Genomic DNA, 71,386 nt, shown 5'->3' with positions numbered 1-71,386 from the left:
GTGAAAACCAATCTTCAAAATGTCAACTTTTGATACAGCTTTGTTTGCACCTAAACCTCCTAAAAATACATGCAGACAATGATACCCATTCAGTAGTATACGCAAAATAATACTACATGTCATGTATACATGCAAAATGTAAGTGCAAAATATCAAATAAATAAAAAAGCACATTTCCATGATGTATTTAAGAGGATAATTATGAAATGAAAATACATATGAGTTCAGTCAAACAACCTGTAAACTCAACACAGACACATTATCACCTTATAAAGTGGATTTAGTGAATGTTTCAGCAAACCACTACCTATTCACATCAAGCAGACTCAGAGTAGCAATCGCATTCGTTTTGAGTCATGTTTGTGGTCACCCAATGAATCTAAATTCAATATCCACTCTCCTTTTTGCTTTGATTTGTGTCTCCATCAGCTCCTGAGGGAAATATCTTTCTTCTTAGCTGCTAATTGTTCAGCTATGTTCACCAGCTAGTTGCTAACTTTGTCTGGTTTTGTCAACGTTTCAACTCTACTATGTCTCCATCAGAGTCAAAATGGACAAACATGTAAGGCAAACACATATGGCATCAGAGCTTTTTTGCTTATAACAGCTGCCTGCTGCTGCTAGAAAAGGCCAAGATTGAACCAAACAGGGAAGTTGTAAAACCAAAACAATGACCTGAAAGACGCTAAAACGCTCCACAGAGCTGAGGGGAGCTGCAGAGTCGGGTGATGATTCTCTGTGGGTTCGTCACCACGAGCGACCCCTTTCACAATATCATTTGAACCATTGCTAATATACTGTGTAAATATTGATTAGTGCAGTCCTAACTTTTTTTGGGCTGTCCCATGTGTGATTTTTTAGCCTTTTCCAGTGTCATTGCACACTCTACACTTTTACCATGGTCGGTTGAAAGACTTGCTCTGTTAATGAAGGAGTGACTGCAAGTCAGACTGTGATTCATGCTTCACTTCTGCACAGTATATAACAGATAGTTGCTAGTTGCCAGTGAGATGTCCAGTCTGACTCATGATTAGGTCTGGGTAGCAGGTGATTTGAAGGGCTTGAAGGTTGCACTTCCGAGAGGACAAACAGTTTTTTGTTCGTTTGGCGAAGGCATTGGTGGATCTTTTCACATGAAGTCCGCCATGTGGGTGGAAGCTGTTGTGGGGGCTGTGATCTCACAAAGGCAGCTTTTTTGCCAACCAATCCCACGCTAGCTGTTTGGACAATAGCCCAGCCCCCTCGGATCACCCTCCTCCATTCCTCTCTCTCCCTCTCTCATGTGTGTACAAACACCCTCTCTCTCACTCTCTCTCTCTCTCTCTCTCACACACACACACACACACACACACACATACGCACACACTTCATGCTCCGTCATAGCAGGAATTTTCCACTCAGCAGCAGGAGAACATTGCGGTCAGCTGTGCTGTCAATTGCAGTATATGCTCAAATCTCAAAGACTGTTTGCAGACACCCTTTTTCTTCCAACTTGCTTTTTCTGGTTTTCCTCACATCGCGAGCATAGCTACACGTATGCGCACAGCCGCAGCTACACAAGCACATGGTGTATTGTGCATAGACTAGCAGAATTTTGATCTTTACCTCAAAAAAAAAAAAAAAAAAACATCTAAAAAGAACTTCACGCAAACATGAACATGTGTGTTTAACAGGACAGTGGAGGAGAAGAATGCGAATCCAACTATTGGGACTCATGGGAGAGAGGACGGCCTACTAATACCTCTCCCCCGTCTCCCCCTCCGCCTCTTTCACTCTCTTGTACAAACACTCTCTCCTTCTAAAGAATCTTACATGGATCAGCTCCAACAGTAGCTCTCTTTTTTTTTCTCTTCTCATCTCTATTTCTCAGTCTCTCTAATCCTCACAATCTCTCCCTCTTTTGTACCATAACCACTCACCATAGAAATCATGTATAAACTATTAAAAACATCGAGGACAACTATGTGTATCCAGCATGTGTTCTGTATACATTTTCGAGGCCTATTATTTAAGTGTGAGCCCCACAACCCCCCCCCTCTCCGTCCTGTTGCCTATACATTTCCCTGTTTCCTCTCAAATCAGGTCAGGTGAGGACGGCAGAGTGAAAGAACTGTCCTTAAACACCCCCGTCAGTGAAAATGTATACATGATCTTGGAAGCCTACACCGCACAGTGGAAGGAAAAAGAAAACGGGGGGTGTTTGAGGAACATTTTTCTAAACATTGGCTGGATCTGTAGCAACGTCCGTAAATGGACAGACAGGGAAAACAAATTAAAGATCCAATCTTAAGTCTGTTTTCACATTGTTATTGCTACTGTTGTTGTTACTTCTAAATATACTATATGGCCAAAAGTACATGGACAGCCATGTCCACATATTATTATGTACTTTGGGTGCAGGGTTGTTTCTCGTGGTTTAGGTTAGGGTCACAGAATGGGAGATGCACAATTCACTTTATTCCCAAAAGTCAGATTAGATCAGTATCAATCTCATGTCTGTGCATTTAGTATTGAGCTCGAGCAAGGAGGTTATTCGTTCATCGTTGCATAAAGAAAATTGTCCTACCAGCATCTCTAAAGCTCACTAATTCACATTGTATCTTGTATGTTTAATCTGCATACAAACAGAAATGAAAAGTGGTTTAGAGGGAGTTATATATAGTGTAACTATTTCTTGACAAACATCTTTTTTATCTTATGTGCACTTATGTGCATCACCTTCACTGGCTGTCTGGCAGCCTCAATGTGACAATAACTCTCCAGTAAGTCACTGCTGCTTTGCGTTAATCTGTAAATTTAAGAGAAAATGGAAGCCAGATGTTTTTTTTTTAACTTTGGAGACAGCCAGGTAGCTGTTTTCACCTGCTGGCAAACTTTATGCTTAGCTAAGCTAATTAGTCCCCAGATCTAGCTCCACACTGAACACACAGATGTGAAAGTGGCATAAATCTTCTCATTTAAGTATTGAGGAAAAATTACATAAGCATCTTTCCTAACACATTGAGCAATTTCTTTGATGCTACCGCATACAATGTACATGGAGTTATTTTAGCCAATAGGCCTATTGTGCAGCCAACTCTGTGGTAACTTCCCGTTTCAACATGTCAATGCCCCTGTGCACATGAATCATAATGCCGACAGGGAGCCAGAGTTTTATCACCCAGCTGGCTTGGCAGGTATAGCAACAGATTAATGCCCGTCTTGCAATGAGATGTTCAACAGCCGTATATGAGTGTAATAATCAGGTGTCCACATAGTTTTGGACATGAAGTGTAGAAGGTCTGAACTTTTGGCAGTACTTTAATATGAATTTTGGCTGCAAAAGGATTGCATTAATGTGTGGTGTTTATTCACACTAGAATTACTTCATGAATCATAGTAAAAATGTATTTTCTTTTACTATGACAGTATCCAAAAGTCGAACTGCTAAATAAATTCCAGATTATTTTGAACAGTGCAAGGGGGAAAAATACTTGGAAAAACATGCAATGAGTTGGAAGGGATCATGTGGGAGTACTGAGGGAAAAGACCTCCTGGGGTGTAAGCTTTTCTGAGAGAATCCATTACTGCTTAAGTCAACAAAGGAAGACATAAAAGATGTTTTAAAGAAGTGAGAGTGGAAATGTGAGAAATGCAAAGTGCAGCAAAAATAATCACCAAAGATCACAGAGGATAAGTGCTCATCTAGTGCAACACAGCATGCGGCATGCAAGGATGAACTCCTTAAAATTATAAAAGGTCAGAGGTTGACATACATGCAAGCACTTATAAAAGGTTTGCACTTGTTTGTTTAATAAGATCTGTGTTTATGGATGAGTAATGAGGATTCAATGGGTCTTAGAGGCAACTACACCAACAGAAAGAATCAGGGAGCGTGTATACTGACAGAGGAAAGTGTGTGTGCAGAGCATCCATAATGTCAAGGGGTTAAGGATGTACTGGAGTGGAGAGTTATCCCATCATGTAGCCTACTCCCTACATAAACACTACACACTTCACAATACATTATGATAACCCTGACAGCGCATACACAGCAGCCCTGTCAACTCTCCTGTTTTTTCCTGGGTTTCTCCCATATTTTCACCCCCCTTTCCAACCATGCTCCCGTTTCATGATTTCCCCGTAAATCTCTCGTATTTCACTTTTTTATTATTTACATTTATATAGAATCCTGGCCAAATCAAGTTGTCTCGGTTAGATCCATGGACTTGCATATGCCAGCAATGCCCTGCTATACCCACAACCGTCCAGCAGGTGGCAGCAAGCAGCATCTCCATCCCTGTTTTCTTTAGTCCGTAGTCCCGAATAGCCAGACTTTTCTCCACACTTCATTTCAACTTAAAACGACGTGTGGAGATACATAATGCTGGATAAAGATCTGGCTGCACCCATTGTCATTCTGCTTTAGGGGAAAAGGCGCTCTGGCTTGTTTGTATTTGAACAAATCACAATCGTTTTGGGTGGCGCTAAGCCCAGGATGCGATTTTTGCTTTCCTAGGCTTACCCTGATATTCTTACCCTAACCCTAGCCAATCTCACTTCTCATGCCTAAACCTAACAAACCCAACCAATGAAGGCAACAGGTACTAGGCAATCAGCCAACAGGTACTAGAGTAGGGCGGATCATGATTTCGCCTTCCTAGGACAAAAAAAGTTCAGTTAGCAAACAGCGCGAAAAATGGACAATGGAACAGGTGTGACGCCAGCAAGAAAAAAACAAGACAAAAAGGAATATCTGTGTAAATATTCAAATACTTGGGAGAATATTTTCCCATTCCTGTTTTGTAAGGTGATCATGGTGGGAAAATGATGTTAGCTAGCAAGCTAGGTCGGTTAATTGAAACATAAGCCCAAGAAACCACAAAAAACACATCAACCGTCCATTTTATTTCCATTTTGTTAATGACCTTCATGCAAGTTCTGAATTGATGTCCTCTTTGTCCTTTCATCTTCATAATGCAGAGATCCATCCACCAGGCCATTTTACTTTCAGCCAGGTATTTAAACAACTGATCATCATCACCTTCCTTTGTTGAACTAGTTGACCCAGTCTTTTCTTTGCTCTGAGATTACAGCAGGCAGTCACCTGGTGATTAGATCTCTGGAGCCGAGAGAGGAAATTCTTTTCATAATGTAAAAATTATGGTCTCCTTTATTTTCAAAACCCAATGTTGGCAGGTATGGTTAGTGATTGTACTGAGAGGAGAAAAGATGATGTCTGAGGCAGGGACAGATGGTGAACAGAGCGGACCATCTCCTGACCCTGTAAAAACCCAGATATGTGAAGCTTCCAGGCCTGACCTGCATGGGTAAGACTGTCTTTCACCTTACATTAAGGTGCTGTTCATATGGCAAAATGATATGAGATTATTAAGTAAGTGTTTATATTCCTTTCAGTCTTCTGCCAGGTCGTTGTGCATCCTCAGCAGATGTTAGCTCCTCTCCTGCCGCTGTGGTTTGTTGTCATTACTGTTGGAGATAGTAACACACATTGCCTCACACCCTCCCACTCAGTGTGTCATTACTGTGCTGCCAAAGTTTCTTTTTAAAGAGTTTTTGATCCGTAACTTCCAAAAAAATCTTTTGGCGTCAGAATTTGCTGCCTATTTGTGTTGCCTCAGTGACTAGATTGTAAACTCACTTATTGATCCACAGATAAGTTTGTTGTTTTGGAGTTTACCGTTTGTGTTATCCTTGACTATTTTAATCTATTTTTATCTAGTTATATCTATTTTTAATCTACTTTTTATTTCACTTTATTTTAATCATCATCATTTTTATTATTATTATAGCTTCTAAATCTTTTATTTTCGATTTCATTTTTTTTTATTTCTCGTGTCGCAAATTATTTTACTGTTTATTGTCTACATTTGTTCTGTCTTATTATTGGCCTGTCAGTCATCTGTGAAGCACTGTGAATTGCACAAACCTGTATGAAAGGTGCTATTCAAATAAAGTTTGATTGATTGATTAAAACACAGGAAAGCAGGTATAGATTTCCAGAATCAAACTGGCTTAGACTTTCATAATGATATATTAATATAATCGATTAAGCCATATCTCAATGATGAATGAAACTTTCTTGAATCCCTCCTCCTCCTTTTTTCAGGTATGTCATACATTGAGTAACGTGAGCAAGGACGGCACCGCTTGGCAGCTCTAATAGGGTCCCAAGCTGGCTTTCCAGTGGGGCCAAGGGAGGAGTTTGACTGGTCCACTGCTTGCTTGGATATGGAGCAGCTGATCAGCCGCCGGACGGGTCAAGCACACCTTATGGCCAGACAGACCCAAGAGGATGATGAGGAACAGGAAAGAGTGAGGCAGCAGCAAAGAGCAGGGCGGGATAGAGAACCAGTAGCAGAGGGAGAGGGTGCTGTAGAGGGAATGGCAGTGCAGGAGGCTGCATATGTTGTTGATGAAGGGATGAAGGTGGCATTGCAAGGTGAGGATGTTTAGTCCTTTATACCACATCTCATGGACATTTTTGAAGATTATATCATTACTTAGGTTATATAAAGATTAGTTTATATTTAACAACACGTGTATCTTGAGAGTGAATTAACAATTTGTACAATGAACAGAAAGTTAGAAAGTATCAGGTTTCTGTGGAGATGTAGTTTGTGGTTTTTCAGAGTTTTTAAATATATTTGTCGTTGATTAATTCAGGCTCATCCTCATTTCTGAAATGTTTTTTCTCCCTGTGTCCTCACCTTCTCAACCATAACCCACTTGTCTTCAACTGTCAGCTAAATGTGGAGACTGGAATACTTGCTGTAGCCACAGGGAAAATGTTCCCCCATGTGGAAGTCTGGAGGCCCAGAAAATGAAAGAGCAAGACCAGCAAACTTTATGGCGAGACAACAAAGCGTGATGCCCGTCAACACCACAGACAGATGTAAGAAGTAACTTAACAAATGCACACTAGGAGGTAGGTCTGGAAATGAAGAGAATAAAGTCCCTTGTTGCACACATGGGCAAATTAATTTATTTTGCTGCACCACCAAACACAGATGTTAAAAAGTATCACTTGTGCTTAAGGTCTCTAGAGTTTTTAGAACCACTGCAGTTGTTTAATGCTAATTCACTTTTCAATTCATTTTTCATTAAAAAAACGTTAAATCTAAGAGGTGTTGATATTGTTATTACGGCGGAGGTGAGGTTTGGAAAGTTCAGCTCACATGAACTTCAACCAAAAGCCCTTTAACTTTTTGTAAATTCTTGTCTGGCATTTTGTAAAGATGATTTATCACCTTTATTTGACAGTCGAAAGTGTACGTCTGTGGCCGGGATCTAACCACAGCGGTTATGTAGTTTGCATCTTAATCAGTAGGCCACCAGGCCACCAGGGAGCCCCTTGTCTGACATTTTTCTACAAACAAAAAACATGTGTGAAAACAGGGATTGTGTTTATTGCTGGTGTTTGTCCCATGCACTTATTTACCATTTTGTGCCAGTACTCAAAGCTCTCATAGACACTATGTTTGAAGAAGTGTCTGTCTAGCACATTCAAACGCTGTGGAAACTAAAGACATTTAAAGGCTTCACAGTATTTACATGCTCCAAAAACTGACTGAATCCATTACAGTAACTGACAAAAGCATTACAGTTACTAGTCATGCACAGTGAAATAAAAGCCTCAATGACACACTTGATTGTATTTGTAAAGCTATTTATTGGAACACAGTCAGCAGTGCAAATGAGTAGCATTTTATTTTATGTCTGATCCTGCATTGTTCCACTGCTTCAACAAAGCAGCACTGTTTGTGTGTGTGTGTGTGTGTGTGTGTGTGTGTGTGTAAATCTAACTATAAGTAACTTGTATAGTACTTGACAGATGTAAACAATAAAAGACACAAAATATGTCATTAAATGTCTGAAGGTCTTAGTTCACTGCCCCGTGGGGAGTTACAGTGGAACATAAAGATTGTTTGGATTGGACAAAACAGTTGATAAAATGTCATATTGTCTACTTAATCTGTGCAGATTTTGTATGTTGAATTCTTCTCAGCTATAATCTGATCCTCACCTACGCTTAGCGCTGACTTTAATTTAGGTTTAAAGGATGAGCTGTCCTAATGGTGAAGTAAAGAAGATGCTTTGCGGGAAAAAGTACTGAACCGTCCAATTGTTCAAGTTCACTACTGGCAGGTGAACTGCTATGCTAAAAGGTTTATCTTGTAGTCCTCTGACAGTAGAAAATCTGCGGTTTCACTCTCATACAGAATCTGTCCATGTGGCCGTATGTTATGTTTTAGTCATCAGTAGCACTGGTCGTCTGTACTCAAAGCAGCGCACGGGTCTTCTTATCTTTGAATGGATTAGACGAGTCAGCTGGTAAGCAGAGAGTCACTGCGTCTGTGGTCCTGACAGTACTGGACCAAGTCTGCTGCTTTGAGGGAGATCTTTTGGGACAAAAGTGGACAGGATTACATTTTACAGGACATAAGACAATGTAATAATTAAGAAAAAAAAAGAAAAAACTCATAGTGGACCTCCTGTGTTAAATAATAGACATGGAGCATGCCAGTAACCTACATTCTGAACCTTGGGGATCTTCAAACACCCGATCTTAAGTAGGGCAGTTTAGATATATGGTGACATGCAGCTAGAATACATGTAGATATTTATATTCTTACATACTTTAATTCTCTCTATTCTTACCTCTACATGAAGTTGGTCCACCAGTTTTTTGTGCCTGAACAACCGTGTTACTGCTGCACATCTTTCCTGACATTGGCTGTAGTACAAGACTCTGTTACCATATGTTGATTCAATATCCTTCTTCAAAACCAAAAGGAGCAACAGGAAAAGGATTTAGAGTTTTTTTTTTTTTTTTTGCTTGATCCAGAGAGTCGGCTCAGGTTGTGCAAGAGAGTCCAGTCAGAGAGACTCCAGACTCTCCTTTTTGACCCGTACCCCCTTTTTATTCACTGTTGTGGCCGCATCAAAGGCCCTGTGATATTAAAGGTCATACAACACAAGTTCTGGGAATGACACAGACATCACACATCACTTCACAGCCATCACTCATGAAAAGATTATTGGTTAAGGCATTATTCTGTGCTTCAGATATGCTGTCGCTCGTCCATTTCTGCAATAATAGTTAAGTAGGACATTCGAGGTCTTGATTTATTAATTTGGTTTAATGTGTTTTTAGTGGGCACAAATACAAGGTGTAAAAAATAGCCAAGCATACATTTTTATTGAATGACTCTAGACAGGGCACCGCAAATGGGTGTATGACACACTACAGTGAGCATACAAGAATGTGTTAATTATAGGAAAACAGTTTGAACACTTCAGCGAGGACTGCTATCCCTTCTTTTCAAAGCCCAAAGGTGACAGGTATGATACAATCTTGATTTACTGGGTTACACTCCTCCTTCAGTAAAACACTTCCAATTCTAATGAGTCAAAAACCTGTGAACCATAAATCATGACTGCATGTAGTAACACTTTGTGTACTGCCTGATATAAAATCAAAAGATAAAGTTGTAGTAGAAACCTGAGCTAGGTGTGTTCATTACCTCGAGGCACAGTAGGAGCCAGAATTCATATGTCTTGTGTTATTTTTATCAAGTAAGTCTTTTTTGCTCACCACTTTGTTTCTCATGACTCCTACAGACAACACTATATGGCCAAAAGTATGTGGACAATTGAATGTTGCACCCATATATGATTGTTGAACATCTCACTCTGAAACCACGGTCCCTACAGACTATTATAGGAAGACAGATTTTGGTGCCTGGTTGCAGATATTTTCTCCCTCAAGAGCATTACTGAGGTTGGGAAAAATTGGGGTACAGCTTCCCTCAGAAGGTGTTGGATGATGTAAAAGTTCAGGCTCTGTGCAGACCAGCCAAGTACTTCCACACCAAATTGATGGGAACCAAAATCCAAAGTCCTCATTCTGTGCAAAAATGTATTTAAAAGTAAAGCTGAAGCAAATATGAAACTTTCATTTGTCCATATTAGTCAAATTGAGTAGATATCTTTCAACGTTACAGTCTTTTTAGTGCCAAAGTCCCTCTGTTACTATACTTCCACCGCAGCTTAATAGGGAAACACTGTCCAAGGACACATAAATAGTGAATTTGATGCTAAAAAGACTGTAAATGTGTCAGATATCCACTTGATATGACTAACTCAGACTGCTAAAAACTCATATAAGCTTCACATCAACTTTTAAATGACTGTGTGGACACACTGTGGATTTTGGCCTCCATCACTTACATTGAAAGCACATTTGAAGGAGATCTTTTAACAGCTAGTATGAACAGGAGGAATGATTATAGCGAGGAAAACCTCTCTCACTGTTCATACGGACACCTGACTGTTGTTTTAAGGCAGACTTGAAAAACTGTGAACCTATCCTTTAAGATCTTCCTTCATTGGGACAAGCCCAAGTGCAATTGTCCACATACCTTTGATCATACAGTGAAAATCACAGGAGTCACATCTACACAAAATGGAATGAGCAACATGCTTTTTGTACATCTAAAATATCTGAAACCCATCAGAGTTACTGAAACTAATTATTTCAGCAAGGCTAGCATAGATATAATGCAGCTTTTGCTCTGCATCCCAATGACCATGGCTATATCTGCAGGCCTACAGAACAGAAAACAGAAACCATTAAGTGAATTAAGTTACTGTATTTGGACACAACAGAGCCAGGCGTAAGATGCCGAAAACCTCTTTTGCCTTTCACCTTTTTCAGAAGAATCACAATCAGAATCATCTTTACTGGCCAAGTATGTTGATGCATACAAGGAATTTGACTCCGCTTTAGTGGCTCTCAGTGTACTTACACAAAATAACAAGAGAAGAATCTTCACAAATATTCACAAGAAATGACTAAATAAAGGTGGAACTGTTTCTGTGAACTGTAAACAGGATACAAATAGTGCAAAGAAGTGAAGTGAGTGCGAGGAGTGCTGAGATAAATATTAAATGGCAAAAAAAGACATGTTACTTTATGTATATATATAGTAGGTGATTATGTACAGTATATACAGCCTGTTCAAATATACAGTAATGAATGATATTATATATGTACTGATATAAATATACAATGATTAGATGAAACATTTACACAATGCATAGCCTACACAATGCAAAGAAAGGACAAAGAGCCTAACAAGGATAAAATATATAGGATATCTTTGTTTCACTTTGTGTTAAACCTCAGAGACTCGATAAGTCACTTGTATTACATACAGATTCTTACCAGTCATCTGCCAAAACTCAAAATGACAAATTCATATCTCACAGGAAACACTCCACATGTAGATGCATCCATGGTGGAGATGTTTGGGATGAAATTTGTGTCATAATAATTGACCAAGATCTCCCAAACATCAAACAAAAATGAAAAAAATTTGAAAATTAATAAAAGTAAATCGAAAGCAAAAAATTACCTCAAAAGCAAAACTTACAATTGAAATTTTGCAGTCACTTTTGTGGTCTAATTTTTCAGTTTCAGTTTTGAGACATGGGGCATGTGGGTGGATGTTACAGGGCTGCGTCCAGGTTCATGGTAAGTCATACTACTTGTTGTACTTCCAGACCATTGAAACTGAAAAATTCTGAACGGAAAGTGAAAAGTTCAACAGCAAAACTGAAAAATTAAGCAGCAAAAAATTGTGACAAATGAGAAATCCTGATCAGTGAAAGAAAAATGGCGAATATTGCAGGCTAATCAAATGTTTCACTCGTATAATTTTATAAGAAGTTTTGCATCAGGGCACTTTTTTGCTTTCAGTTTATTTTTCACTTTCAATATTTAATTGTTTTTGGTTGGATTTATGATGTAGATTTTGTTCAATTATTGTGACACACATTTAATCCCATACAGTTGTAGCGCCATCTCACGGCGACACTGAAAACAGCAACGTGTTTCCGGAGTAGGCGGAAACGGAAGTTGTCCGTATCCAATATGTCTGCTGGCGTTTGTGTTGTCTGAACAAAACACTACTCGTGAAGAATGGCAGACGGTGGTGTCGACGAGCTATCGCAGCTTGAGTATTTGTCTTTGGTGTCCAAGGTCTGCACGGAGCTTGACAACCATCTGGGAATAAGTGACAAGGATCTAGGTGTGTATTTTGTTACTAAGAACAGCCTCCGTAACCGAAAACTGTGAGCTAACTAGCTAATGCTAACTTAGCTGTTGTCAGCTAAAAGCAACTGTTGACGCTAAACGCTGTTAACAGTGTAATATTCTGATAAAGTAGGTCGTCGTCCAACAAATCGAGTAATTTTCATATTGTTTCCAGCCAAAGTGTAAATAAACCAGAATAGTGGGCTTGTAGTAACATGACTACAGTTGTTGCCTCGTTTCTTTTCGATCAACGTGTGACTCCTCTGTTGAGTTAATCTATTTCTTTGCTTTGCAGCTGAATTTGTCATCAGCCTTGCTGAAAAACAACCGACCTTTGATGGATTCAAAGCTCTTTTGCTCCAAAATGGAGCCGAATTCACAGTAAGTTCAACGCTTAAATTATTAATCATAAAGTTAATTAGCTTTAACCACTTTATTAATCATAAAGTGGTTAAAGCTAAAAGTTAGCTGTTTATTCTTCTTGGAAACTAACCAAATCCGTCTTGTTTTGTTCATTGTAGGATTCTCTCATCGGCAATTTGCTCAGGCTCATTCAGACTATGCGACCCCCATCCAAGGCGTCTACAAGTAAAGGTAAGTTACTGTTCATCTGCCAGAAAATTAACTGGGCACTTTAATTACAGCTATACTGAAATGCCAGCTAATAAAGCAACAATTTAGTCTACATACTGTGTTTGCTGCCAGAGAAAAGTTCACCAAATGCTCAGTTTCCTCTGCTAATTGTCTATGTATTTAATGTTTATATCATAATGATAAATATTGGGCAAGGGCATTGCTTAGGTGCAACTCTTAATCAGAGCTAAAAGCAGCTTTAACGTTGAGTGACAGTTTCTCTAAAATACTGTGTAATATTTACTTGTATATTGTCTGTATTTATACCATTTAATTGCTTAATATCTGTCCTTTCTTTACATAATGCTTTATGCTTTGTTTCCTCACTGTTTCTCCCTTGGGAATAATCTGAATCTCAACTCTCTAAACTGTCCATTTTTTTCACAACAGCATCTGAAGCTTTGGTCAAGCCGAAGACAGAAAAAGACAGATTGAAGGAGTTGTTTCCTGCACTGTGTAGACCAAATGATCCAGCACCAAAGGTATGAGACTCTGTGTTTTGGCTTTCACACATTAATTGTAGGTATTTCGTCCTCCTGTAGTGCCAGCAGGCTTATCTTGTTCACACCTAAAGAGAGACATCATGTTTCACTTGCAGCATACTTGTGATCCACAACACCTACATTTAGGATGTTGTCACTTTGCACAATGCAACTCTGCACCTCCTACACAATACAATTTTTCTTACGGGAGAAGTTTAGAGGTTGGATTCTACTTCATTACCAAACTGTCAGATACATTATGACAAGAGGGGAACTGCATTCAAAGGGAATGAGAGGAGTTAATGTTAACAATTGATACTAACCCACTGATCATGTATGATAGTGTGCACTAGGGACACGCCTTAGTTCACTGCTATTGTTATTCTTGACTATGCTTTGCTCTCACTTCCTTAATTCTATAAAAACCTGAAAATGACAATGGCAGACAGATGAAGAGTATTTTATATTCAAGGCAGAGAAATTGTGGTTAGGAGTCCTATACAACACAACTTTTCAAACATAATGTAGCACAAAGAAATAAGTCTGTGCTTGTACACCTCAATCAGTCTGTAAGTCACCTACTTAGCAGAGTCTGCCTTTGTGAATCTCTAAAAATATTAGTAAGGAAGAAGATGTAATCCAGCGACAGTTGAATGATACTGTGTTACGAATGGTTTTTGTTTGCCTTGCTTCCTCAGAAACTACTAGACGAAGATGACGTGAAAGTAGCAGCTGATGCCATGAAAGAGCTGGAGATGTTTATGCCCAGTGTCAGTGGGACGGACTCGAAAAGCAGCAAGAGCAGGTAAAGCAACTGAGGAGATTTATTTTTATTTTCCTCCCTGAAAAAGAATGTTATCTTTGTTAGATAAATGTTATGCAGAAATACAACAACCAGCAATTACACACGTCCACTGTTTGTCCTGTTGTGAAGTGTATTGTGTGAATTTAATTATTTTTTTTTTTATTCTGTAGTACTGTGATGTTTAAACTTTATGTACCTTTTCTACTCATCTTCCAGGTCAGAAAAGAGCAGACGCCACAGCAGAAGTCGCAGTAGAAGCAGAGAAAGAGACCGACACAGAGACCGTGACCGAGACAGAGACCGGGACAGAGACCGAGAGAGGGACAGAGACCGAGAGAGGGACAGGAAGAGGCGGCATCGTTCTCGATCTCGCTCCAGGTCCAGGTCTCGCTCCAGAGACCGTGAACGGCACAGAGACAGAGATAGAGACAGAGATAGAGACCGCGGCAAGAGAAGGGACAGATCTTCCCGTTGGACTGACCGCTCACCGAGCCCCAGAAAAGACCAAGACAGAGACTCTGACCGGTGGAAGGACAAACATGTGGACCGCCCTCCACCAGAGGAGCCGTCTGTCGGCGACATCTACAACGGCAAAGTTACCAGCATCATGCAGTTTGGATGCTTCGTTCAACTGGAGGGACTGAGGTCAGTATAAAGTTGAAGCTTAGCCCACTGGTTACTGATGAAACGCTTTTTTTGTCCCAATCAGAAACATAAATTCTGTAAGTTGCATGCAGCTGTTCATGTCTGCATTCCTGTGATGTTATCTGCCAGTAAACTCAACTGTGCTGTTCTCCATTTGTAGGAAACGATGGGAAGGTTTGGTTCATATTTCAGAGCTGCGTAGAGAGGGCCGCGTGGCCAATGTAGCTGATGTTGTCAGCAAGGGCCAAAGAGTCAAAGTCAAGGTGCTATCATTCACTGGCTCGAAGACCAGCCTCAGTATGAAGGTAAGAAAAACTAACTGAACAAAGCGTGAAGTCTGAATTCAAATGTCAGTTAAACATATCTGTGTACGCTACATAAATTTGGGGGAAATATTCCAGTTTTCTTTGTGTGACTCTGTGTGGAAAATGTAGTTCTCAATAGTAATGTTGGTGCTTAATGTAGTTAATTAAAGGAAAATACACAAAGAAAGTGTGTATATTTCAATTTAATCTGAAATTATCTCAATATCAGAGCAGGTGATGTTTCGAGCCAGTAAATTATCAACTAAACCAGCAATTAAAACCGTCTTTACCTCCAACGAGAGAGATTTCAAAATACTACATGTGTTTTATCATCATATGATCTCTTGTGGTAGACTGTTGTCCCCTTAATTGAAAACATACCCCCTTTGTCAGGATGTGGACCAGGAGACAGGTGAAGATCTGAACCCCAACAGGAGGAGAAACGTGGGACCAGATGGAGGAGAGGAGATAACCATGAGGAACCCTGACCGGCCGAGCAACCTGAACCTGGGTCAAGCCCCCGAGCTGGAGCAGGACGACACCCTGGAGCGCAAGAGACTCACCAAAATTTCTGATCCGGAGAAATGGGAGATCAAACAGGTGGGATTTTATGGATTCCTGCACACATTCAAAGTGGTAGAAGCTCAGTTTGAGTCTTTGAGGAAAATACTGAATCCTTTTGTGAAGGCTTGTTTTATCACATGCTGGTATTCATTCTGTTTGTCTGCCCCTCAGATGATCGCTGCCAACGTCTTATCCAAAGAGGAGTTCCCTGATTTTGACGATGAGACAGGAATCCTGCCTAAAGTTGATGATGAAGAGGGTAAGAAATTGTTATGCCCTCTCATCACAGAGCTGGTTAAATAACAGAATACTTTCTTTTGTAAACACACATACTGATGTGTATACAAAATGTTCTTAAGCAGGATGAAATTTGTAAAACATGAAAAACTTGACGCCTTGTTACTTTTGGGTGTGATGACTTCCTGGATATTGGATTCATCTAAAGAGCTATACACAAACAGTCATTTAATAACTCTGCGATTCCTTTCATATGAAATATTGCTGAGAGTTGACTTCTTATTAATTCGTACTGTTTGTTGTCATTTAGATGAAGACTTGGAAATTGAGCTTGTTGAAGAGGAACCCCCATTCCTGAGGGGACACACCAAACAAAGCATGGACATGAGCCCAGTAAAGATTGTCAAGGTAAAGTATATCTGTATATGGACTAGTATAAGACTAAGAAGACTACTTAAGACCGGTAGTTTGATTAAGTCTCTGATATTTATTGAACAATTATGTGTCAAATTCTGTCTAATAAATCAGTGTCTACTTATAATTCGGCTAAATGGCTTTTGGAAATGTTCAGTGGCACAAATATTAGAAGATGTAATATATCTTCCTCCTACTGTCTGTAGAATCCAGATGGCTCCCTCTCCCAGGCAGCCATGATGCAGAGCGCCTTGGCGAAGGAGCGGCGGGAGCTGAAGCAGGCGGCGCGCGAGGCAGAGATGGACTCCATCCCCATGGGGCTGAACAAACACTGGGTCGACCCGCTGCCAGACGGTTAGAAATCCATTAGTTGTGCATATTAAGTAATTTTTAACAAACAGATGTGGACGCTTAAGTAAGATTAGTCAAATTAGTGTGTCGCCATAAAAAAACATCTGCCAACATGAAATTAGCATATTGATTATCTTAACCGCTGTCTTAAGATTTGATTCAAATCTATTTAGATTGTTATCTTTACTTTTGGCACTTTTAAATATCAGAATCCATTTAGGATTGCAGTCTGTGTTTAGCCCAGCTTTATTGAAACCACAGCCCACTCTTAGTCAGACATATTAGACTTCCTCCATGACAGCAGACAGCACCCCTCGGGCTTGCCAGTACTGGAGATGGTTATCTGGCTTCCTGCAGACCCCTATCTGGCCGGATGGAATAGTCATGTCATGGTTCAGTTCGTCTGGGTGCCCTCCATGGCCCCAGGTGGTCTAGACAGTTTCCAAGGGTGGGCATTATCCTGCCATAACCCTGCAGAGCTAACTGTGATGTAGCTATTCACTGGTGGCATTTTCATTGGAGTGCTAATTAGAGACAGTTTTTTTTTTCTTTGTTATCAAGCACACTTCCACTCTTCTTTCACAGCTGATGGTCGTCAGATTGCAGCCAACATGAGAGGCATTGGCATGATGCCCAATGACATTCCAGAGTGGAAGAAACATGCTTTTGGGGGAAACAAGGCCTCTTATGGAAAGAAGACCCAGCTCTCTATTCTGGAGCAGAGGGAGAGCCTGCCAATCTACAAGCTGAAGGAGCAGCTCATTCAGGTTCATCACCGTTTAAAAACAAAACTCAAAGGGAGATTATCCAAAGATTTAGTCTGTAGTTTCACATGGGAGCTCAAAGTAACTAAATGGAAACAGCTGCAAAATATAAATAACCAGATTTCAGCCTTGTTTGTTAAATTTGCATACTCATAACTCATAACTTTATTCCTCTAAGTGCAAAAAGGTGTCAATTTGTAACTTTTACTCCCTCTGTGTAAATCTATCACAGGCTGTTCATGACAACCAGATCCTGATTGTGATTGGAGAAACCGGGTCCGGTAAGACCACGCAGATCACTCAGTACCTGGCGGAGGCAGGTTATACCACCCGAGGGAAGATTGGCTGTACTCAGCCTCGTCGTGTGGCCGCCATGTCAGTGGCCAAGAGAGTCTCTGAGGAGTATGGTTGCTGTCTAGGACAGGAGGTGAGTGACCTAACCCTTTTTTGCTTTCTGTTACTATATTCTTCAATCAAAATATCAAGTTTTTAAAATTTCCAGACATTAGAAACTGAGTTTAATCTTTTTTTGTTTCCCAGGTGGGTTACACCATCCGTTTTGAGGACTGCACCAGCCCTGAGACAGTAATCAAGTACATGACAGACGGTATGCTGTTGAGAGAGTGCCTCATCGACTCTGAATTGGGCCAGTATGCCATTATCATGTTGGACGAAGCTCACGAGAGGACGATCCACACTGATGTTCTCTTTGGTCTGCTGAAGAAGGTAAGCAAGATGACGACAGGTGTGAGGAGGAAAAAAATAAAGAAAAAGTTGTTACTTGTGTCAGTAAAAGAGAAATATGTCTGTTTCTTCTCTCAGACTGTACAGAAACGCACAGACATGAAGCTGATCGTAACATCAGCTACACTGGACGCTGTGAAGTTCTCTCAGTATTTCTACGAAGCGCCCATCTTCACCATCCCAGGAAGAACTTATCCTGTTGAGGTTCTCTACACCAAAGAGCCTGAGACAGACTATCTTGATGCCAGTCTCATCACAGTCATGCAGATCCATCTGACTGAACCTCCAGGTAGAGTTTTAAGATATTGAAAACACATACAGTACCAATCAAAAGCTTGGACACAACCTTCCCTTTTGACTGCTACTATAGGTGGCCCGTTCATCAGTAGACAGTAACGTTAACAACATTATTTGTCCCTTCTCCCTTGTCTAGGTGACATCCTGGTGTTTTTGACCGGACAGGAAGAGATCGACACCGCCTGTGAGATCCTGTATGAGCGAATGAAGTCACTGGGGCCTGATGTTCCTGAACTGATTATTCTGCCAGTCTATTCTGCCCTGCCCAGTGAGATGCAGACCAGAATCTTTGACCCTGCACCACCAGGCAGCAGAAAGGTGCCTACTTTTAACTGTAAACATTTATTCTAAGTGTCTATGGCAAAGGTTTAGTCTAATTACCATCTTTATACATTTATACACCAAGGTCTCTTTTTTTGAAGCATGCTAGTCCAAAAATATGTTGGTTCTAGAAAGGATGTCAATATTATTGACTTTATTATTCCAGTAGAGACATTAAATAATGCTGATGCTGCGTTGTACCATAAGCAGGTCCAGGATATAGTTTGGTATATATTTAGTATCTGATTGTTTCAGGTTTCTCCTCGTTGCACTACTATAGTAAACAGAAATGATTTAGTATGAATTGTCCTAGAAATATTAAGCATGGTAGTAAGTTTGTTTTTTTTAAGTGTTTGTACTGTTTGACTTGACGGCAAATGTGTTGTGGCTTTTATTCTTTTTCTTTTAGGTGGTCATCGCTACAAACATTGCAGAGACGTCTCTGACCATCGATGGAATCTACTATGTAGTAGATCCTGGCTTTGTCAAGCAAAAAGTGTACAACTCTAAGACTGGCATTGACCAACTTGTGGTGACTCCCATCTCACAGGTATCACTGTTATGATATTGTAGACTTTTTATCTACAAAAGCATTGCTGACCTTTGTCCTGTTGGTTTCTTTAAACATATTAGTAATTTAGGGAATTGAATAGCGTACTGAATTTCTGTTTTGAATACAACTTTTCAGGCTCAGGCCAAGCAGAGAGCAGGTCGAGCCGGCAGAACAGGTCCAGGAAAGTGTTACAGGCTCTACACAGAGAGAGCTTACAGAGACGAGATGCTGACGACCAACGTGCCTGAGATCCAGAGAACCAACTTGGCCAGCACCGTGCTGTCTCTGAAGGTAAACCAACACTCTGCAGCCAGCATGCCGTCATTGCTTCTTCATTTGCACAGGACATGATCTGCTAATTAGTCAGAAACGTAGCTTAGATGTCAAAGGAATGGAGCCGGTATGGAATTGGAGATGACGCTCAGACAGAAAGTCTGAAAGACACAGAATACCGAGTCTCATCCTGTCCTAGAATTAACTCTGTGATGTGCACGATTCTGCGTGTGGAGTGGAGTGTATTTTAAATGCAGTCACAAGTCTGTATATAAACATTTGGTGGCGGTGCTGTGACAAAGTGGTAACATAATCTGTGTGTGTCATAGTTTTAAGATTATGTCTTGTCTTGCTGGCTTTATTTAGCTTTGAAAGGTAATTAGTAAACAGCTGAACATGATTTCTTTTGTGCTTTGTTGTCAAAGCACAGGTTTTCATTAAAGCCATTTACATAATACATTTGTGTCAGCTGATTCCTCATATTTTTGTTCTCTCCTCCAGGCTATGGGCATCAATGACCTCCTGTCTTTCGACTTCATGGACGCTCCTCCAATGGAGACTCTGATCACAGCCATGGAGCAGCTCTACACTCTGGGAGCTCTGGACGATGAGGGCTTACTAACACGGCTGGGTAGAAGGGTGAGGAATGTTTTTACTGTGTGGTTTCTCTGTTGCAAAGATAAAGATGATAAATCTACTTGTAGTCCCACTTTGTAGTTTGAATAAACTTATTGTGTCAGTGTAGGTCAGTATGTGGTTTCTTTATCATTTTGATTCTGCCCTTCGCTTCCCTCTCCTTCTTTGTGTCCTCTATTTTGCATCAACTCCCATTGTGTTTATCTTGTATTCATCTTTTCTTCTCTCTCTGCATCTTGTAGATGGCTGAGTTCCCTCTGGAGCCAATGTTGTGTAAGATGTTGATCATGTCCGTCCATCTGGGCTGCAGTGAAGAGATGCTCACCATCGTTTCAATGTTGTCTGTGCAGAACGTCTTCTACAGGCCAAAGGTATACCTAAGAGAGTATATTAAAAATGACTGTGGGCAGCTTTCTTATCATTTTTTTTTTTTAAAATTGGGGATGCAACATTGATTTTCTTGTCACAGTTCATGGAAAGTAATAAACTGATATTTAATGAGTATTGATTTGCTCTGTGTCTATGAATAAACTTAAGAAGCAGCTTGAAGTTTGCTGTAAAATAACATAGACAGTTAAGCCTGTGTTTATTTTTGTTTGTGGACCAAAATGATTTTAAAAAAAATGTTCCCAACCTGACTTTTGCCCACAATCTTAGTTTTTATAATAATAGAGTCCAGACCAGGACAGAGAAGAGCTTGTGTCTTATCAGATGATCCACAAATAAACAGTACCTGAATTCATTTCTTTTTTGTTTTGTGATAAAGGATAAGCAGGCCTTGGCTGACCAGAAGAAGGCAAAGTTCCACCAACCCGAGGGTGATCACCTCACCCTGCTGGCTGTCTACAACTCCTGGAAGAACAACAAGTTCTCCAACCCCTGGTGTTATGAGAATTTCATCCAGGCTCGCTCCCTGCGCAGAGCCCAGGATATCCGCAAACAGATGTTGGGTATCATGGACAGGTATAATGGACTCATGATGTTAAGATTGACAGGGCGAAACCACATTACATGTTAGCAATAAGGCATGAAATTCCATTAAAGTTCTTTCTGGTTTCTTATGATTATCCAACATGCTTTCTTCTCTTCAGACATAAATTGGATGTTGTGTCTTGTGGCAAAGCCACAGTGCGAGTCCAGAAAGCCATCTGCAGTGGTTTCTTCAGGAACGCTGCCAAAAAGGATCCTCAGGAAGGCTACCGAACCCTTATAGACCAGCAAGTGGTTTACATCCATCCCTCCAGCGCTCTGTTTAACCGTCAACCCGAGTGGTACGACAGAAACCCGCTTTTAAAACTGTCCTTTTTTAAAATTTTTGATTTCCAAATGTAAAAACAGCCTTGTAACGTCCTGCCTTTCTCGTCTTTGTGCAGGGTTGTGTACCACGAGTTGGTGCTGACCACCAAGGAGTACATGCGGGAGGTGACCACCATCGACCCTCGCTGGCTGGTGGAGTTTTCACCTGCGTTCTTCAAAGTGTCTGACCCCACACGCCTCAGCAAGCAGAAGAAACAACAACGCCTCGAGCCTCTGTACAACCGCTACGAGGAACCCAACGCTTGGAGAATCTCTCGTGCCTTCAGAAGGCGCTGAAAAGTTTGACTTTATCAACACGAAACACAGATGTTTTGACAGTGACAAAGTCAAATGTAAAAGTCTTGTACCAGCATTTGTCGTCGAGTTGGGTCAGACCCTGCTGGTTGTCATCACAACTCAAGTTTAAACTGTGTATTCACTCCTGTAAAAAATGTTATACATTGCACAACAGTTTCTAAATCAATGTTTGTCTGCGTTTCCTGAACTTGTCATTGGCTCTGCAAAAATATAAGGAAGAATTTTATTGACTTACTTTGCCCCTAACTTTTAAACATAAATCAAAATGTCTGTAGCACACACAGGCAGACGGGATTGAATTTTAGTGTCATTATTTAAGAAAACTCAAGAGTTATTTACTTTTCATAGCACTAAACAAGAAACAAAAAGGAAACTTCCATGTCTGTTCTTTGAGACGGCGGTTTTAAAGTGAACAGCAGACTGTTTTGACTGTAAATTCTAATAGCATGAAGTTATGCCTAAATAAGGACCAGATGGATAACATAAATCAGACTGGGGTCTTTGTTTCACTAGTTGATACTTTGGTGCCAGATGATATGAATGGAACTGCATATATGTTTGATAGATTTTGTACAATAACTGGGACGACTTTCACTCACTTGTCTGTGTATCCGAGACTGTTTCTTTGCTATACTTACCAGTGGAACCATGAAAACGTGTCCTCATTAAATGCTAAATTTTCTTAAATCTGTTGGATTTTGTTGTGAAATCAATACAGATGGATCGAAAGGTAGAGATACTTTGCTGCTCTGAGAGGGAAGAGTGTGGTGTCAATCACCCGAGTCACACAGAAAGTGATAGAAAATACATTAAAAAGCAATAATGCTTGAACAATGAAGCAAGAAAAGCACAGCAATAAATACAGCTAAAATACTGAAGATCCATTACTTGCCACATCAGTCAAAATAGCTACATGTTGTATTTGCTAAAACTATTTCCTAATAAATATTTCTTGCCTGGACCAAGCAAATAAAAGTAGATGAAAAATTGGATTATACATACACAACTCACACTGAAGTCAAGTACAAAATTGTGCAAAACTTCACTCTGTCCAGATATACCTATACTTTATCTTTAGTCAGGTGGAAGAGGAAGCTATCTAGTATCTAGCAGTTAGACATTTGAAATATAAAAGTGTGTTTTAAGGATTTTCTGGAGGTAATTCTACTTATTTGGTGGAAAACCATATCTGACACATGATTATTCCAAGTTGAATATTTATATGTATCTTAAAATATGTCTGGAAGGGGATCTTTAAATCAAAATAGCAATACACCAATGTGAAAATATTGTTACAATTTAAGAGCCTGCATTCAGAAGTTTAGTTATGTAAGTTATGGAAGTGTTATCAGGTAAATGTACTTTAGATATCAAAAGAAAGGGACAAATGACTCTTTGTGTTAGTATATTACTGGATTGATATCACTGATGCATTTCAATGCTGCAGCTGGTCGAGATGGAGCTAAAGTAAACTATTTCATACATTACTTGGTAGTTAAATCTGGTTTTGCATGAAAAAATAATTTACAAGTTAACTATAATGACTACAGCTATCATATAAATGTAGTGGAGTAAAAAGCATTTGCTTCTGAAATGGAGTAGAGGATAGAAGACAATTAACAAATGAACATGAATGAAGTACATCCAAATTTTACTTAAGTACAGTACTTACAGTAAAAGTTTAAATGTGGTCTTACTTCATTTAACACCCATTCAAATGTAAATACCGTGTATTACAGTACTGTTAATTATTCTTCTGGCCGGCGGGGGGCAGCAGCACTGAAGCATTTCGATGACGCTCAAATTAAAGAAGGAGAAGAAGAAGAAGAAGCAAAACAAACAGGAGGAATGGCCCTTAATTGTATATAGATTTATATATAGTCAATGAAAAATGGCATCTTCAGACGAAATAAAACGTCTTGAATATTTATCCTTGGTGTCCAAGGTGTGCACGGAGTTGGAAAATCATCTGGGAATTAGCGAAAAAGATCTGGGTAACGTACGACACATGCTAACACTTAACAGGTAACGTTATAGTAACGTTAATGTGACTAAATTAGCATGTGTAGCTAAACACCAGTTGCTTTTTTTTTTGCAGCTGAATTTATTATCAGCCTGGCTGAAATACACCCGACATTTGAGGAGTTTAAAGCCGCCCTGACAGAAAATGGAGCAGATTTTACAGTATGTGTTTAACAAAAACCAACACCCCAATGTTTGTTTTCTGCTTATATGCCATTGTGTTTTATCTCTAAGCTCATATTTGTTGTTTTCAGGATACTCTCATTGGTAATTTACTCAGACTTATTCATACTATGCGACCATCACCGTCTACAAGTAAAGGTACAGAGAGTTTTTATATGTTTTATATAATAATACTGTATGTTTTGCAGCTGTAGCCCTACTGTTAAATCATTTCTTCTCTGTGGTTTGTGACAGCACCCCAGCCAGAGGTTAAACCAAAGAGTGAGAAGGATAAGCTGAAAGAGAAATATCCTGCTTTATGTAAACCAGATGATGCTGTGTGGAGGGTAAGACACTTTCCTCGAAGAGCTTTCTTCTCTCGTTTTTAATTACATCTTTGCATCTTCTGGTAAACCTCTAAAATAAAATACGACTCTTGGTCTGTAGGAGAATCAGTAATGGCTTGAATAAATAACTGACCTTGTTGATAAAGTTCAGAGGCAACTAGTTTTGCAGTGTTTATAGAGTTATGGAGCTGTTTAAAGTTTCAATGATTAGTCGATTAATCGATTTCTTATCAACTATTAAATTAATCACCAGCTATTTTGATTACCGCTTAATGTTTTTGAGTCATTTTTTATGAAAAAAATGTCCAAACTCTTTGATTCTAGATTCTCAAATGTGAATATTTTCTGGTTTCTTAAGTCTTCTTTGACAGTAAACTGAATATCTTAAGGTTGTGAGCTCTTGGTTGGGACAAAACAAGACATTTGAGGATGTCATCTTTAACCAATTGATTAATTGAGAAACTAGACAGATTAATTCATAATGAAAAAAATCATTAGTTGCAGTCCTGGAGCTGCTGCCATTAATTATTACCTCTCCATCAGATTCCACCTCACCACACGGATAAAGATGATGAGCAGGTTGCTGCAGAAGCCATGAAGGAGTTGGAGATGCTTATGCCTAACGTGTCTGGGACAAGTTCTGATTACAGGTAATTAAAATCATTTCTGTCCCAAAAGTGGATACCTGCCATGTGGATTTTTAACAGCTGCTACACTAAATTGAAAATCATGAACATTAATACATAAATAGACATACCTTTTTCTCATATTTTCCTCAGGCCAGGCAGGAATTTGCACAGCGACAGAAGTCGAGACACAGACAGAGAGAGCGGACGTCAGCGAAGTCGTTCACGCTCCAGATCGAGAGAACGTGATGGAGAAACAAACCACAAGCGCAGGAGGAAACGGGCGTCTCGTTGGAGCGACCGACCTCCGAGCCCACCCAGAGACAACGACAACAACAACAAAGAGGACAGAGACTCAGACTGCTGCCATGATAGACTTGTAGATCGGCCGCTGTCAGACCAGCCTGTTGTTGGCACCGTCTACAATGGCAAAATCAGTAGTATTATGCAGTTTGGCTGTTTTGTGCAGCTAGAGGGCCTCAGGTTGGTAAACTACATTTTTACAGCCAGTGAGCTTTTTTTTTTAAGTTATAATCCTAAAGAAACATGTGCTCACTTTGATAAACAAAACAAATGCATCCCCTTTCTGACATGTTGCATTCAGGTTTGTTTTTTCCAGTGTATGACTATAATTTTTTACTTTAGTGTTTTGGACGTGATCCTTCTGTAAAACCTGTTGTGTATATAACCACGTTCTTCTCTGCAGAAAGCGCTGGGAGGGCCTGGTGCACATCTCAGAGTTGCGCAAAGAAGGACGTATAGCAAATGTGGCCGATGTCGTCACCAAAGGCCAAAAGGTGAAGGTCAAAGTGCTGTCGTTCACTGGAACCAAGGCCAGCCTCAGCATGAAGGTGAGACAAGTGTAGAAATTTGTTTTATCTTTTGTTCCCCAGCCGCTTAAAAACTAACCAGGTGATTTAAAAAAAGAAGGACATGACACTTACCCACGCTGCAAAATATTTTACTTACAAAATTGATGGTTCTCAGTTATTTAATGTATTGTTTCCATTTTTCAGACAATCATGGGATACTGTAGTACTTTTTGTGAAGCAGTAAAAACCCAAACCAGCTGGTAACATTAGTTGTGTTTAAAAATTGCAAAAACACCTTTCATGTTGCCAGGATGTAGACCAGGAGACAGGGGAGGACCTGAACCCCAACAGAAGGAGGAACCTGGACACTGGAGTTGGAGACGAAGCCATGAGGAACCCCGACCGCCCCGTTGAAGCGAGCGTGCTGGAAATGGAGGAAAACTCAACGGAGCGCAAAAGGCTCGCCAAGATAACAGACCTTGAGAAATGGGAGATAAAACAGGTATTCATCAAACACAAAACTGAATCTTTAGGGGTTCCTCAGGGGTGAAATCTTCATAAATCATCCAACAACAAGCAACATTTTCCCCCCAATTCAGATGATCGCTGCCAATGTACTTCCTAAGGAAGAGTTCCCAGAATTTGACGAGGAAACGGGGATCCTTCCCAACATAGATGATGATGAAGGTAAAATCCTATTTTTTGTTCTTAATTTTTTTTTTTTTCAAATTTAAAATAACACTGCATAATAATGTCTCTGTTCTGTCAACAGATGAGGAAATAGAGGTTGATCTGGTTGAAGAGGAACCACCATTCCTGAAAGGACAGACTAAGTGGACCATGAACATGAGCCCAGTTAAAATAGTAAAGGTATGTATCACTGCTCCAGAATGTTTCTCTGGTGCATAAATCAGTGCAGATCGATCTGAACAGGTAAAGAAAGTAAGAGATGCTACGTTTCTGTTTCCTGTGTGTGATTTGACAACGGCAATGACACTCAGAGCAGCGTAGAAAAGAAAAAGAAACTGCATATGTAAGACTCATTACCTGGAGTATCAGAGGCAGCCATTGCTTTTCTTGCCTGCAGAGGGTGCACAATACTGCTGCTTTTCTTGCCAGTTGTTGCCATAGGTCTGACTGAGCCTGGAGGCATGAAACTCCTGGAACTGCAGCTCTGCAGTGTGATGATATTGGCCTGGTTTGGCTGTGGAAAGTGTGCATCATTGTTAATCTTCATTTACTGTAAAAGTAGATTGTATCACCAGAAGTACATACAGGAATCTGTATGTTTACTGATGCTGTCTGACAACATATTTTCTACCTGATTCTCTGTCCTGCCGGTGTTTGATGTTTTCATTTTGTCCGTTAGAATCCAGACGGCTCTCTTTCCCAAGCAGCCATGATGCAGAGCGCTTTGGCAAAGGAGAGGCGAGAGATAAAGCAGGCGGTCCGTGCAGCAGAGATGGACTCCATCCCTACTGGTCTCAACAAGCACTGGATCGACCCTATGCCTGACTGTAAGCACCTGGACTACACGTTTGTAATATCCCATCCAACAATTTATAAATCTGTCAGTGTGATATCTTTCTGTAATATTCAAGCATCAGTAGAACAAACTTGAATCTTTTTTTTTGGCACAAATACAACTTTCAAACGGAAGCTAATTAAAAAGACAAAAACGATCTCTGTTGTGTGGAAGAGATTTCAAATTTAGAAAATAACATTTTGACATCTGTCTTGTGCCAGGCCTATTACACTATTACACTGTAACCCGGCCACGGCTGGAGATGGTTATCTGGCTTCAGTATGAGTTTACACTGGCACACAGAGACATACACACTGTGTCTTCCGTGGCTTGAGGGGGTATCGGAGGCTTTACAAGTTTCCTTCCAGCTGGTCACTACCTCTGACTCATAGTTTAATACAAAAAGATCTTGTTGGGAAGTTCATTATCGTGGCCTTTCATCTTAATTAATCAAAATAGAAGACTGCAGGAGGTCGGGATGGATCTTGCCCGGAACTTTACGTTGACCCATATCACTGCTCCTCTCCCGCACAGATGATGGAAGACAGATCGCTGCCAACATGAGAGGCATCGGCGCTATGCCTATTGATCTTCCAGAGTGGAAAAGATACGCCTTCGGAGGGAACCAGGTGTCGTATGGCAAGAAGACAGAACTTTCAATCCTGCAGCAGAGAGAGAGCCTGCCTATTTTTAAACTCAAGGAACAGCTCATTCAGGTACGAGCAGTGGTGAGATGACTTTCAGGGTGTAAGTGATACCGAGTTATTAGACATAAAGTAGGAAGTTATAGGAGGACTGAATGAGAAAGGGGAGCTGACTTTTGAAAGATGTCTCAAAGGCCCTTAAGGAATGCACTTTCATAGCTCAACAGTTCATTCTTTCTCTTTACAGGCTGTCCACGATAATCAGATCTTGATTGTAGTTGGAGAAACTGGTTCCGGTAAGACCACGCAGATCACCCAGTACCTGGCAGAGGCGGGTTACACCGCCCGGGGGAAGATTGGTTGTACCCAGCCCCGTCGTGTGGCTGCCATGTCAGTGGCTAAGAGAGTCTCTGAGGAGTACGGTTGCCGTCTAGGCCAAGAGGTAATTGATGTACATTCATGCTAATAATACAGCTTTTCTCATTATTGTAGCATTTGATTGTTCAATGTAAGCATTTAAGTTTTAAAACCTCCAAAAAAAACTGTAGACGAGAGTTAAAAATTCATGAAATCTTGTTCACTGTGAACACAAAACAGGGGAAATGGTTGGAATATTTCATCAATCTACTAGTTAAAGACTGCTCAAAATCAACTATACTGTCAGACTGTGTTCTTAATATTAATCAACGCCATAATAATAATTCCACTTTCACACCAATAATGATTCATAACTAAGCTGGGGTTGGTTTAGGGCCTTTTTCATTGTTAAATACATAACCTCCAATTTGTCAGTAACTATAATTATGTTCTTCCTTGTTACTTTCAGGTGGGTTACACCATTCGTTTTGAGGACTGCACCAGTACAGAGACGGTAATCAAGTACATGACCCATGGTATGCTGCAGAGGGAGTGTCTGATAGACCCAGACATGAGTCTATATTCCCTCATCATGCTAGACGAGGCCCATGAGAGAACAATCCACACCGATGTGCTGTTCGGCCTGCTCAAGAAGGTATTTCTCCTTCTAAAAACCATCCATGATTTAAAAAAATATAGTAAATGACTTAGATACATGCCAAAATACTGTATATAATTATCTCATGTACGTGTGCCTGCTCTGTCTTTCTTAGACGATACAGAAACGCAAAGACATGAAGCTGATAGTGTCCTCAGCGACACTGGATGCTGTCAAGTTCTCCCAGTATTTCTTTGAAGCTCCCATCTTCACCATCCCAGGAAGAACTTTCCCAGTGGAGATCCTCTACACCAAAGAGCCTGAGACAGACTACCTGGATGCCAGTCTCATCACTGTTATGCAGATCCATCTGTCTGAGCCTCCAGGTACGGTTGCTTCAAAAAGAGGATTCACTAAACCAGTGATGAATATTGTAAGATACTTTATATATGTTTATACATCTTTTAATGATCCTTTATGTTAAAAAATGTTCCCGTCCTTTCTCCAGGTGACATCCTGGTGTTTCTGACCGGACAGGAAGAGATCGACACCGCTTGTGAGATCCTGTATGAGCGAATGAAGTCACTGGGGCCTGATGTTCCTGAACTGATTATTCTGCCCGTCTATTCTGCCCTGCCCAGTGAGATGCAGACACGGATATTTGACCCTGCACCTCCAGGCAGCAGAAAGGTAATAGACTGCACTGGTGACTACTGCTTATCATACAACTATCTTTTCTTTAAATAGAATTTGAATGTAGTCACCTTTTGATGACTTTATGTTTAGTCCAAAAGCTCAGAGTCATACACCATAAAATGAATATATGTTTATATTCTCGCATTTTTGTTTCTTTTGCTCACTACCAGGTCATCATTGCCACAAACATTGCTGAGACGTCTCTGACTATTGATGGAATATACTACGTGGTGGATCCAGGCTTTGTTAAGCAGATTGTTTATAACTCCAAGACTGGCATTGATCAGCTTGTGGTGACTCCCATATCACAGGTTAGACATTTTAAAACATCCTTATTAATCGTTTTACATGTGTCCCCTTCTTTAATCATTCGATAGATGAACATCTTTTTCCATGATAGTCCTTTAAAAACTCCTCACTCTCGTTTCAGGCTCAGGCCAAGCAGAGAGCAGGTCGAGCCGGCAGAACAGGCCCAGGGAAGTGTTACAGGCTCTACACGGAGAGAGCTTACAGAGACGAGATGCTCGTATCCAACGTACCTGAGATCCAGAGAACCAACTTGGCCAGCACTGTGCTGTCTCTGAAGGTAATGTAGTAGTTTCATGTTTTGCTAACACTTCCATGGATCAATCTCCATCTGTCAAACTGCTTTTTGGGGTTTTGATAGACGTTGGATAAATGATACATACAGTATGACAGTAAGTACTACTACAATGCAGGCTGCTCAATCCCTCTCCTGGAAATCTATCACAAGACATTTTAATTCAAACACTCTTTATTGTTGTGCAGTTATTAAAGAATGTAGTGCTTCTATTTTTGTAATTGTAATTTCTCTGGTGCTCTCCTTGCCTCCCCAGGCCATGGGTATTAATGACCTCCTGGCATTTGACTTCATGGACGCTCCTCCGATGGAGACTCTGATCACAGCCATGGAGCAACTCTACACTCTTGGAGCGTTGGATGATGAAGGCTTACTAACACGGCTGGGTAGAAGGGTGAGGAGACTAGAAAAATTCCTGCTTCCATTGCTCTCAAATGTCATATCTGGAATAGGGTTGTTTCCCAATTTATAAAGTTGGTCTACAGTTTGATTAATATCTGCCTTTATTGTTCAGATGGCTGAGTTCCCTCTGGAGCCGATGCTGTGTAAGATGTTGATCATGTCCGTCCATCTGGGCTGCAGTGAAGAGATGCTCACCATCGTGTCCATGTTGTCTGTTCAGAACATCTTTTACAGACCAAAGGTATGTGGCTTTGCATCACAAAAGTCATGCTGACCACATTATAACGATGCACAGAAGTCCATAAGCTCCCATTATAAAATGCAACAACATGATAAAACTTAACATGTATTGTATCAGAACAAAACAAAATTCAATCCTTCCATTTGCAGGACAAACAGGCCCAGGCTGACCAGAGAAAGGCAAAGTTCTTCCAGCTCGAAGGAGACCATCTTACGCTACTGGCTGTCTACAACTCCTGGAAGAACAACAAGTTCTCCAACCCCTGGTGTTTTGAGAACTTCATCCAGGCTCGCTCCTTAAAGAGAGCTCAGGACATCCGCAAGCAGATGCTGAGCATCATGGACAGGTAATCCACGTATTAAATTCAACTGTGATTTGATTAAATTTCCCCCTGTGTGAAACTGAGAAAATGAAACCGTATGCTACTGATAGAGTAAACAAAGGCCATACTTTATTTTTTTAATGTGTAAGCAGAAGCTTAGCAGTGTAAGTGATACATAAAAAATATACAGCAATGTACTTGAATCCATGGCAGGTTAGGGGAAAAAAAATCACCTTTCACCTTTCATCGAACAGTCTTATGAAAAAAAATATAATATGGGTTCAGATAACAGATAATACAGATGCAGATTTTCACTGCAGTGTACAAATATTAAGTATTATATTCCTCAGGCACAAGTTGGACGTGGTATCTTGCGGGACAGCTACAATGCGGGTCCAGAAAGCTATTTGCAGCGGTTTCTTCAGGAACGCTGCCAGAAAGCACCCTCAGGATGGTTACCGTACCCTGATTGACCAGCAGGTGGTGTACCTCCACCCCTCCAGCACTCTCTTTAACCGCCAGCCAGAATGGTGAGTCCTCAATGCACACTGCAGGGCTGATCTGATGAATAGTCTCATCTGACATTGTGTCCAGGTGGCTTTGGTCTGTCTTTGGCTCTAAATCATTGACTGTCACTACCCAACAAGTGGCAACTATCCTCACAATCAAGTAGGATCAATACAATTTAAGTGATTATATTGTATTGATGTCATTATTCTGTATTTTTGTCTTCGATATTGTATCTTCTGCAGGCTTGTGTACCACGAGTTGGTGCTGACCACCAAGGAGTACATGCGGGAGGTGACCACCATCGACCCTCGCTGGCTGGTGGAGTTCGCTCCGGCTTTCTACAGAGTGGGTGACCCTACGCGCCTCAGTCGGCAGAAGAGGCAGCAGAAACTGGAACCTCTTTACAACCGTTACGAGGAACCCAACGCGTGGAGAATCTCCCGCGCGTTCAGGCGACGGTGAAGATCTCCTGTGCTTCATGCTCATACATGGTGGACTGTGTTGTGCATTCTGAATCAGCTAATGGCTGAAAAAGACACTTTAGTTCCATATTTCTATTTCACTTTGTTAAACCCAGACCTTTGACTGTACAAGTGGTGATTAAACTTTAATTGTTAAGTCTTAACTCAGTTCAGTAACACTTATTTTGTCAGCTATGTCATAACCAGTATGAGGTGTTAATGAGAGCTGGTCAACATTTCCTATATTGTATTTTTTAGAAAAAAAATAAAAAGGTGATTTCAATTTTTTTTAAATTCACTGCAGATGAACACTGGATGCACTTTTATTTGCTGCTTCGTCTTAATTATCCATTGTCTTGTTTGCATGGATAAATACACAGTATTTAATCAGTGTGTGAGTAAGGTGTTGGAAAGGGTTGAAATGTTGTTTCATTTGACATTTGTATTCTTCAAAGTTTGATGAGAAGATTGATAAATATTTAGCTACCGCTAGCAGCTGGTTAGCTAAGCATAGCACTGCTTAGCATAGCTAAGCAAGACTGGAAAAAACGGGGAAACAAATAGCTTGGCTCTGTCAAATAATAACATAATCCACCTTTTACCTCCTGCCTTCAAGCTCACTGATGAACATGTTGTACCTGGTTTGTTTAATCTTTAAAAAAAAGATGATTATGATCAGTTGCATGACCTACATCAGTCACAAAAATGGTAAAAAGCAGATAAGTTAAAAAACACTACGAATCTGTCATGAACCATAAAACATCACATGCGATGGACTACAAAAACACAGGAAAGAATAGTCTAGACTTCATGTTGGGTATTATTATGGGTATTTATTAAGCAATCTCTTCAACCACAGTCATGTTTATGGATTGAGTAGGCCTCAGATGTGAGAGGAATGCAGCTCTTAAAAACAAAACAAAAAAAAAATCCCTAATGAGATTAATTTAAAACAAAAACACCATAGCCTTATATACAAGTGGATGGGGTGGGCATGTGCAAGAGGTGCGTGGGGACTTGGGGGGGGGGGGGGGTGTGTATGATGATGGGTTGGTATAACAGGAAGATTTCTGAGGGTGGGGGAAGGATGGGGACTGGCTTTAGTACATGTAGCCTTTGGAGTAGGGCTGGGGGCCCATGTTTTGGGGGGCTTGTTCTGTGGTGTAGGGCACTCCCTCATCCAGGTGGGACAGGGGCACTGTGTCCTCCTCGTTGACATAGCGCTCAAACTCGGCCTTCAGGCTGGGCCGCTGATTGTCGGGGAAGGCCAGGGAGATGAGGGCCTCGGGCTCACAGACAAACTTGTAAACATAGCGCTCCCCTGCCACCTGCGGAGAGAGGAAATGGCTTGAGTCATATAAGAATGTACGTTTAAAAAACACACCCTCAACTTCTTTTTTTTTTTTCCCCAGGTGTGCAGTTGTTTATTTAAGTCATACAGGCGCACAGATCTTACGATCTGTCTTTGCCTGGCCCTAGTCTTATCTTATTTCTCCCTGTTTAGATTTCATCCAGTAAATGATCAGATCTGCGTCACAAAAGTGCAGCGGATGCAGTGACCTAATTATCAACTGACGTATATGACTCAGTTGTGATTGGTAGGGATTTAGTGGGATTGAGTAGCATTTAATTTGACTAATATACAGCATGTCATTAGGCACAATATGTAACTATGATCACTGCAACCTAGTTTTGCTTATTTCACTCTGATCATTCTAAATGTGTGTAATTATTATATATTGATATCGGTGATGCTGTATATTACAAAAGGAACTGGTAAGTAAACTAATGGCTTTATTAATACTTAATATATCATTAAATAATGCTTCATAGATCATTTAAAGCATTCATAAGAGTTTTTGGGCTGGCAGGCTGATATTTATCCTCCTCAAGCATAGTTTTGTTGGTCTTTTTAGCTAGCTCTTTGATTCATGAGGACGACTCCTCTAATGGACAGTTAGCCCATTCATTCTGGGAGAGAGCTGCAGTGCATCTGGACTACAGTCCATATATTAACAACTTACTAACATTTGCAACTGCAGACTTGATGAATTATTTTAAAAGCCCTAATGTTGCATGCTAGAGGAAGATAAACACCATCCCAAAAGCTGTTCTTATTAATGGCTTCTAACTGATCTGTAAAGCATTAGAAAATGACTAAAAGCCATTAGTTACAACTTATAAACCTTTTATAAAGGGTGGTACCATAAAGTGAAACGTGTTGAAGTTACCTTACTATGAATACATATGAAAGGAAACTTAGGCAAACATCAGGTTTAAAGGACTGTAATTTCTGGGTGTTTTAAAGTCCAAATTCTCAGAGCTTGCAATATAAATAGGGTGTGTTTTGTACCTTCTGCATGATTCCCTTCTCGTAGTAATAGCGCAGAGAGCGACTGAGCTTGTCATAGTTCATGGCTGGACGGTTCTTCTGCATGCCCCACAGCCTGGCAACCTGAGGAGAGGGAGAACAAGGAGGCAGGGGGAAGGGGAGAAGACGGGAGAAACGGCTGTGGTTACTTTTCTGATATAGTTCAGCTTCGGTGAGGTTCATTCAAAGGTGAGAGGTTCCTTGCATGCGTTAGAAGGGCTTAAGAATATAGCCTTCCTCAAATGACACGTCAACATATGAAAATTGTTTGTGTCAGCATTTTTTTTTCTCCCCAGAGTTCATATTCCAAAAATCATAATCAGACACAGTTGGGGTTATTTTCACACTGTGACCACTAGGGGTCCTCGGTGACAAGTCAAAAGTCCTCTCTGCTGTTCAACTCAACAGCGTCAACATGCCAAGACCAGAGCCAGTCCCCACATGTGGATTCACTTCCTTTTTATGTAACCCATTACCACTTGAATGCAACCAGAGTCCCACAGTGTTCGCAGTGAAATAGGAGTCATGGCTGGTTGTCAGAGGCAGGCCATGAAATACAGTCCCAACCTAAAATTGAACTCCCAGCTGATGAGGGACCACTAACTCTAATAGAAAATTAGTATCTCACAACCCCACACAGTCAAAGAGGAAGTAGATCAAATCATTTTGTAACTGTGAACGCACATTATGTTGACAAACACCATCTCACATATTGAGGAAACTGTAAAGCTGGGGGAGGAGAGGGAGAGACGCTGAGATTCATGACTCAGGAAGAGACAGGTTGTATCCCACAGTGGCCATCCAGCCAGCAGCCCTGTTTGATCTCTGAGTGTGCTCTCAGCCCTAATTGCTCTTGTAAAACTCTTACCCCATTCATTTTTAATGTACAGTAAAAAGATAATGGAAAACACAGTACAGGCCTATCCATATTAGGACTCACCTAAATGGACGCCGTCTGATGCATCCAGTCAAATTGCACAGTCTTAAACATCGCGAAAATGTCTCGACTACAGAAATGCGAGGAGGTGAGAGAGAACAGGGTGTGTTGGAGGATTCTGCGATAGCGCTTGTCCTTCATTTATCAATCCACCGTTCCATGTGTTGAATAATGAATGGGGGACTAATGGAAGATGGATCAGAGAATAGACCTATAAGGGAAAGTGGCCAAATCTCACTTCTAATCACTCTAATCTGCATAGCGCTAACAAATTCATTCCGAGAATAACTCCTGTGCTCTTCTTATCAGATTTATATTAACATCATGATCTCTATCAACACTTCACTATCTGTGGAGAAGGCCATACAGTCCTATGAGCTAAAAATAATGCTGGTGCACTTTAAATGGTACAGCTCTTTAATCCAAACATTTAAAGTGATATCACTGAAGTTTTCATTGAAAGAGGTCCATTTTTTTTTTGCTGTAAACACCTTCTTCCACCATCATAAGTAGAGCTGCAATTAATGATTAGTGTTTTCAGCCCACAACTCAAAGATATTCAGTTTATTATCATACAACACTAAATAAACCAGAAAATATTCACATTTGAGAAGTTGGAATGAGAGAATTTAGATATTTTTTCTTAAAAAATTACACATAACAACTAATCTATTAATCGACTAATTGTTGCAGCTCTAATTATAAACCTTAACCACAACACATGTTGTAAGATGATGTACCATTAATGGCTGCTGGATGGTTGCTCCAAAAGAAATCTCAAACTGTATTGAATTTAATTCAGAAAGTCTGAGTTTCTCAATACTCAAATGCAAATTCAGTATTTTTCCCCACATGAAATTTTGGTCTCAAAATTAAAAAATCTTAAAGAGAGGTACTGTACAGTATTTGTTAGTGACCTTGGCCTTTCACACTGGATTTGAGGCTCCAGTGATACCAACTGTGTTTTATATTGTGCTCAATAAACCCAAATTCAAGCTTTAACATATTCCTTTAGAGATCTAATAATATGTCACAGCCTCTACATCAGCGTTGTCTACAGTCTATCTATGGTCATTATTTATTACTCATGATACAGCGAAGGATCTGCTTTTTTAATTCTGTTGTTTGGAGACACAATTATTCTCTGTCCAAAGGGGGGAAAAAGACACTTATTGATTAAAAGTAAGACAGATTCAGATGTGAAGTACCTCTTCGGGTTCAATGAGTTTGAATTCCATGCCGCGGCCAGTCCAGGCGATGAAGTGGGCATTGCCCGGGTCGTCCAGCAGGGCCACCAGGAACTGCCAGAGCTGCAAAGAGCCACGGCGCTGGTAAGGTGTGCCCTCGCGAAAAACACCACCCCCTTCCTGCTTCACCTCACCTGAACGAGAAGCAGAGAGACTGGAGGTCAGTGTGTTCATGGGCTGTGTTCACATACGGCTGTTTTTGTATTACAATTGGACCGAGAGTCACTGAATCCTACAAGCTTATGATGCAATTCAAACATTTTTGTAGCTTCAGTTGCGCTGTGCTTTCTCCACCAGCTATGTTGGTGACATTTGATACATTTTCGTCACAATCTGCAACCGTGCGTAAAGATTCAATCAATAAATTAGGCTCTAATGGTTTTTATATTGCATGTACAAACAAGGAAAGTTTGACTAATAACAGCTGGGGCCAGTACATCAGCAAGTCATCTAATCTTGATGTTTCATGTTTGCATACTGACGCAAACTGAATCAAATGCCTATTAACAACAGCCTATCAAATTGACCACTAAAAAGGCAACAGTGGGTTGAGTTGAGACAGAAATAGGAACATTTTGAGAAGAATTTTAGAAAACTAAGTCCTAAAAAAGAAATATAGATTCAAAGCACAGATATTAAAACAAGAACTGGAGGAGAGGAATTTTGAGAGGAATTTTAGAAGACTAAGTCCTAAAAAAGAAAGGTATTTTAGGTATATTAAAACAAAAACAGGATTTATACTACTTGGGATAGAAATAAAAAAAATTTAAAAAAAACTACCATAACAGGTGAGGCAATATAGGTAAATGGACACAGATTCGTGTTTGCCTGTGGTTGTTTACTGGTTATTGGATATGTTGTACACAAGTGTGGGAACATGAGAAGCTCAGCTAAGTTACTGGTGTTGTCTCTTGGAGAAGTTGCACACTTCACTGGTTCAACCAGTGCTGACACCCTCGGGCTCTCCACTCAATCTCCTTTAAAGTCAATCACTGACACCAACAACACCATGGGAAACTGTTTGTCTCTGTTCTGACTGTGACAGAGGAGCCCTGCATCGTGTGCACGGAGAAACCAAAACCCACTAAGTAAGATTCTGAGTACGCAAAAGATCCATGTACCTCTTACACAAGGAACTCTGACGTCTATGATTGGAGTGGGTGGCTGTATGGCTTGTGTTTCTCTCTTTTACTTGCTGTCATTTAACTAAAACCTATCCCACTGAACTGTGCTGTGTGTGTGTGTGTGTGTGTGTGGGTGTGTGAGAATGCAGAATGATTTTAGCTACTCACCTTCGAACTTCTCGGGAACCACACGTGAGTCATTTTCAAACAGATAGCCTGCAAGACAAGGGGAAGATTGTGTTCGAATTTTAAGGGGTCTTGATCTCAGAGCACTAGGTTGTTCATTTGGGATCTGTGCCAAGCTTTGAATGCCATCCCAACAAAATACAAGGATCTATTCACGCATGAATAACTTTAAGCCAATAAGTGTGTACTCCTCTTTTACAAAAGCAGACTAGAGCACTTCACTAACAAGGAGAGGATTTCATAGTAGAGACATTTGAAAGGGATTGGAACTTTGCTCCCAATTTCAGGGCCTGTTAGCTTATCCTATAGGCCTTTAAGAGTCATTCTGAGGGTCCTATACTCTGAGTGTAATTAGTGAATGAGAATTACAATTAGCCAAAATGGTGTAACAAACAATGGAAGTGAATGGGAGGATTGTTTTCCATTTCTGCCGGGGAAAATCGTGTGCTTTTTCCAGGAGTAATGTTTATTCAGGGATTCTTGAGGCAGGGGTGAGGCGAGAGCCTCTGCCAATGGAAACATAGACACACTGCTGGTTAGCCAATGGAAACACGGACACTCTACGCCGGTTAGCCAATGACCGCAGAGCTCCAGCCAGTGAAGGCTCAATGTAGATAAAGCGCTGGAGAAGGAGGAGATTGGACACATGCAACTGCAGTGTATTGACATTACTATGATTCCTACTGAGTTACAACTATGATTTGGCTTCTAAAGGGGGTAGAATAAGAAGATTTTCACAATTCAAACTGAAAATGCAAAACGGTTTACCTTCATTGCTGTGCTGGGGGTTTGGGTAGCCCTCATTGTGGTGGTACATAGAAGGACATCCAGGCACATCTGCAACAGAAACACAAATGGCCACTTGTCAAAATTTGTGTTTAATCCATCTGTTTTTCCATTCCCTGAAAAAAAATTTCCTAATTTACCCAAGAACAAAAAAATATTCTTTGACACTTTGCAGGAGCCAGAACTATGCATTATGTCAACCACCAATTTAAGTGGCAGAATGAACAAAGGCTCAATTGTTAAAGAAGAATCACTTTGTGTAAATCCGATCAGTGTGAGTGAGCCCAAACTTACTGCTTACTAAGCCAATATCAGCTTGAGAAAGTGGGTGTATTATATGGATATTTTGTGTGAGCACCCCGGACATTGCAAGGACAAACGCTACATTTATCATATCACTTCTCTTGTCTCTGGTGGTATTTTTAGGCTATGAGCAAGCACCTTCACCAGACCAGAAAAGTGTTACAGTATACAGTGTCTGCACTTTGTCTGGGCACATCATTGACTGACTCAAATAGCTAAATTTACCGAAATAGATTTTATATTCCTCCTCATAAACTTTCAAGCAAAAATTCTCTGCAAGTTGGGGCACTTGTAAAGAGCATTTAACGTGGTGTAATGAGCTCTGCAATCTGAAGGGTGTTGCTTAGGGTTTTGTGTTCCATTTCCTGTGACTGCTCTGTTCACCTTTGTGTGTGTGTTTATGTCTTTTATTTGGCTGTCTGTGCATACACAAAAGGTGTTCTACATGTGTTTGTTTGTTGGGTTATTATACTGTCTGTCACCTACACGAACGAGACGAGTGAGAGCATAAAAACTAAAAAGGTGCAGCTCTCTTGCCTCTGGCTCTGGCCATGACTCACTCCCAGGGAATGCAGCTGCAGCACTGTGATTGTGATAAGATGCCATTGGGGAAAATCAAACCCTCCATTCTGGGGCAGCAGCACTCGATCATACTGTAAATAATATGTCTGCCAGCAATGGCAGGCTCCCCCCAGGGAGTGATGGGTAGATTGGGTGTGAGTGCACCAGGGTTAATTGTGTACTGAGTGGCATGACCATTTGTGTCTTTCATGCGAAACAATAGCAGTGATTAAGTGATGGAATGCCAATTTGTATGTGAAACTTGGGAGTCTCATTCTCGAGCCTGCTCTTAAAATGAGACTGTACACTTGTGGCATTTGGCCGCCATTGTTCACATTGCAAAGATCAAAAGAAAACACTGGTGTTTTCTTTAATTGTTATTTACTTAACTTCTATTTTATGCTCCATTACCATTGTCCCATTACATGCCTGTGACAATCTTATTCGGGACAGGTTTTCTTTCAAATTTAAATGACAATAAATGGATTACATAAATCAACAGGAGCCAACTTGGCAGCGTTGCCTTCATAAACTGTATTACAGTAATACCTTTGATTTGGTAGCAGGGTACATCCATTCAAATTTCCTTTGACATAAAATATCCGCTTAAAGAAACTATTTTTACAGAGACATTTACAGACACTGTTTAATTTTTTAAGACTACCTGGAATCCCATGACTAATCCTGTTAAAATTTTACATTTCTATTTGTGCCCTCCACTTACATCATCTATTTCATACACAGTTATTGAGTAGCTTTGCACAAACCCCCTATTCTCCAGATTCAGTTAATTAGACAAAAGCATCTCCAGACTTTACCCTGCACTACCTGTATTGTGTAACTGTCTAGCTATGCAACAAAAGTATGATAATCTTTGATCTTTTAATGCTGTTCAGCCTCTGCAGTCGGTCAAACTCATATCAGAGATCACTTCTAAGGAAACCCCACCAATTTCAACTCCCTGCACCTCCCAGCAGTTATCCACAGAAAAACATCCTTTTGTACTTTTCCTCTTTCTTTCTCAAGGTTGTGCTGTGCCTTGTCAATGTTATCCACCCCCCTCCCTCCCCCATCAAAGGTGCAAGTGTAAAAACATGGTGGGTGAAAAGAATTAGGTTGCTTTTCCTTGGGTTTTTATTATGCATAAAGTATGCTGGTTTCAGCACTGGAAGGCATTCTTTGTAGCCATACACTGATGTGCATATAGGACCTGTAGGAATCTCAACAAAAGCTTTTCTACTTTAAGTCCTATAGCAGCTTTAATACCTGTGAATGAGGACACAATGTATGTGAAGTGTTATATTTCTCACTGCTTGTTTTTTTTTTTAATTCAGAGAGAGGCAAGTAGAAGAGCTGGTTTCCACTGGTAAAGCTTGTTGTTAAAGCGACTGAGCTGACTACCCCACCCCGTACCCCCCGTCACCCCCCACTCCTACCACTCCCTCCCCTCACCCAAAGCCCAGCCAGTGAGAGGTTCGGGTTACTGCGGCCACGCTCATTTTTCCATTATGAGTTCATCTGCCTGCAGAAAAAGGAAGCCGCTGGTGCAACCTGAAACCCCGGAGCACTCCACCAGGGACTCTAGTCTTTCCAGTGCCCTCCATTTTCTCAATGAAATTCCTCTACCTCTCTCTCTCACAGAGAACGGTGGAGGGAGGGAGTGGGGTAAGGAAGGAGGGAGGAGTGTAGCTGCAGCAGAAAAAAAAACAACTTTTTTTTTTTTCTTTTCTTTGCAAAGTGTCAGAGAGTTGAAAGGAGGAGTTTTGGAGGCAGGGAGGGAGTTGGGTAGGAGTCTAGATACAGTGAAGTTTGTTTGCCTTTTGGACATTTTGTTCTTGAGTTAGCTATGCACACTGGGGAGGGTTTGTCTTCAAAGGGGCTTTTTTTGAGGCAGATTAAAATGCAAAATAACTCTTAAGAAATTTTAGTGTAAATTCTCATGTACATACTGTATTTGCTACACTTTCCTCAATGCTAAAATGAGATATTTTTTTTTAACACAAATTAGGTTAAGCTGATGTTCAGTTGTCCATATTTCTCTGTGCTTTTCAAATACAACCCAAAAGATACACATTTGTACTGCTAGATCTTCAGTAACCGTGGGATATAATTGAATATTCTTCCATAGTGCTGAAACAGAGTGCAGCAGCATATTTCACTCACTTTGTATTAAAACTACCGTCTAATTGAAAAGTCATGACAAAACTGCCTTCTGCCTGCATCGCTTTTGACAACAGCTGTTCTGTATCACTCACCAGGTTCGTAGGTGTAGTCTGTGGGCTCCTGCTTGACCATCATGTGGGCTGGTGGGAACCTGTGTGGGTGCGGGTGTGAGTGTGGATGTGGGTGGGGGTGTGGGTGAGGTCCATGCACGTGCCCTTGTCCCGGTCCGGTCCCGTGCCCAGGCCCTGCCATGTGAGCCGCCCGCTCATACAACGGGTCCAGGTATTCTTGCTTAAAGCTCTGCTGCAGATAGGGCATGCAGGGGTCAGAGTGCTGCCGATGATAACCCCCAGCACCGCCGCCGCTGCCACCTCCACCCCCTGGCCCTCCGCCCCCGCCTCCACCGGCTCCACTGCTGCCATGTCCCGCTGGGGCAGATGGCATGCGCTGAAAGGCCTGCCCTGGTGGGGGGAACTGGGGGCACATGGGGTCTCCTGAAGGGCCCTGATACCTGGAACTGAGAAATGAGACAGAGCCGCTCATTTCAGGATCTCTTAGTCAATGCTATATGCAAATAATAATAATAATTTTATGTTTATACTGTTAGAGAGAGATCATTTTTGACACATGTTGCTAGATTATCTTCCAAATTACTGTAGATATTCCTGAAAGTATAACACAATGTTCCTGGTTGAAATGTTATCATGCTTAACACAGCCCCACTTTTTAATGTTCATAAAATATCTGCTCTTCAGGATAACAGTTAAATTATTTCCATATTTATAAAATATCATGTCATATCAAGACTTTTGTGGTGTGTCACCTGGTGTTGATGGGGTAACTGTTGCTAGGCAGTGGCTGAGAGGTGGCAGCAGGGTTCATGTAGCCAGCATCGGGCCGTCCGGCAGTGGCAGGTTTCGGGGAGTAATGCTGCTGCATGGGAGACATGGGTGTCCCTGGGCATGAGCTCTTGGCTCCTCCTGCAGCCCTTTTTTGCTCATAGGCACTGAAAAAACATGAACACACTCATGAGGACACCCATCCATGCATAAAAGCACATGTTACAACATGGCTGCGCTGGGGAGGGGCACTAGGTTTACTAGCTTTTTTCAGTCAATACAACAAACAGAGCTAATGGTTTTTTGTTGGGGTGGGGAGGGGGGCGTTAGTGGTCAATATGTGGTCAGTGTTAGCTGTGCTGACTTATGCATGCCAGCTGATCACTGCTGGGTTTTTCATCATGTTATTACTACCGTTGTACAGTGATAGCTGTTGTTACTGAGAGGAGTAAAATAAAGACGATATTGTCTCTTTTACTCTGCCCTTTGTAATGTTGGATGTCAGTAAATGTGCAGGGAGACAATAATTCAGCCCTAATTTAATTTGAACCAATGTTCCAAATAAGAGCCCAAAAGCTTAAAGGAAGCTTAGCACAGACAGGAATTAGGAGGAGGAAATGATCGTCTTTGCTCTTATCTAGAAACCAAAAAGTAGAAAAACCAAAGACTGCATGTGAGGAAAAACTGTGATTGTAAAAGTCTTAATCTCACTTTCCATTCATTTGTTTCTGACAGCACACTTATTTTCTAATTTATCTCTAGTGTTATCTAGCCATGCAGATAGTTTGTATGTCTCTAAGATTTCTGCCGCCACCCTAATACAATAGATGTGAATGGCATTGCAATTTGTGGTGTATTAAAAAATTATGTTTAAAAAAAATGCAACAGCAACATGTCTTTCCAGAGACAATGCCCTAGTTAATCTGGATAACTCAAAGACATGGCTGTGGACCATTTTCAGTGGGACTACTTTCTACTGAAGAAATAGTCCCTCTGAAAACTGCTGATAAGTTTGACGTGTGGAGAAACCAGAAAGCAAAACTATCTGCATGGCTAGATACCACGAGAGGTACGTGAGATGTTTTTATTTTGGCAAACTGATTCTTTAAGATATAAAATACATAAACACAGGGACTGTAAGACATGTCAGATGAAAAACACTGTACTATAGCACTTTTATGAGGAAAACCTGGAGGTACCTGGCATAAAGGCACTGCTCTCCACTTGGGTAGCTGAAGGTCTGCTTGTGGCTACAGGACTGGCTGGGGTCAGAGCCTGGGCTCTGGGGTTCCTTCTTGATAGTGACTGGAGGGCTGTGAAATGCCACCGCTACAATAGACAGTAAACAGAAAACAGAGATAAGAGTTGGCACACACAAACACACTGTGCTTTGTATATTCTTTTCTCATTCAGCCCTGCCCGATACTACTGTAGTTTAGCTCAAAGGCAAACGCAAATACTTCTGTCTGTACAGGAATCTCTTTTACGTGCCAGCCAAAATGCTTAAGTGACTGTCAGCTGCAAAACACAGGGCAGCAGACAGACGCGTATAAACACACACTTGCAGACACACTGAGAAGTTTATGCACACAAAAACACACACGCTCACACACGACTGCATTCCAGCAGTCATTTAGAAGCCCAAAGTGTCCTCGCCCACTTTTCTTCACTCTTCCAGACACAACAGCAGCCAAAACTTCCTCTGTCAAAGTCAAGCTTAAAGCTAAACAACTCTACGGGCCAGAGAGATGTCTTTGGACTGATGAAAGCAAATGTCACACCTCTGTTAGAACAGCATATACACTGATTCTGTGTCACAGCATTCTTTCCTATTGGTATCCAGATGTTAGCCATTGCTTGTACTTTGTTTTTTTGCCTTTGAGTAAAGATGATAAATTAAAAAGTAAGGGTGTGTGTGATAACCTGATAATGCCAGCCTTTCCCCCAAACCCAAAATATTTAGCTACTTTATGCCATTTGAGGTTTCCCCACAGGCATCCACTCAATCGCTTAACACACCGAACTGTCCATCAAGCTGGACTGCTGGAGGGGACCTTTGCTTTGACGGCCACAGAAACCACCCAAAGTGGAGCTTCAAACTGTGCCGAGGGCTTGTGTTTATTATGTGAGGGGAGGTTTTCACCCGGAGAACTGTACAGGATGTTTTTCTGGTCCCGACAGGGTAAACAGCAGCAGCTGTGCACTTCCAGCTGGGGAGGCCTGTATTTATGTGTGCGCATGTGTGCATGAGTGCGAGAGCACGCACTCGCGTGTGCGTAATAATAATCTTGGCGAATCGGTATCTGTATGTGTGTGCTTGCGAACGTGTGTCTGTGTATGCTCGAAAGTGTGTATTTCTGTGTGTCTGCAGTGGGTGTGGAGCTGACGGAGCAGGCCACACTGAAAGCTCAGCCCAGGTAATTACATACTGTAGTTCATTCACAAAAAAGGAGGAGAAAATATGTCTGGCTGACTGAATAAAGCCAGAAATGAGGCAGGAGATAGACAGTGAAAAAAGAAAGGGTTGAAATAAAAGTGAGAAAAGATTAGAGGGACATACTTTTTGAACAGCTGTAACTCTGGCACTCGGGATTTTTCCTGAGTTTGGGATTGTTGGTCAGATAAAACAAGCAAATTCAAACTTCTGGGAAATTGTGATAATTCTGATAAGCATTTTTCTCTGTCTGACTTTTCATAGACTCAATAATGTATTGGTAAGGAAAATAATCATAGTTTGAAGTAAAAATTTTAAAATAAAAATCTTAACATGTCTAACATTCTTACAATTAAGATTTAAAATGAGAGTGATTAGGTTGTGATGGCAATGAGATCCCTGATCAAACAGCTTTGGTGAGTCTTCATTCATGAATGCCTGTATAGTTTTGTGTGATACTTCTGCTTTAACAAAGTTTATATTCCTCTCTCTCCTTTATTCCATTTCAACCTGTTTACCTTTGACTGAGAATGGGAACATGTATCAAGTTGAAAAAAAAAAAAGAGTCTATCAATCAAACAGCACTGCTCATCATCATAACCTTCCTATTTTTGGTCTGTACTCACTCTCCCATGGCACCCAGGCAGGTGAGGAAGTGTTGGCTTTAGCAGAGGATCAACAGGATTAGCGAGCATTTACCCAGATTTCCCAGACAGACGCGAAGGGATTCCAGCCTCCTCTAAGTCTCCGACAGCTCGTCTGCTAGTACACAGAGGGTGGCACATGACTGCCGCTCTAATAATACTAGTGTGTTTGTCTATTGACATTCTCCTCTTTCTCGGCCATGGCCATGAACTGCAAACAATCGTCAGAGAGTGTACACAAGTCCAATCACAATGCATCCAAGTAGAGCCACTAATGCGATTGGCAGGAATATTGCCCTTGATGTGGTTGTCGGTTTATGAGGATGTTCCATTTCAAACAGCTCGGCCTGGGAATGGCATCAGCTGTATTATGTGCGTGTGTGTGTTTGAGTGTGTGCGTAAGAGCTTTTTGTGTGTGACCTCTCTGGCATATTAATTAATCTGGTAAATGAGCATCCAACAGCTCTCTGTGTTTGTGTAGCTGCCTGTGATTGTGATTGCTATTTGTTGCCTAGCGCGCGTTTCCAATTAGACAGAGTTGGTTGATGTTCCGGTTAACAAATTCTCCAACAGGGAATACACCAATTTATAAAGCTATGATCAAGTATCCAAGCAGAAAGTTAAAAACTTCATACATTTGATCCTTATTGGTACATATGAACATTGTGACATTTGTCACAATTTTGATAACCAATGAAATTTAAGCAAAAGTAAGCATCTAGAGCCATGCTATTGGCTCTGTGAGGCTTGAGCTAAATGCTAATGCCAGCATGCTAATATGCTCACAATGACAATGTGAACATGCTGAGGTACTTTATTATACAGGTATACAAATTACAGCTTTCACCTGATGATGGCGCTAGATGAAAAGTCAGGAAATCACCAAACATTTTGCAATTCATCCTGAGGGCGACATTAACATTTATACCTAATTTCATGACAATCCGTCTAACTGTTGTTGAGACATTTCACACCAAACCACACACATCAACCCAATGGTGGCGCTAAATGAAAAGTCAGAGGACCACCAAAGACATTAGGATTCATTCTCTGAGGACCCTGAATGTCTGTACAAAATTTCATGACAATCCATCCAACAGTTGTTGAAATACTCCAGTTTGGACCAAAGTTGTGGACCGAGAAATTGCCATCCCTAGAGCCACGTCATCAACTTGGCTAAAAACATAATTTTGGAATAAATCCAACACCCAATTCCAAGAATAGTCCTTAAATTAAAACAAACTCTGCTCTCCACCAACTACTACAGTAAATCTTCCTGTCCAAATGATGTCAAATTTGCTGCTAAAGTTTATAAGGTAGTGGCAGTCTTGTAAACGGATCCAGGGAGAGTGATGTTCTTCACCTTCTCCTCTCTTCCTGCTTTTATTTGGGGCAATATGACCTTCTCTCACTGCTTTGTTAAATGTTACATCACCCCTTCACAGAGATCCTCATATTTCATAGTTTCTTTTCTGGACTGGGGTGGGGGTGGGGGGGGGGGGGGGGTTGGTTCATGAACTTGAGCACAGAGCGTGATGAACCTGAAAGGTGTTTAGAACTGCAAAGACAGATTCAGTACACAATAGCTGTTGCCTTTTAAAGCTGAGAATTTTGAGATAACACAGAAGTGTGTACAGTAAAGTATATGTATATATGAGTATCTGGGCCTGTGGACGGGATGTATGCACTATCTCCTTCAGCACTAAGCGGACCGTGGCAGATTCTCAGCACCCCTTAAACTGATAAGGTCAAAGGGTTCTTCCTCATTCCAAACGTATCTTATCTCCTCCTTCCTTATTTTGTGGTATTCTTGTATCGTCTCCCATTCACACCCTATTCTGAGCACTAACGTATAGAGATGACCCCGTGCTAAAGGCAGGGTGGAGATGGACTTTTACATATGTAAATGTTGGCTCTTAGAGGGGGAGGATGCAGGGTGAAAGGTGATGGTCATGGTTGAGTGCTTTAGGAAGTAGAGGGATCATTACATAGGGGGGTCCCATTCAACAGACACTCACCACAAACAAATCGCAGAAGCAAGGATGGCACCCCACCCCAGCACACACACACACACTCACACACTCACACTCTTTTCTACACAATGGGCCCCTTAGCTGAGCCATACGGGAACATGTTGGGAAACACTATTGGATTCCTGTGGAATGCCTAAAAACACAACCAGTGCTGACAGAATGATATATTAAAACTGTTTGCACAAAAAGATGTGGTTTGCACATAAATAGGGATGATTTATTAGAGTACAGTATTGTGATTTTGATAAATTATATTTAAAATTCTACATTTTGTAGCCTTGAAGCAACAAGAGGGGAATAACACTTCAGTGTATGGTGATCAAAACATTTTAATATCACTATCGAATGAGCTGTTTCAAGCAGTTGACAAGACCTTGCTATGAACTCCCCCATCCTACTTTAGACAGAGTATTTCCTACCATTAAAGGCCCTGGTGTAGGGAAATCCAATCTGAAGACAGGAGTGGATCTGGAGAGTCTTACATTGAATGTTTATGTGCGACTTGGCCAAGTCTTAAGCCTCTGGAAGTCTGCAGCACACGACAGCCTCGCTCACAATAACTCATTGGACATCAGCCTCAGTGTCAAACAGGGTGACTGGATCTTACTAAACTGAGGAACATGTGAGCGTAATGTAAATATACACTTAATAGGTCCAATCATACAAATAAGTTTCAAGTCTTACCCTTAACTCCATCTCAGGGCTATCTGGAGATCTGGTTCATATCTCCCATGATATGTATTATACATTTGCGGTGTGAGTGGCACGTGGCCCCAGTATGCCGTGCAGACACTCTGAAAGCAAGCTGGAAAATGCGTGATAGGCTACACCTGGTTCTCCCACTCTTGGCAAACGACCCCTTATGTGGTGACGGATCAATAAAAACACAGATGCCAATTATGCCACAACGGTTTTCAAGGGTAAAAAGGAAGTTATTGACTCACACGAGTTGCAAATGACATTAGTTGCTTAGCTGAATACATGGCTCCGTTGTGGTGAGAGGGAGGCGTAATAGGGAAAAGCAACAGTGTAATTTTAAAGTATTTGACTGTCAACACATGCATTTTAAGTTAGTTGTAACCTATACTTTAATGTTCATTTTAAAGTTCTGCCGCAGTGTTTTGCTTTCTCAGACCAAGTTTGGGTGCAGTTTCTAGCTTTTTTATGTGAACTATACATACAAAAATGAAAATCTGAGCAGGTTAGTAGTAAGTACAGAGTGAAGTTGAGAAAAAGGTTGAAAGGTTTATGACATAGTGTTGGATAGGTTGTATAATGCCTTCATTTTGTGCCTTTTCATACTGACTTTCTAACCCCAAAAACATTGGCATAGACCACACCTAATACCTAAAAATTGCAGATATTGCAGTCTACCTTTGTACAATATTCAGGGAATGTAATGGAAAAATGCAGTATCTAAATTGTGTTTTTTCAGTCTTGTGCTTTTAAATGGATTTGTCTGTACATCATTTGTGAAATTAATAATCATACTGAAATGTAAAAAAATTGTCTACAAGTTAATAAAATTGTATAAGTATGTGATTGAAAATTAACTACACCAAATTATGTGAATTCCAATGAAGTCAAAGCCCAAAATGACAGTTACTGCTACTCTGCTAAGCTAACAGAGCCATGACTAGTTCAACTGCCAAAAAACAAAACAAAACAAAAAAACAACTTTTCACTTAAACCTAATTACCAAGATTTTGGTTCATCAAAATGAACATTTTTCAACTACAAGAAACGACTGGTGAAAAAAACAGTTATTGTAGTAAGTTTTAGCTAAGGCTAGTTGTGGCTATCTCACCAGCTAGCTTAATCTTTCAGCTCTTGCTATAATGGAGAGTGCAGTAAGTGTGACGGCAGTTTCTATAAATCAGATTGCCAAGACTGAGTGAAGAAAGCTGCTACTTTCATGGAAAGTGCCAGGTGCCGTGGAGAGAAAACAAACTAATTTGTGTGCACAAATTACTGCTCTTCAACTAATAATTTGTGCACAGGGAGTAACAGAGCAAACGTGAAAAAAAAAATATAGTTGACATTTTAACATGTTTAAAGGGTGTCGAAGATAAAAGGCAAAATTCATTACCAGTAAAAAAAAGTACCCCTGACACCGTTATACATTTTTAAGACATAATAAAATAAATGTTAAAAATGCTGATTCTGGTCTTTACTCTATTTGACTAAATATGTTTTTGCTGCATTTTGGCTTTGTAGGTTATAGTTCAGTGGAAAAATTCAGAGCAAGAGAATGAGAGAAATAGAGAGTAAGAGAGGGAAGGGAAATGAGGCGATACAATACAATCCAGACCGTTTCGACTGCAGAGTCTATCCAGTCATTCCACTGGTGCATGGAAACATGTGCTGGACATGTGTGTGCACTTCTCAGGTCACTGCACAATCAGGAAGACAGAGAGAGAGAGAGAGAGAAAGAGAGAGAAGAGCAGCCTGGCCAGCACAACAAACTCATCCTCATCTCTGTGAGCCAACAAGCCCAAGAGTGGCTTCAGTATCTGTGTGCTCAGGGAGCCCAGGAGTGTTGGATCCATTAGTGTCTGCTCTATCTGATTTACATGTCGTCCTCTCTCATCTGATAATGGTTCAGGCTCCTTGAATATTTAAAGCATGGTTGTCAGATACCTGCCAAACAAGCCTAACGAGATTGATGGAAAGTACAACAGTATCTGCGTGACAGATGATTGGCTGGGACAGCACCGTGGCTCTCCTGACAAATGTGATTTCTTTCGTTGGCTGTTAAAATGTTTTTTTGGTGTAACATGTGTTGGCTAACAGGATGTCGATCTGAATGACACCCATCATGGGAAAGGCTGTAGCACAGTACATTTCTGCAAACATCAAACTTTCACTTCCCTTTTGTCAACTGGAAATAGATTGCAGTATTTGTCTGTAGTGGTGGGAATGTTCTCGTCACATGTTGTTGAACATGTACGCTCTTTTCTCAGAATAATCCCCAAACTGTTGGCCTTGAGTCTTCTCAATGAACCGGATATCAATCAGCATTATGGGACATCAGTCATAGACAAAGAATCTAGTTTACTCTTGCACTTGTTAAGAGTGCGGTAAATAATTGCTTCATTTTTTTCGTTATCCAGAGGAGACAGTCTCAGTAAGGATGTGGTTGAGGGGAACATGAAATACTGGCTTTGAGGGAAGGAAAATAGAAATCTCCTGGTACAAGTGGGAGTTTACAGTATATTTATAGAGCCCTGACATTGTAGAGGGAAAGGAACATTCAAAATTTAATAAACTTCACATTTTCCACGGTCCTGGTAGCATCAAGGGATCACAAATTTATCGGTAAATGTTCTGACATCTCACGTTTTCCCTACTGTCCACTTCACTTTCAATTGTGCCGCGTTGGCTTTTTATAAATGGCCATTGACCAGACATAAATCTCACTGCCCCATTGCTGTTTAGTGGACCCAATACAATACATCCCTGTCCCAGGACATGTGCAGTAAGAGGGACATCCCGTCACAGGCGAGGGGTGGATGTAATTAATCTGGCACAATATTGACTCCTCACTCTCAATCCCTCAGCCCCCAATATAGCTGTCCCCTCTTAATGTTTAATGTAGCGATCGATCCACCCCCACACTGTTACTGAAATGATATAATGAGCTCCCGCTGCTCACCAGGGTATCGTGGACGTGAGGGGTGAAGAGGGGGGGGGGGGGGGGGTGTGTGTGCATGTACAATGTTTCATTTGTTTGTTCACGTATATGGGATGGCATGACTGAACGTGTGTTTCGACCACGCACTCTAGGGGCGAAATCTGCCTTATCAGACGAAGATAACACACAGAAAGGCCGGGACACCTTGCTTGGAATTATCAGCGTACATGCCACATCCACAGTTCTTCCTACTCTCCCCTCCACCCCCCTCCCCTCCCCCCCCCAACGTCTTGATCGAGATCTCGACCGTAATGCTTCATGGCACGTTTGACCCCCCCTAACCCCTCTCCTTCCCCTATCTGCCTTCATGCTGATTTATCTGCGCTTTATCTTTATCAAGTCATCTATCAACCCTCTCCATCTCCTCCTCCTCCTCTCCTGGATCAGCGAGGATCAATACGGCCGCACGCTGGCTCTCAGCTCGCTCTACAACACCTACTGGTCTGTGTCAGCAGGTTACTATAGGTCCATTCCTGCAGCCACCTCCTCCACTCATGTGCAGTTTTGTGTATCGATGTGTCAGGCATATGAAAGTGTAGTGAGATCTAAGTACAAATGCTGACCAAGAAAGGACAACAAAAACAGTTTTTAATTCCTCTTAGAATTTGGGTTTTATCGTCATAGTTTTGGCTATCGTTTCTGTTAGTTCTGACGTTATTGTATGTACCAAAGTAATAGCTGAGATCTTGGAAGAAGGTGACATCGCATAAACAAAGTCAGAGCGGTTAAGTCTGCGGTTATAAAGAGAGGTGACATGATAAAGTCTTCAATGTAGGATAATGACGCACACTTTCGGAAAGTCTTCGCTCGAGGGCATTCGTGGAATTGTGCTTGTTTGCATGAAGGAAGTAATTGTGTCAAAAATGGAAATATTTTGCTTACTTACTCATTTTTGCACACCGGTTGCTTGTTTCACTCACTGTTTGACGACCCAACAAGTACTTTGAGGTCACAATTTAGCCAGATTATCTAAACCACTTTCATTGGAAGTGGAACCGAAAGTGAGCGCACCTAAAATATCATCTGATGTAATAATTGCTCATTTCACTGGAAATCTGTGCTTTCAAAGGAAGTCAAGGTTCTATGATGTATTCTCATTGAGAGTCATGGTGTGCTAACAGACACTATTAAGCTATGCAGGGTGATTCATAAACATTACAAGTAATAGCCTGTCAAAATCTTATTGATGATGTATCTGTAATCTCATAAATCACATTTAATCACGATATAGGTATAGAAGCATGGTAAAAGAATCATAATCATACACTAGATAAATTTGAGTCTGTTTGTATTAAATGTCACTTTGCTTGGGTCTGCATTAAAGTCTTCACCTTTTTTAAAAATACACTCTGGAGAAGATCAAGAAATAAGGGTGTAAAGTGGCCAGAATAACTTATAAAAACTAAAGGCCAGGAGACAATTTGGCAATAATGGTGTAAAAAGATCCCCAATAATTATATAAAAAAAAAATGGACATAACTAGATAAAACTGAATATGCCAGTACATATCCACGTCAGCTCAAAACCTATCATGAAGACTTTTGACCAACAACGACTGATGAAGATAAAATATAATGGTGTAATTGGCCAAAGATAAAGAGGATGGACAATAGGTGTGACCTATGCAGACCCAAGGGTATAAAAACTACGCCCTGAAGGCCAGAACCTTCAGAGCGACCTGGTACATCTTGTATGCACTGATAATCTCCTTTTTTTGCCGGCATTAAAGAACACTTTGCTGCTTGGATCTCTGACTCCTGATTTTTTTTATCATCAAAGAGCAGTTTTTGGATCTGGTGTTTTTTTCCAACTGTCATCCATCGATCTGACACGATAGCTCCGTTAGACTTCTATTTAGTGATGTTACCAGATAGCCGCAATTCACTTGTTGAGTGAAACTCCTTATTACAAATAGAGGTGATGGCCAAAACTGGACCAAAACCCAAGTTGTTTTAAACTGGGATTATCCTTTAACAAGCAAGATGTCCAAACTGGACATCATCAGTGCCATGTAGGCACAGTTGACACACACTCCCTGTATCTTCCTATTAGTGATTACTTCAAGTTCAACTACTGTTATTTTTACGGCTTCGCCCCTTCTCTTCCTCAGCATCTGTTCCCCTCTTTGGTCTGTGCTCAATTTCAAAAGAGAAAACATTCCAGCTGCAGAAAGCAGAGCCATCCTGCTGGAGTAAACACACACACACACACACACAGAGGCATACACACTCATACGAAATAGAAATGTACAAGCATGCATATGAGCATCACAGGGATGCACTAACACACTCTCTCTCTCTCTCTCTCTCTCTCTCGCTCTTTTTTCCTCACACACCTCCCCTCACTCTCCTGTAATAAAACACACACTGCCGTCCATTCACAAAGCTATGCTGCTGACACTCAGGCTGCGCTGCCTGGCTCAAATCCCCTGGCCCCCTGGATTTGACAGGGCTGTTCTGAATCAACACGTAGAAGTACAGCTTTTACTTCCCCACTGGAAGCTGTTTAACGCCTATTACGCTACATGCACGGCCTTTACAAACCCATTTTCATTGGATTCGATTGAGTACGGAGGCCTAATTAATCTTGTAGCAGCGACTTTTGGATAATTGCAATGTCTTTTTAAGGATCCTAACCTAAAAACAAATTGCCTCCTAAAATGTGGGGTTCTCAAAGATGTGATTGCGAATTACACCAAAGAAAGGAAGTGCAGATTCTTCACTAGATCAAAAAGCCCTCAAAAAGCTGAGATCTTTAAAAACAATCTGTCTTCAGATGAAGACAGACAGAAAAATAGGCAAGCACCTCTCTTAGGTGTTGTTAATGGTGGAATAACATCCCCCAATGTCATGAATGAAGGTTCACTCCCCTTAACTCAATGTGCTGCCTCAGCCGGTCTTTCACAACCAGCCCATTCATAAAACTGCGGGGCTGAAGTTTGTATGTGTGTAAAATGCGTGTGTGTGTGTGTATAGCAAGGCCAAGAGTGTTTATGCGTGTGCATGGGTAAGTGGATGAGAGGCCGTCAAAAGAAATCATCCGTTCACTTAAGAGAAATCAACCAGTTTACTCGTGAGCACAAATCCACGTGAGCACACAGACAAACAAAACACAGCAATAAACAGTCATTGAAGAAGCCTTGCCTCCCCAGAGCGAGCAAGCGAGCGGTATTCGTGCATATCTGGCAGGCACCTGGCTGTTTTTGCGCACTTTGTTGCATAGCAGCTGTATTTTGGAAAAGTGGAGAACACAGGGCTGCATGTTTCTCTTTTGGGGAGAGAGGGAGCAGAGGGAGGGAGGGGCTCAATTCACCCATCGCCCCATGCTCCAAATAGGGCCTGATTGGGCCAGTTCTGATCCAGAAAAACAACCCAAACAAGAGGAAGGCTGTGAATTCATGACAAAGCAGAACACACAGAGCCAGAGAGACACACTGCTGGGAGGATTTGGTTTGAGCTGGGTTACTGGAACTTTTTCTTTCTCTTCTTTGTACTCATTTCTTTCCCCTGTTTCTGTCTTTCTTCACTTGATTATTTCTTCTTTTCCTACTATACTCTCTTTTTTTTTTTTTACAACAATATATAACATTGGAGAGCTTAAAGGAAAAATTGCTACATTTTTTTGATAATCGATCAATTTTTTAAGGCTTTTTTTAAGCAAAAAGTCCAAACATTACCCAGTTCCAGCCTCTCAATTGTGAAGATTGGCTGCTTTTCTTTGTCTTATATGATAGTAAATTGAATATCTTAATGTTTTAGACTGTTGGTCAGCAATGTGAAGGAATCATCTTGACCTTTAGCAATTTGTGATCAGTGTTTTTCCACTATTTTCTGACATTTTATCGACCAAATGATTGATCAAAATACTGAAAGTGAACAAAATGTTGCAAACAAATCATTTAAGACAAGAAAAAAATCAAATTGATATTAAAAAGAGGAGGAGACAGAATTTGAAGGAACTCAGTGCAGTTTCATCATCATCATCTCTTCGCTGCTTCCTCTTCTGTCTGCCACTTCTTGCTTTCTCTGCCTTGCTAAACTCGCTCTCTCCGAAAAGCACTGTAACGGCATTCTATAGCCGCAACTTCCTATATAATTACTGCAAGGCACAAAACTAAACAATCGTCCCACACAGCTCAGAAATCGCTGGATTAGTTCACATCTTGGAACACTCAAAGTGTGTGTGTGTGTGTGTGTGTGTGTGTGTGTGTGTGTGTCGAGAGAGAGGTAGAGAGAAAAGGGAAAGGGGAGGGCAGAGGAGGAGGGGAGGGGGGATGTCCAGATTTTTAAATTCAACTTAGTTTGTACAGACACAGGAAGGGAGGGAGGAGTTTGGAGTATCCACTTGAAGAGGCGGGGGGCGTCAGAGAGGGGGGATCTGTAGTACTGTAGGGCTTTTTTATGAATGAAGACCGAAGGAGAGAGCAGAGGAGCACTGAGAGAGAGAGAGAGAGAGGGGTAGGGGGGGGGTGGGGGGGGGAGGGAGAGGCACACTTCCTCTTACGCACGCAGGGAAGAAAATTTATGAATGGGTCACATCTCTCGAGCTGCTCCAAGTGTAAACAACATACTTGGACAAAGAAGAACGAGCTCTCGGCGCAGGCAATGCCTCAGTAAACGTTCCAACTGTGGCCTTTTAGTGTTTGACACAAAAGTAAAGTATTGACATGTTCAAACTATTTAAATTTAATTAAGTATGTGCACTATAAATTTGACTGACACCTCCATGTGTTTCTTCCCCGCAGGCAGAAAACAGACAAAGGAATCTGTCCGACAGCCAAGCGCCGGACGAGAACAACCCCTGAAGGTGCTGTCAGCGCTGAAAACCAAACATTAATCCTCCTCTCCTCTTGATAAGTCTGAGATTAAAATCACATCCCTCTTTTAAGACTTTGTTTCCATGCAGGTCCAATCACATTAGTTCAATGGAAAAAATATGGCGCGCCGTTATCACCAATGGCTCAATTACCTTTAAATACACACACAGGCAGGTCAGCAAGTACATAAAAGTTGCATGTTTGCATAACCTTCCTTCAATGGCAGCCCGCAGACAGAGCACGCTTGTTAGCTGTGAACTAAGGGAGAATGGACCAGATGAGATAGATTTACCAGATGTGCAGGTATTGCACAATCCCTCCGTTGCCCCCTCCTCTTCCTTAATCTAGCATTCCAGCATGTCCAAATGTTTTTGCCTCTCTTCTTTTTCTGTTTCACTGGCTCCCTCTTTCCGTCTCTCCCCTCTCTGTCAACACCACACCCATGCAGGTAACAACCTGACTCAGTAAACAACAATGTTTAATTTTACCAGGGCTCCATTTTTCAATGCAAGCCTCAATTATATTCCGGTCACCTGGGATTAGGGCTTTGCTTTATGCTTTTTTTTTTTTATGTGCTAGAGTTTCCAAAACAGGTGAGTCACCTGTTTTTAAAAGTCTGTGAATGCCTTTCAGTTAATGATGGGAAGAGACAAGCCTTTTTATGCAGCGCTGCTTTTAATAGACCAAATGCAGGATCTAGAACAAACACAAAGATGAATATATTTATAGTTGCTTGTCAGCTTCAGTTTTCCATCAATCAAAGCTGAATAGAGATGCTTTAACTGGACCCTGCGACTATTGACTGTGACCAGCAGGGACACTTTCTGTCAACGCTGGAGTGTCTCTGCCGTGTGTAAATGAGCTGCCCGTCAAACTGAAGCCCCCGTGACCCTGCAAATCATACCCGGGTCAACCGTTAGCAGAGGCCTGACAGCTGATTGGCTGACAGGCCAGGGGGTTAAGTAGACACGACCTCTATATGCCCCTGGGTTCATCCGCACTTCCTCCTCCGCATTGTTGGCCAACAGACAGCGACAATGTTGCACAGGGTATGTGTCACCGAGGGGCTGACCAGTTGTTACTTGGAACTGGTTAAATCAAAGGCGCATGGATTTCAATTGGAGGAAGTGCCTTTGACTGGGACTGAAAGCTGTCAGTTTTACTTTGGGGGATAAGATTATTGTTGAGTTATTTTAAGGTCTCTTTAAGTTGCTAACCATTTCATTGTCATGGCTGAAGATGGAAAGGCCTGCAGTGTCATGAATGGGACAGAAAAAAAAACTGTTTGTAGAACAACACGTACACCCACCTAGATCCTGATTCGCCATTGTTAACGCAAACAACACGAAAGGGAAACTCATTCAAATAGCCGCTCAGTTGTGTAGCCCAGGAATTTGCTTTCCCATTTTACACCTTCCGATACGCACAAAGGGCCATCTTTGTACCTGGGCCCTGAATTATTTTTTACTGGTTTCCTGGGCCTTACCCATTCAGCTTTTCAAAGGCATGCAAATGGATGACGGCAGCACATACTGCCGGCATCCAAATTCACTTCATGATGACTGGCTCATTAGGCCCTCTGTTTCTGCATAGCTTTGTCTGCCAAAGAGATTACTGTAACATCAGCGGGTTACAGTATCCCCACCTAAGCCTCTGGCGGTCTCACAGCCCAAATTTGACCGCTGGTTTCACTTTCTCATAGGCACACTTTAGCTGGCATTACGTGACCAGGCCAACTGACCAAATCTGAAAGATGGGTGAGGCTGTCTGTACGCAGCTCTGTATGTTGCAGGAATCAATGCCTGATTGAATAAACAATAAAAAAAAAAAAGATCTGATCTGTGCAATATACTTAACGGCCAGAAAATGTGGTTTTTGGGGAGTGTATGAAACCACTCCGTCACATGGACACACATACATTCAGAGGACACAGGAATTGAAAGTACTCACAGTTCTCAGAGTGGAAATCAGGAACAAATTGCTCGTCGCTGTCAGGAACCTGAGCTGCAATTGGAAGACAAAAAGAAGAGCCATAATTTTAGCGTTATTATTATTATTATTATTATTATTTATAATATATTTAAGACAAATCTGACCTTTCCTGTCTCTCCTTTCTTTCCTCTTTCTGTGTATTTTTCTTCCCTGAAATCTGAGTCACAGCCAGGCTGGGCTTCATTCGGGCGACCTTCATTTTACAGTTTTTGCAGCATGCCAGCACTTTGCTTATTCATAGATCAATACACTATAGTCAACAACATGGAGCTGCTGAATGGTATCATGGATGGATATTAACCTGCCAGACATGCTTCATGCAGAATTTAGTATCAACCTTTGACTCTAGCTTCGAGATTTCAGCCAATGATAAATAGACATATTGACAATAACCATGAAACTCTTTGTGTTGGGAGACCATCATGTATTGAGACCCAAAACCAAAGTGTTCAATATTAAAAAAATAAGACATTATGAAATAAAGTGTTCTATGCATAAATATAGAAAAAAATTTAACAATGAAGTTTTGAAATAATCCAATATGGATGTTACATAATCCTGCTTCTTTATACAACAGTTCCTTTTTTTAAAATTTAATTCTATGACTTTTTATTTCAAAATGTCAGTTATTACACAACCCCATTTTTAAATATCTCTGACTAAAAATCAAGACAAATAGTGCAGAGCCCCAAGTTGATGTCCAATCAGAGGAGAGAAAAAGTAATTTCCACTCCAGCTCCATTAATACTATTAGTATATACAGTGATATCGTGACATGTAACCCTGTTCTCGTCTACCCAAACTAGTCAGACATCATATATGTAAATGGTCAAGTTTTTACCAGTTTCTGTCAATTTCCGCTGCAGAAATCCAGACTGACTAAACAGGCTGTTCTGGCTAAACAAGTGACGAAATCTGTCAAGTGTTGCGACAAACCAGCCCCTCGGATGCAACTTCTCTCTGTCCCAAAGCCTTGGGGACTTTGTCTCACAATCTAGAAGTAGTCTGGATTTCATCTGCTGCACAGATGAGGAATCGCTCCTATAGTCAAACTAGAAGTGGATATAAAACAAGGAAATTGGACTAAATGCAAGAGAAGTGATGAAATGCAGTGCCGAGCACATGCATTTCAGCTACACTAAGATCTGATCACACTACTTTTCCTTTTAAGTAGTAGAAACAGTTCATATATCGACATATATCATTTGGTTACAATACTGTGATGCATAAATTTATGTGTCCCGGAAACAATCTACAGTCAAATTACACTGATCTGTGAAAACAGATGAGTCCCTACAGTGATATAGTATGTGTATGTGTGATATCTTGATCTGATCTGAAATTACTTGCAGTGGTGTACAATTTCAAAAAGTATCAGTGGTCCTGATTATACACCCTCTCATAAAGAAACTCATCTAGGATCTCACTGAATAAGCACAGTCAGTAATGCCGGGCCCAGGTGCAGCAGAGCTAGACAGACACTATTGTATGCCCCCAACCCCCCCCTTTTTTTTTAGGAATCCAAACCCATTCACAATTGTGCTTTTGGAGCTTTGGATTTTGAGTCACACAAACAGGTTAGAAAAGCCCAAATGATTTGACTGCCAACACCCCACTATGGGGTGAGGAGGTCAAATTCACCCACTGAGCCATAAGCGCTCTGGCATTTTGTTTGCTACTCTCGAATTAATGACCTAACCCTAAACGTAGAGCAGAAACAGTTTCTGGGGTTTTAAAGTGTTTCCATTGCTCGGGACCTACACTTACGTCATGGTACAAGCTAAATGGTAGGGAAAAGTTGATGGCTATCATTAAATAACATGAACCCAATCAGGGGAGTAATGGGCTACAAAAACAAAATGGCATGGCAGCGTTGCGGATACTTCAGCACCATTCACTTAATACAGAAACAAAAAAAGAGCCTTTTTTTTAAAAAAAAAATAACTATCAAAATTTCTTCATAGAACTATGTCTGCATTTCCCCTAAAAGTAGACTTTTGCAATTTCACTATGACTCTGCACCAAGCTCTGTGTTCAGCCTAAATGACCTCTCCTCCCATCATCCACAACGGTTTCCAGACAATGACAAACACAACTCAGAAACCAAAACAGAGACAGAAGGACAAAAAGAGGAAATAAGAAATTCAAATCCACTTTCTTGTCGTCACACTCCTCCTTCCTGTGCAGAGGAAACCGGATGACGGCATTTTGGAGCATGTTCAGATAAATGACATCGATTTCTTATATAACGCAGCATCCTGTGGCTTACTATACCATAATAATATTACCCCCTTTTAAATTTTCTGTCTTTTGCCCTCAGGGGGGAGAAATAAAGCTGCTGATGAGACAGAGCAGGGGCCAATATTTATGCGCACTTTCCTGTGTGTGTGTGTATGAGCGTTTGCCTGTGTATCTGATTTGTTTCCAGGAACACCTCGTCAGGGGCTTTGAGATGCAAGTCAGCACAAGAAGGAAAGTGTGTTTATACGAGCACAGACGCATGTTCTCCCCGATGCTTCCAGGCACCTTGAATGACTTTTTTTTTTCTCTCTGTGGGAGATCCTGGGAGGAGCTAAGCAGCCCCAGTCATATAAACCTAAAGGCCAATGGGACAAGATGTGACAAGCTCCTGAACTCTTGCCATTCAGTTCTTCACCCTTTCTGTCTCTCTTTTGCTTCCGCTCTCCTTTGGCGGAAAAAAAAAAAAAAAGAAAAACTCCCTCGAGCTACCCGGCTTTTACAATCTTGGTGAATCCCTCACAACTACAATCAGTCATGATAAGGTCTTTAATTAATGCAACAGGAAAGGAGAGGTCTTAGTCTGGGAAGCTGAAAACAAGCCAGTACTTAAGGTTAAATAACACTTTGATACAGTTACACTTCCATCTTTCTGTCCTGTTTTTTCGCTGCCTTGTTCTCTCTCCGCGACTCAACAATAAGCTGCCACCCAATTTGTAAATTCACCACGTAATATAACGTCTTATCTTAAAGAGTCGGCTCACTGAAACTACTAAAAAACATACTTTCTCATTTACCTGGCAGTGGTATCAAGCCATGCAGATAGTTTGTGTTTTATTTGGTTTGAGATATCTGTCCCTGAGATTTCTTTTTCAACTCCAATACAAAGACCTTGAACGGAATTGTGTTTCTGTTGCTTACAATTGATAGACAATACGTTTCAAAAAAATTAAACCGCAACAACTCTTCCCAGAAACAGCGTTTCCGTTGTTCTGAATAATCCACAGAACTCACTGTCATCAGTTTTCATAAAGGACTAAAGCCGTTCCAATGAAAACTGATCACAGTGAGTAGTCCTGAGGATTATTCAGAGTAGCCAGGCCATTATTTCTGGGCAGAAGTGTTTCTTTTAAATTTTTTAATATTGTGTTTTCAATGTTTTGAGCATGACAAACACAATTCACCTTCAATTCACCTCTGGGAGAAATCTTAGAAGCTGATATCTCAGCCTGGGCGAGTAAAAACCAAAACTATCTGAATGACTAAGTGAGAAACAGTAATTTGGGTGAACTGAACCTTTAAGGGTGGCCTTTATAGCTAAATCCGTGAATACAAATAGGCTCCAACTTTGAAGCGACACCCATTGTTGCAGTTTTATTGGCACTGGCTCCTGTCTTTGTCTGCTTGAGACACTGGTGTGAAGCGAACTTGCTGGTTTTTGACGCTGCATAAGAAAAGGTGAGAGACCTAATGTGGATGCAGCACTGTTTGTCCTAAACAGTAACTGACCAGTGAGTGGGCTCGACTCAACTCATTGCAACTGCCTCATTTCTCTATTGCTGATCTGTTGTACACAGCGAATGACTCAATGTCAATAGTGGGGCTGAGTGTATAGTTGTAAGGTGACTTGAGCAATTTCTCATACTTAGAAATACTGTGAAATTCCTTTACACATAACAGCAGAGCACTTTATGAGAACAGCATTTACATATGAAAATACATTGACATTTATGTCATAACTTAAACATCCCCTATAGACATCTTTTAAGACATATAAAAAGTGGAATAATAATCTACTCTTTCAAGAACTGCTGGACACAAGATGTCTCCTGTTTTATTGCTGAGTCCATTCTCAGTGTAAGTGCACTGGAGGCTTCAAGTTTCCACATCACACTTTAATTTACACTACCGGCTTCAAAACTAGCTGTGATGTCGCAAAATCATGCTTGTACATGTATGCTTTAAACTGGTGAGCACAGCGAAACTTTACTCATTCAAGCAGATGAATGTGAAAACAGCTTTCTAGCGTCCAACGCGAACATCCAAGTGAAGTAACAATAAGCAAAACACATTTTTTTTTACATGGAAAGGGGAGACTTAAAAAATGGATTTATGAGGTTGATTTGGTTCACATTAGAATATAAATCTCAAATAAGTGGTGTTTCCCCTCAAACCTCCACATCAAAGCACATCAAAGCAACTAACACAACAAATTCGCACCTCAGGGTGCAGTTCTCATTTTTACTTGCAGCTTTAAGCACAGGGACCCACTGTCCTGCAACTGTTCTGCTCCAGATTTGCACCAAACAGGCATAATGACTCATGGCTTGTGTTGTTCTCTCCCTCTCTTGACATACAGTATAATTACTTGATTAGAGCTCACGTCATCATTGTACTTATTAAGTCTTCTAGCTGACAATTGCCTCTGACTGGGCCTCATTTCATCGCTATGAGTGACACAAGCCAAATACTCTGTTTGTTTGCATTGGCTTCAGGCTGGCACGCATGCTACATGCCAACATGGCCAAAATAGGACATGCTCAAAGCTAATAATGTCCCGTCTGTGTTCTCTCCCTGGCCTCTCTTTTTTTTTTTTTTTTTTTTGCAGTTTTGTATGGTTTATGAGCATGTGTGTTGCATCAGAAAGTTTGGGCTCCCCAGTGAGACTCTTTACAGCAGCTAAGGAGGTCATCTTTTTCACCAGTCACCTTTTTCACCACAGCCAAAGTTTTATGACAGCACTTTAAAACAAACATAAAAGCGCATACACCAGAGAATTTTGAGATAAAATTCTGATTATGGATAATAGAGAGCAGCACATAGAATCCATTGTTGTATGTTTTAGGTTTCTGTGTTCTCCAGTCTTTCCAGATAGACACATCAGGAAGCCTCATGGTTGTCATAAATGGGGGAAATCAACACAGAAAAGCAAAAAGAAAGAAAGAAATAAAAAGGGCAAGTCTCACCTTCTGTGAGCCATGTCTCTTGGAGTTGGCTTAAATCCTGGAAAAGGTCTGAACAGAAAGATAGAAAGACAGAATATACAATCAGCACACTGCAGACTGACAAGCTGACATCTGCTCACTAATATGTGTCTTATCAAAAATGAACGTAGCTAAGATTCAGACTGACACTGCCTGGGGTTGATAGACCATAATATAAACACGCTTTATGCAAAGACACCAAAGGCCAAAATTGTCAACTTCCACTACTTTACCTTCAGATTCCTGAGGGGGTAATTCTGTGTCCATGTATTTCCTTTTCGCTGCCATCAACAGTCTATTTAGGGGCCCATTTCCTTGCGACTTCTGCAAATCCCATAGATGTTAACAGAGGAGAAGTGAGAAACAGACTTCAACAGGGCATTTCCAGCACATAAGTGTCAAAACAGCTAATGCCATGTTAAATGTGGCTTGGAGAAAAAAGAAAAACAAGTCACCACTTGGACACATTTGACCAAAAAAACAAACAAAAAAAAAAAAAACAAGAAATAATAAGAAGAATAATTTGTCATAGTTTAAATGAAAGCCTACTGCAGCTAGGTGAACATCAAGCTCCTTAGAAAACAACACATTTCTCAGTTGTGGAGGCAATCTTGGAAAAACAAACGCGCTGTTTGCGTCTGACGAAAGTGACCATTTGGCACACATTGACACTCTCTTCAGCCAAAGTATCCCGTAGGAGAAACCCGCTGACAAACATTATTAAATGCAGCACTTGCTACGTTTCACTTTATGAAGATTTTGTGATAGTTTTAAACGGGGTTGAGAAGTAGTTTTCTATCGCGCAGACACACACGCACACACACATAGTTGCTTCAGCCAAAACTCGTGCAGACGCGAGACGGAGAGCGAGAGAGAGAGAGAGAGAGAGAGATAAAGCCCAGTAGCCGAGTCATTAAAAAAACAGGCAAAAAAAAGCACCGAAGTAAAAAGAAGAGTTCATCCATACGTACATTTGCTAAAGTGTAAGGCACTTGCTGGTCCAAATATCCATCCATCTTATAATCCATCCGTTAACCGTTTGTGGTCATTTAGGCTGAGTTGAGTGAGATCCACGCAGCCTGCAGGGAGAGGAGGGAGCGCAGCTTGTGAATGGAGCTGCGTGGAGGCTGCATGCATAATGAGCTCCATTCACAAAAAATGCCGAGGGGAAGTGATGGCGAGTGATTACCCAGCGGGCTGCTGCCCTCTTTACAAATCTCTTTTTTGTGTGTGTTTGAGTGTGTGTGTGTGTGTGTGTTTGAGAGAGAGAGAGAGATAGACAGCTCGTCATTACCTACAAGTTTTCAGGTAAAGCTGTTTAGTACACCTCAAATACTTTTAGTTTGAAGAATAAATCAGTTTAGTTTTAGTTTATTCGTGTAATAAAGTCGCGCTTTCAAGGTTTAAAAACATGTCAGAATGAGTCAAAAAAAAAAAAGCGCTTATGAAATATGGGTGTTATTTAGTCGCCTATTTCTTGGGTTTTTGCCACGTCTGCCCAGATTGCCAGGCTCAACTTTCAGCTTTAGGAAACGGCAGCGCTGGAACTGTGAGGGGAAACAGATGTTGCGTTTTAGTCGAGTCACACCAACAGACTCCATTTCAAGCAGAAAGCATAATTGACATACGCAGTTACGGCGAGTTTGACTAAGTTTGTAATGAAGTGGGGTGACTTTTGAGCGCCAGCTGTGCTGTCATTTCTGTAACAGACATGATTTTAGGATAATAAGGAGACTTGCTTTTCTTGCTCGGGCCAGAAGAGGTTCGTGATTGGTGGATTTCCTCTTTCAAGGGCTCGAATTTCTTGCCTTTGTCCGGATGAATACACTGACTTATGAATGAAGTCTCGGTTCCTCCTATGAGCCAATCAGAAACCTGGTGGTCGGGTTCCTAGCAACCGTGGGCGGAGCTTGCGTTACAGCAGCCAATCATCTGTCTGCAGACGGCAGGCTTTTATACTGGATTTTCCAGTTGTTTTTCATTCACAAAAAAGAGAGAGGGAAAGTTAGAAAAAAAAACTTCCATTCATAAAAACCTGCCCTGGCACGAAAGCCCTGACATGTTTTTCTTTTCTTGCCCGGACAAACTCAAAGAACTTCAGCTTGTTTACCTCATTTCATGACTTTACCCCCTCTACTTATGACAAACAGTGATCGCAGCCAAACAGGAAAAGTGGCAATACCTCGGCAGAAGCCCTGAACATCAAAAATCAGCATCAAAACTGACGTAAATCAGTTCAGGGCCATGCATTCTTGAATTCTTGTGGTTTTGAGTCTACACCACAGAAAAGCCACAGGACTTAAAGTTCTCTGTGATGCTTTGTACACAAAACTACAGAATGATGAAATGATTGTTGCTTTATTGAAACTAAACTGCCTAACTAAAGCCAGAAAGACTGTTTTTTAAGGAAGAGTAGGCAGTCAAGAGACAGGAAACAAAGTTCTGATGAAATCTGAGTTTGAGTTTCAGTGGTTAATGAGATTCAGAGACAAACATGATAAGCGGTTTAAGAGCATGTATAGTGTATACCCTCCTCTTCTTCCTCTCTCCTCTGTTGATATCTCTCTACATCTTCCAATCGCCATAACAGGTGATTCTGCACATGTTATTTCCTGCTTAATGATGTTTAGATGCACATTTAGATGGCTCTTAATATTACATCAGCCCTGCTCTGTACAGCCAGCATATAGCAGTTTAACAGAGCAGGACAGGCTCAAGGATATTACAAAAGTAGATCATTATTGGTATTATATTCAATGTAAGTGGTCATAAATTCTCTTCTGTAACCTTATAAGCTAAGATAGTGGTTCTTAAGTTGCGAGAAGATGAATCTGAGGGCTCACAAGAGGATTTAAAAAAAAAAAAAAAAAAAAAACTGTTGCAGAAACTTAAGTTTATTTTCTCTGTAACTTTTACTTTTTTCTTTGTAAATACTGCACCCTTTCACCTCTTCAGACCTTTAAAAAACCTTGAAATGTAACAACCTGAGAAGGGAAAACTGTTTAATTTGCTTTAAATAAAGAGCTTGTCTAATCAAGGAAAAATGTAGATTCAATGAGCACTTACTGACATCCAAATCCATGTCTGACAATTTCTGTAACTTTACAAAACCGACAATCTGACAAGCACCTACACTTCAGGCAGGATTTGCACTTCTCTGTCAAGCTTTTTCATTCCTTACACGACTATCTCTGTCCCTTTACATGTGCAACTGAGTGCAACATCATGTTTGCCTTTGAGGAGAGATCGTCTGAAGGTGTATGCGGTTAACCTCATTTGAAGGGATTATCATGTCTCACCTCTTTCCATGACAGCAGGATATTCACCTCGCCTTCATGTGTGGCCGTTTGGAACAGATATTAACACTTTTGCCTTCATATGTGGTAGGATGACATGACATACAAACTTGTTTTGAGCATACTCCGGCTTTTAAAGGTGGCTGTATACTCCTTCAGCTATTTCTGTAACTTTCCGAAACAGACAAGATGACATTTACACCCACTTTACACAGTGATTGGCCAGCAGTGAGGAGGTGAGAGGAGTCAGGGTTTGAACTTCTCCCTCTAGCACTCATCTTTCTGTCAATTTTCATGTGAACAAATGAGTGCAACAGTATGAATGTCTTCCAGGAGACTGTAGCCATGTTTCCATCTAATCGTCAAGAGAATTTTAAGAAAATGCGAATTAGGCATGTTTCCATCAACTGGTTTGGAGCGAATAAACTAGGCTATGCAAAGTGTAGTTCCATCAGAAGTCGGCGGTATAGGCTACGTTATGTATGGCTGTAATAAACAGTAGAAGAAGTAGAGGTTGAGAACCAGAAACAAAACCAGTAGCCTTGGCCATTTACAGGAGAAAAATGGAGAAATGTCTTCAGGAATTTGTTTAAATTGGGCAAGTTGTAATTGTTCTTTCACGTCAGCTAGTATGGGTTGCTTAGTTTCTGCTACCAGCCATGTGTGCCATGCATTATGGGAATATCCAGGAAGATGGAAACAGCTGATCAGTCATGTGAGTTAAATGTTTGCTATGTAAGAACTTATTCGACAAAGGTATTTCCATAAACTCCTTTGAGAAAAAAACTGACAAAGTTTTTTCGACTTTTGCTGTTTCCATCAACCTTTTCTGATGCAACACTTTAAAATACGCATAAAAACACGTTGATGGAAACACGGCTTGTCAGAAAATATGCGCCATTATCCCTGTATTTAAACGAGACAGTCGGCTTTCCACTCCGCCTTTGAGTAAGCCGTTTGGAACAACTAGAAACCGATTTAATTTCAGACGTCGTCAGACAACACGTCGTAAGAGCCACTTCTGAGTGATCGCAACTCCAGCTTAAGACAGCTGGATATTAACTTCCAAGATGGCACCCCGTTCTTTCTAAGTTGCTCACCAGGCAACCTGACTTCCTTCCTTTCTCCACAGACATAATACTGCACCAAAATGACTTTTTTAGATTTTCTATTATAGGACCTAAGTCTTTTACAGCTGTTTCTTGTGTAATAATTGTAAATGGTTGGGTCAGTAGGTGTCACATGACCTGCAATTCTGACTGTGGCCACTACGCCAGAATAGTCTCACAACTCAAATCCGCATTAGAGCTGCAGTCACAAGTAGACATTAATTTTGAGGGGGGTCACAAGCCCGTGCCGATGGTTATATTTCCATGTATTTCATCCCTACAACCTAATTTTGTTTCTAGATATTCAAGCATGACTCAGCATGGTTGTGTTTTTTACCACACAGTATTGGTAAATTCCTTGCCTTGCAAAAAAAAGTTGCATGTGATAAACCACAAGTGACATTAAAGCACGTGAGTTTTTTTGACACAAAAGTTTCCGTTTGCCAACAATATTTTGTGCTCGTGAATCATCTCTCTCTCTCTCTCTCTCTCTCTCTCTCTCTCTATCTCTCTTTACATGTGAAAATTACTGATATGAATTCAAGTGAATAAAAGAAAAAGACCTGATGTGGAAACTCCTCTTTTTCATTGTCTCACTGTCTCTTTTCATCCACGAGTCAAAACTTTTACATCTGAAATGAAAACTGTCACATGTGATTTCCGACAAGAGTACAACGTGAAATAAAGTTGACTTTTGAAACGCTGCACGTGTTGGAAAAGCACATGTGTTTTTGATTCACATGTGGTTGACATCTTTAAATTGAAAACAAATGAAAGGGACAGAAACAGCCTTTGTTAAATACCTACACAGTGGTACACCTACACATATACTATTGAGCTGATACAGTCATGTTATTAAAGTCTACACAAGATTTACAACCTCTTTGGCTCCTTTAGGATGAATTGAAATTGTAAAGAACATAGACAGTGGCCATAGATCAACTCCATGTATTTCATTTACAGTACAAACACACATACACACACACACACATATAACACAACACATCACAGTGCTGAAATGCTTTGTGAAATCTACTGTAATAGTCATCCACCTCTGTGTCTAATATAGCTTTGTCAGCAGAGAGATAAGTACTGACAGAGACAGAGGGGAGACATTTTAAGTTCAGTGCGGTGCTGTGGAGTGGACTCAAAGTGCTTATTGATCAAAGCTGGCTGATGGATGGGTGAAATGTTATTATAGCTTCGGCTGTACTAGTTATGGAGAGACAGAGTGAGATGTGTAGAAATGGAAGTAGATGGAGAGGAATATTTAGAAAGAGTGAAATACTAATGAATGTAATAAAAAAAAAAAGACAGCAGAGGATATCAAAATAAAGATTTGATGGAATGATGGAATGGAATGAAGAAGGGAACAGAAAAAAAAAAAAAAAAGAGCAGAAAGAATAAGGAAGCGAGGCAGAGTGAGAGGAAAAAAGGACGTGGAGGCAAGAGGGAGCCAGAAGCCGAGGCGTCTGTGGGGGATGGTGTTGTGTGAAAGGATCATCAACAACACCTCTCCGTCTTTCCTCTCTTCCTCTCTCTGAACCCTCTTTTACCTCTCTCCTCCCTCGCTCCTGACAAAGCTGATGGTGACTGATAAACAAATAATGATATTTGATAAAACGAGGACATGCAAAGGGACTTACTGGGAGCATGATTCATGATCAAAACATCCAATCACCCCCGCATTATTCTTTTTAAGTCTAGGCTGAAACAATAAAATTACTTGTATAAAAATATCGCAACATTTTTTTCAGGAAATTTGAGGATTTATTTATTTTGATGTGACCTTGGCAGACTGTAAGATAAGATAAAATAAGATAAACTGTACTCTGTTGCATACAGCAACATATAGAAAATACAAGGTACACATATAGGTATATAATCTGCATGTACAAGACACCAGACATACACATACACAATACACTATTGTATCCATAGTACATACACTGTTTCTAAAATAATAGAACACAATGACCAGTGGTCAGCAAAGTGGCAGAGCAGATTTAAAAGACCTAAAACAATAAAAAGCATATGTGCAAAGGAGGCAATGTCCTTATAAGTCAAAATCTTAAAAATCTGGTTAATTGCAAAAATCTGGTTCAAATCTAGTTGAATGAAAGCAAATGATGCAAAAACATTGACCAGGCTTGTTTTTCTTGACTTGTCATCACTAATGTGATGAACAAAATCATGTTTATCAGATTCAATGTTTTCAATCCCTGATCAAGACTGTGTTCTCCATGATATGTGAACTTAATGTATCTTTGATTTTTTATCAAAACTTTAAGCAGGCTTTAAAGAGTTTTTGTGGGCTTCCCTGCCACTGCAATTATGGTCATCACCTTTCAGTTTCTTTCATAAACCTGCCCATCTTCACCAAGCAGCGCTCCATCGTGTGCAGTGCAGCAGCCGCACCCCTAGTGGGAATGTAATGGCTTCCCATAACAAGCAATACTGTGCTTTGCCAGGCAATGCCAGAACCAAAACTAAACCATCTGGGTTCAATCCATGTGTGCCAATGTATAAATTCCTTCCCGCAAAAAGACATTTTTTTTGGTCTCTCTCAGTTGTTTCTGTTGTTTTCACCGACTACACAAGTTGGTGGATTTGACTAGTGCATTATACCGTATATCCTCATCAAATGTTGAAGTTCACTTACTAAAAAATCTTTAGATATACTCTAATGTGCTGTTCGGGGATTGAAAAGTGGTACATTTAGTTAATCTCATTAATAAAAAAGTCATCTAACACTAAACATTTCATATTCTGTATAGTTCATACTGTGTAACTTTCCTAATACCTCAAAAAAACCAAATCTGTCATCTTATTATTAAGCCATGGATAACATTAGTTTTCATTGTGAACGCTGGGCATCAGGACCATTAAAACAAACACGACATACTCTCAGGCTGGAGGCCGTCAGGGTTTGTTTGGAGTGTTGAACGGGCTTCCGAGGAAGAGCAGCTTCTCTCACGTGCCATGCCAACTGGAAAATGATTTCTAATGCAAACACTTATCGTGTGAAACACAGGGCAGACTGTGTGTATGTGTTTGGGTGTGTGGGTGTTTCACATGCCCTTGTAACTTGCTTGTGTGTTTGTACCCAGAGACAAACCTTTTCCAGTTTCTGTTCCAGGGTTACCAAAAATAATATCAACTCCACGCAAGTTCCCTGACTTATCTCACATCCTTACTATGCCATGCTGCCAAATCTGGACCCCCCAGGGCTGCCTCGTGTCCTGCCTGCGGTAAAACCAAGGTGCCTGATTTATATCCAGAAGACTATTTCCTCAGCAAACAATACATACCTGAAAATAACCCCAGACAAAATAGAGCCAGTCATGTTTGTTGCCTGATTTTTAAAACTCAAAGAGCACTTCCTTTAAAGGTCAAATGCTGGAGTATTTGAACTTGCAACCTTCCTGCAGAGATCTCACTGTTTAGGGCGTTAAAGTACTCTATATCATGTTGATCTTGGAGAACTGCCTTGATCAGACAAGCATCAGTGCCTCGTTTATGAGAGAGTACCTAAACAGTGAACATACTGTATTTGAACTCTGCT

General features: G+C 40.8%; 3 protein-coding genes across 5 annotated transcripts; 2 read left to right on the top strand and 1 right to left on the bottom strand.

Moving 5' to 3' along the window:
• The first annotated feature begins 11,921 nt into the window (after positions 1-11,921).
• LOC122970680 (ATP-dependent RNA helicase DHX8) lies at positions 11,922-22,425 on the top strand. Its single transcript, XM_044336841.1, has 23 exons — positions 11,922-12,095; positions 12,396-12,481; positions 12,622-12,694; positions 13,124-13,215; positions 13,914-14,020; positions 14,237-14,665; positions 14,826-14,970; positions 15,364-15,570; positions 15,706-15,793; positions 16,082-16,179; positions 16,392-16,539; positions 17,122-17,303; positions 17,533-17,727; positions 17,841-18,026; positions 18,123-18,333; positions 18,478-18,659; positions 19,072-19,212; positions 19,351-19,506; positions 19,990-20,127; positions 20,367-20,495; positions 20,891-21,087; positions 21,216-21,395; positions 21,498-22,425. The coding sequence occupies exons 1-23, from the start codon at positions 11,987-11,989 to the stop codon at positions 21,715-21,717; spliced, it is 3,699 nt and encodes a 1,232-aa protein (XP_044192776.1). The 5' UTR covers positions 11,922-11,986; the 3' UTR covers positions 21,718-22,425.
• Positions 22,426-23,535: 1,110 nt separating this feature from the next.
• LOC122970681 (ATP-dependent RNA helicase DHX8-like) lies at positions 23,536-32,373 on the top strand. Its single transcript, XM_044336842.1, has 23 exons — positions 23,536-23,732; positions 23,837-23,922; positions 24,015-24,081; positions 24,178-24,269; positions 24,813-24,919; positions 25,049-25,378; positions 25,602-25,746; positions 26,018-26,209; positions 26,307-26,394; positions 26,480-26,577; positions 27,077-27,224; positions 27,767-27,948; positions 28,124-28,318; positions 28,703-28,888; positions 29,007-29,217; positions 29,340-29,521; positions 29,698-29,838; positions 29,958-30,113; positions 30,385-30,522; positions 30,643-30,771; positions 30,921-31,117; positions 31,444-31,623; positions 31,846-32,373. The coding sequence occupies exons 1-23, from the start codon at positions 23,630-23,632 to the stop codon at positions 32,063-32,065; spliced, it is 3,573 nt and encodes a 1,190-aa protein (XP_044192777.1). The 5' UTR covers positions 23,536-23,629; the 3' UTR covers positions 32,066-32,373.
• Positions 32,374-32,882: 509 nt separating this feature from the next.
• etv4 (ETS variant transcription factor 4) lies at positions 32,883-64,598 on the bottom strand. Of its 3 annotated transcripts, none has more exons than XM_044336844.1 (12): positions 64,388-64,598; positions 63,650-63,740; positions 63,399-63,446; positions 58,153-58,206; positions 43,781-43,910; positions 42,566-42,748; positions 41,835-42,259; positions 38,698-38,766; positions 37,912-37,959; positions 36,581-36,753; positions 34,418-34,519; positions 32,883-33,392 (listed from the first exon to the last, which is right to left on the bottom strand). In XM_044336844.1, exons 1-12 carry the CDS (start codon positions 64,442-64,444, stop codon positions 33,165-33,167), a joined length of 1,608 nt encoding a protein of 535 aa, XP_044192779.1. In that variant the 5' UTR covers positions 64,445-64,598; the 3' UTR covers positions 32,883-33,164. The 3 variants fall into 3 exon arrangements, with proteins under 3 accessions (XP_044192779.1, XP_044192778.1, XP_044192780.1); XM_044336843.1 differs by lacking the exon at positions 64,388-64,598 and adding an exon at positions 63,966-64,281; XM_044336845.1 differs by lacking the exons at positions 58,153-58,206; positions 63,399-63,446; positions 63,650-63,740; positions 64,388-64,598 and adding an exon at positions 48,377-48,522.
• Positions 64,599-71,386: the final 6,788 nt, after the last annotated feature.

This window comes from Thunnus albacares, chromosome 20 (genome assembly GCF_914725855.1).
Source record: "Thunnus albacares chromosome 20, fThuAlb1.1, whole genome shotgun sequence".
Lineage (NCBI taxonomy): Eukaryota > Metazoa > Chordata > Actinopteri > Scombriformes > Scombridae > Thunnus > Thunnus albacares.
This window is presented reverse-complemented; position numbering and strand designations above follow the sequence as displayed.

Bases quoted from the DNA above. Each gene is read 5' to 3' on its own strand.
- LOC122970681 (XM_044336842.1), top strand. From the start codon at position 23,630: ATGGCATCTTCAGACGAAATAAAACGTCTTGAATATTTATCCTTGGTG. The intron at 23,733-23,836 runs GTAACGTACGAC...TTTTTTTTGCAG, and splicing joins AATTAGCGAAAAAGATCTGG to CTGAATTTATTATCAGCCTG. The intron at 30,523-30,642 runs GTGAGGAGACTA...TTTATTGTTCAG, and splicing joins TAACACGGCTGGGTAGAAGG to ATGGCTGAGTTCCCTCTGGA.
- LOC122970680 (XM_044336841.1), top strand. From the start codon at position 11,987: ATGGCAGACGGTGGTGTCGACGAGCTATCGCAGCTTGAGTATTTGTCT. The intron at 13,216-13,913 runs GTATGAGACTCT...TTGCTTCCTCAG, and splicing joins CAAATGATCCAGCACCAAAG to AAACTACTAGACGAAGATGA. The intron at 18,660-19,071 runs GTGCCTACTTTT...TTTTTCTTTTAG, and splicing joins CACCACCAGGCAGCAGAAAG to GTGGTCATCGCTACAAACAT.
- etv4 (XM_044336843.1), bottom strand. From the start codon at position 64,082: ATGTGTGCCAAATGGTCACTTTCGTCAGACGCAAACAGCGCGTTTGTT. The intron at 38,767-41,834 runs GTGAGTGATACA...TTTCTGTTGCAG, and splicing joins AGACTACACCTACGAACCTG to ATGTGCCTGGATGTCCTTCT. The intron at 37,960-38,697 runs GTAAACCGTTTT...CTTGTCTTGCAG, and splicing joins CCCCCAGCACAGCAATGAAG to GCTATCTGTTTGAAAATGAC.